Raw genomic sequence first — 72,089 nt, 5'->3', positions numbered from 1 at the left:
TTTGGGCGTGAACATTTGGCATTCTTTGTGTCCTCGCGATTTGCTTAACGTTCTTTGTATAAGCAATCATCCTTCTACCTTCGGTGTTGGATGGTTCATTTTCCCAAGGCTGAGGACGGGTGTATTTTTGACACTTTCGTCATTTCCTGACCCCGTCGTGGACATAATAAAAAGCTTTTGTTATTTTTTCCTACGTGGGATAAATTCATGCCTAGTCTAGTCTTGCAGTGGGGATGTAATTTGTCATAACTTGTTTCTTCTCTGTTGTATTAGGTGCCGCGAGAAGCAGCGGAAGGAAGCATCTCGATTGCAGACTGTGAATCGGAAGCTGACCGCAATGAACAAGTTGTTGATGGAGGAGAATGATCGTCTGCAGAAGCAAGTCTCTCAGTTGGTGTACGAAAATGGCTACATGAGGCAGCAGTTGCAGAATGTATGTAAAACGTTCCCGAAATGTTTTTGGTCTATTACTTTTTCCAACTTGTGAATGTTCGTGACATCTCTTCTCTTAATCTCTCCTTTTTCCATTAGGCAGTGAGTGCATTATCTCCATTATGACCTTCTGTCTCCCGTCATAGACCATTTTACCTTTATTCTCTTTAGCTCTCTCCTTCTCCTTCTCTCTCTCTCTCTCTGCTAAAATTGCTTCTTGTTTGTAGGCTTCTGTAACAACCACTGATACTAGCTGTGAATCTGTGGTTACAAGCGGTCAGCATCAGCAGAACCCTACTCCCCAGCATCCTCCGAGGGATGCAAACAACCCAGCAGGGTAAGATGTACCAACTTTGTTAGTCCTGATACTGTGCTTGAAACCTTTCACTCTGACCATGTTTATTTTTTGGTCAGACTCCTGTCTATTGCAGAGGACACCTTGGCAGAGTTCCTTCCGAAGGCTACTGGAACTACTGTCGACTGGGTCCAGATGCTTGGGATGAAGGTATGCTCCATTATGTTTTTTTTTTCTGTGTACTTGTCTGATTTTTGATCTTGTCATCTAACTATTTGATTGGTTGATAGCCTGGTCCGGATTCTATTGGCATTGTTGCTGTTTCACACAATTGCAGCGGTGTGGCAGCACGTGCCTGCGGTCTTGTGAGTTTAGAACCTCCTAAGGTACCGTGTTGTTGTGATCCATTTTTTTAGGCCATGTACCTGTTTTATGAGAGTAATTCATATGGTTATTTAAACATGATTACAGGTTGCTGAAATACTCAAGGATCGCTTGTCTTGGTTCCGTGATTGTCGCTCTCTTGATGTATTGAGTGTTCTCCCAACAGGAAATGGAGGGACCATAGAACTGATATATATGCAGGTGAATATTTAGTTATGTCATTTTCTTTCTTTATTGATTTATGTATTTGCAATGTCCTATTCTCTCTTTTATCCAGTAGTCTAATCTCCGATATCTTGATCATGATCAGACTTACGCTCCTACAACACTTGCATCTGCACGTGACTTTTGGACATTGAGATATACAACTGGTTTGGAGGACGGCAGCCTTGTGGTATGAAGATCCATAAATACCCTATATCAAACTAAAATGCCTTTGACAATATGTCAATTTTTTATGTAATTTACTGTTCTAATCTATTTATGCAGGTGTGTGAAAGATCTCTGACGTCTTCGATTGGTGGTCCATCTGGACCTACCACCCCAAATTTTGTTAGAGCTGAAGTACTTCCTAGTGGTTGCCTTATCCGTCCATGTGAAGGTGGAGGTTCCATAATTCACATAGTAGATCACGTTGATTTGGATGTGAGTTCCTCTGACTATTCCTGATTACCCCTTGATTCTTCTTTTTTCATGCTCTGAATGGTTGTCTGTTGACCTTTCATATCTATGATGCAGGCTTGGAGTGTACCTGAAGTGCTTCGACCACTGTATGAATCATCCAAAATCCTTGCACAGAAAATGACCCTGGCTGTAGGCAACCTGTTCCTGCTTTATTTCTGCATAATTCTGTGCATATGCATTACATGCTAACCTGCTGTCAGATGTTCACCTGTGTGTCTGTATTTGTGATATTATTTGTAATATTGATTGGTTTTGATAGGCATTGCGTCACATAAGGCAAGTAGCACATGAAGCCAGTGGTGAAGTTGCTTATGGTAGCGGTCATCAGCCAGCTGTTCTTAGGACTTTTAGTCAGAGATTGAGCAGGTGAAGCCATTTTTCAGGAGCTGATCTTTCTCCTTCTGAGATTTGTTTCTCTGAAATGTGCTGTTTTTTTTCTGTTTCCTTATATGAGTACCAAATTGGTTTCAGGGGATTTAATGATGCGGTAAATGGGTTTGCTGATGATGGTTGGTCCCTAATGAATAGTGATGGTGTGGAGGATGTGACCATTGTTGTGAATTCTTCTCCTGGCAAACTTCTTGGTGGTCATCTGACCTCTTGTGCTGCATTTTGTGCTCCTGGCGGTGGTGTCCTCTGTGCAAAGGCTTCTATGCTGCTACAGGTATATACTGTGTGACTTACGACTTTTGTCAGCTTTAGATATCCTGCTTGTTCGTTTGGCTACATTATGTTCTATATACTTGTGGGCTTTTATTTTTTGATTTCCAAAATATTGTTCTCCCTACTTGTGGTTTTTTATTTCTTGATATTCTGGGTTTTGAAAGTAACTGTTTATAATTGGTGTTTTGTAGAATGTTCCCCCAGCACTGCTTGTTCGTTTTCTGAGAGAGCACCGTTCAGAATGGGCTGATTGTGGCATTGATGCCTTCTCTGCTGCTTCTCTGAAAGGCAGTCCTTATAGTATTGCTGGGTCAAGGTTTGGAAGATTTGCTGGTGGTCAGGTTGCTCTGCCTCTTGCCCAAACACTGGAACGGGAAGAAGTACACCTCTTTTTCTTACTTGAGTTAAATGCAGCACGAATCCTATTATTGCCCTGTACTCCTGTCTATTGTTTTTTATCATTTTTTTGCTGATCCCGTCTGGATTTGACTGTTTCAAATTACAGCTACTGGAGGTAATCCGCTTAGAGAGTCATGGCTTCACTCACGATGATGGAGTTTTACCAAGAGACATGTACTTGTTGCAGGTAATTGTTACTGGAAAGAGCACCTGCCCTTTCTTTTGTTAATGAAGAAGCCATGCCCTCTTCAGTCATGGTGATCTTTTTTTCCCTTTTCCTTCTCTTTAGCTTTGCAGTGGAGTTGATGAGAATGCAGTTGGAGCCTGTGCCCAGCTTGTATTTGCTCCTATCGACGAGTCATTTGCTGATGATGCTCCGTTACTTCCTTCTGGGTTTCGAGTTATTCCACTGGAGTCTAAATCAGTTGAGTGGAAACTTTTTGCACTCTTGTTTAACCAGTTTCGATCTCATGAGATCCAATTTTAGGCCATGTAACTAAGCTGTGCAGCTAAATTGTCCTTTGTTTCAGGACATTCCTACTGGTAATCGTACTCTTGATTTAGCATCTTCTCTTGAAGTTGGTTCTGGTGTCACGCGACCCTGTGCTGATGCTACCACAAATGAATATAATCTGAGATCAGTCCTCACAATTGCTTTCCAATTCACATATGAGAACCACTTGAGGGACAATGTGGCTGCAATGGCTCGGCAGTATGTACGCAGTGTAATTGCATCAGTTCAGAGGGTTGCAATGGCGATAGCTCCATCTAGATTGAGTCCACATATTGCCTCCAAAACACCTCCTGGTTCTCCTGAGGCTCTCACACTTGCAAGATGGATTTCCCGCAGCTACCGGTACTTGATCTCTCACTCAAGTATCCTGTTTGACATTATTTTTCACCTTCCAGTGTTATTTTTTTCTGACTTGTACATCTATAACTATATATATGTATATATTTGTGTGTGAACTTTCTTTTAAGATTGCACACTGGAATGGAACTTTTCCGAGCTGATTGCCAAGCAAGTGAATCTGTGCTGAAACTGATGTGGTATCACAGCGATGCCATCATGTGCTGCTCTATGAAGGCAAGTGTAAGTAGTCTGTTTCTAGTGGCCAACTGTTTTTCAGTGTTCATGGTTTTTTCTTGTTCACTCTCGTTTGTAAATTTGGAACTTCCAGGCATCCCCTGTTTTCACGTTTGCCAATCAGGGAGGCCTTGACATGTTAGAGACAACCTTGGTCGCTCTTCAGGACATAATGCTTGATAAAGTTCTCGATGAGAATGGCAGGAAGGCTCTATGCTCTGAGTTCCCAAAAGTCATGCAACAGGTACATGTCATTTAATATCGTTTAGGATTTTCATAAACTTTCTAAACTTTTCCTAGCTGGCTATTTATCTCACATTGGGAGGTAAGACGTAATGAGCCCTTGTAAATTATTTCACTGTCTAGTGTCACGCTGATGGTGGCCAGTCCTGATTCATAACATTTTCTTTACTTCAATGTATTGTGTTCCATCCGTATTGTTTTGACTGGGACATTCCATCCCAGTAATGGTTGCTTTCATTACCAAGGACCTTGTTTGTCTGTGTTGTGCTATCCTAAACGATGTTTTCTAACAAATTAGTATTGCACGTGTTAAATAATAATGGTTATTATAACATCCATTTCTTGCGGGCCAGGTGGTGTTTTTATTGTCTTATGCGCGAGGTCACCCATAACTGCCTGATGGTTGAGTTTTTGAATTCTTGCAGGGTTTTGCATACCTGCCTGCCGGGATCTGCACGTCGAGCATGGGCAGGCCTGTCTCCTACGAACAGGCCGTAGCATGGAAGGTTTTGAACGAGGAAGAATGCCCTCACTGCTTTGCCTTTATGTTCGTCAACTGGTCATTCGTCTGACAAGTTGTCTTTGTTGGTTGGCAAAATTTTGAAAGTAGCTTGTGAACTGACTCTTTTGGGCCTTTCGGTTTTCTTCTTTTTTGTTTCCTAAACATCAGTATGGTGATGACTGTTAGACCATGGTTGTTGTCATATTGATATCCTCTCCCGCATACTATTTAGATTTTGCTTTGTGGGTTGTTAGAGGATATGAAGTATACTGCGTCATATACAATGTTATGTCATCTATTTTGGGTATTTTTGGTTCTGTTTCATTTCGATGTTTTTATCTCCGTTTGTTATTTTTCGGGATGTTAAATTTTAGCTGGCGAATAGCTATCAGAATGTCTCTTGTCGACTGTGACGAAAAGTTGCGACATGGCATGGTCATTATGCTTTTTTGGTTTTTCCGGTTATCGGTTTTCTTTTACATGACCATATGCTTTTTGGTCTCGGCTTATTCTTCTGGGACGTGTATGGGATGCGTAATTTGCTTTTTCGATTAGCTCAGAATTCACGTGGATGAAGTGTAATCAACGTACCTGCATTCGTTGGGGATTACACGGTTCTCTAATACTAAGAATCTCCGTAAATTTTGTGGTAAGTTTTTTAAAAATTTTAAAAATGAAACCGACAAATAGAATTAAAAAAATGGGAAAATTAATAAAGAAAAAATAAATGTGAAAAAACGCCAAAAACATGGTTCATTTCTTTTCTGTTTTGGTGTCTTTTTTAGAAAATGGGTTTTTTCGGCATATCGATTTTTCTCTCTATAAGAAGGGACTTTTTCGAAAAAAATGGATAATGTTGATAACTACTAACGTAATTTAACGTTTGTGTCGGAGAATATAAGTTTTCTAAACCATAAGAGGGCTTAATATTTGTCATTGAAAAATGTCACTGAAAGAGTTGAATTATATGTGGTATTGGTAGTGTGTTGGGTTTACATTGACTGTCTAAATGACTTAATGGAGGGTTTACATTGATGACGAATCTGCATCCCATCAACAGAAAAAGAATGACAGCCAAGTTATGTTGCGAACCGGCCTCTGGTGCCGGCAACTTTGGGAACAAGTTGAGCAACAAACTAGACTGGGGTTTTGCTGCTTTTGGAGTTATTTTTGAATGTTCAAACGTTTTGAAATTTCGAACACATAGTCTGTCCCAAGTCCATTTTTGGCTTGCACTCATTTAGAATCCCCTGCAAAAAACTAAAGTGCGTGATTCACAATCTATCTACGGCTTGAGTGCTAGTGCGCTCATCCGACAACCCACCACCCATGTGGAGTGGAGACCTTTATCACTTACGCGTCTCTACTTGAGCCATTCTTTCACCCGAAGTCGTTGAGAAAAGGATTATATTTAACATGTCAAACAAACCTGGTTATTATAAACAAAAGTTTATGTATTCAAGAAGTTAAATAGAAATACAATTGAATCAACTGATAGGATTCTGGCTCCTGGTAGGTTGATCCTGCTGCAATTCTGTAGCAATCAGCTGATTTGGTCAATATTCAAGACTCACAGGCAACATTGTGAAACATAATGTAACCCATATTAGTTGTGTTCAAACATACGTAAGGATAGCACATTTAACTTTTAAATATTAGATATTCGCTAAAAATTTTAAACACTGAAAAGAAACAATAAAAAATTTAGACATAGGAAAATTTTCTCCCCATGAGCATGAATTGCATAAACATAACAATATAACAAGTAAATGCTGCCTATGCTAGCAACAAAATCCATGATTTCATTAGAAAAAGAAGAAATAACAAGCTAATTTACTCTTAGTGCTTAGACAGTTACACAAATAAGTTTTTACTTATGTACGACATACCCCTGGGAATATTTAAATAACTTAAAGACGATGAAACTTGAACCTTTTTCCAAACCTTCGGAAACAAATATAGACTCTTATACACCACGGAAGTTTGGTGCAATTAGTAATTAGTTTAATGAAATCAACCCTATATTTTATTTTTATAACATCAAGTGGAATGCACCATTTGTTGACTGGTGCATAAGCATGATGGATCACAGCAGGTGAAACTGGTTAAGCAAGAGAAACTGGTTATAAGCACATGACATAGCACCTGTACACATGCCCTTATGCATGACAAATGGGAACACATGACATGCACCAGAGACTCTGCATGGTGCAAACCTGTGTTTATAAGTACCTCCTTTTTCTTTTTCTTTTTTTCCTTTATGGGGATAAATTCTGAGGACACCCAAAAGGAAAAAACAATTAAAGACGATGCTGGCTTTGAAATAGAAAATAGAAAGACCTAAATAGATAGGTTTTCTTTTCCTTTTCTTTTTTCATTTATGTCTTGGCTTCCAAATTTTGTTTTCATGGTAGTTGAGTACTTGAGTTTTGGATTTGGATTTGAGATAACATGGGGTGTCTATGAAATGTGAAGCACTACAGGCACAATCCATTTTCATTTGGATAAACCAATTGAAGTAGGTTTAGATGACAAGATCACATAATAAATGCACAATGCCTACACCAAATAAAAATATAAAGGAAACGCAAGAGAATCAAATATGTCAAATTATATTTCAGAAAGTTATCAAAGTTAATAGGCAACATCTCATTACACATTGGATTTTCATGAAAGGCCTATCACCTTCACTTTGCAATGTTGTCTTCACAAGGCTACATTTTACTAAAGACTTTATGGTAAATTAGTTATCTCTAAGCTCACTCTTTAAACAGCCGACATATTAGCAGCTTAATGTCTGTTGGGAGGAGACTTATGAGTGGATTTGCCTTCAACTTTACTTAAATCATAATAATAAATTTGAAAAGCACAAAAAGCTACCCTGTTTTAAACCATACCTGAACATTTCAATATTGTCAAATCACACCTACCTTTTTTCAATAATACTAAAAAACCTATAAGATAATTTTCTATCAGAATAATTGTTCAATCAGTAAGGTTACCTTTTCACTCTAGTGCACTCAATTCCCTAACACTATGTTGAGTTGTCGATTGAAAAAACTTAAATTAAAAATGAAAAAGAAAGAGGGAAGAAAAGTAGAAGCGGACCAACAAGTCAATAAATGCAAGCACAATCAAAAGTTCATTCATCTAATGGATATATAATAAATGGAGCTACTAACAAGTCCTTGTCACAACAATTCCTGCTGCTGAATGATGGCACTCATGTCATCCACTTCTTGTAATTTTCTAATCAAAGCATTATCAATTTAATGTCACAATGAAGAGTTGATCTAAGGATGTGATCGTTGTAGTTGTGGTACATAGTTCATGGAGTTTCAAGTCCCATCTCTATAATATAATATGTCAAATAACAAAATGTGACATGTATTTAACAATTTTGAGCTCATGCATGGGAGATGACAAGTAACACATTCTAAGCATGCGATCCAATTCACTAACAAATTAACTGACTATGCATTTACCCCCTTTCTCATCTTTCTAAGCAAAATGTTTTCTTTGAAAGTATAAAACTTATTAGAAACAAATAGAGAGAGAAGGGGGTTCCATTCAGTAGTATAATCCTGCACAGAGACATTGTGAGACCAAAGAAAACGTTACTTATGCCAAAGCTTTTATATACCTAATTTTATATAAATGTGTAATACATTTCTCAATTCCTGCCCTTGTAAATTTACCGTATATGAGAAAGAAACACAGCTAATGCACCCACGCCCGGATCCTACCTATCACAACCTACTTCTGCGACATCTTTAAACAGGTTATATTTGGTTTAACCCTGTCCTAAATGCTGAAGCTAATGAATTTCGGATTGTATTCCATAATTATACAGTGCATCCATATATTATCTGATGCAAGTCTGCCGAAGGTAAGAACTCCTCAATCTTTATTGAGCAAAAAATAAAATGTACAAAATAAACACGGACCTTGGGCCCGGGCAATAGTACTGTTGGGGCAAGCATTCATATATAATCAATAATTGTAGAAGTCCTAAAAATATCCACAAACGAGGGTCCAATAGGCTGGAGCTTGCTTCAGGGCCACCTAAAAGAATATGAATAGACATATAAGAACATTGTATATAACATAAACATGTAAAATATTACATAATACATATACACTGTATTATTTGTATATCCAATATAAAACGTACAATTGTATATGTATATACACATATACATATATATAATATTATAATGTAATACATACGTATATATGTATATTGTATAGTATATATGATATCTTATATTATACTATATCTATACTGTATATATATAACATGCACGTGTATAATGACCTAAAAGGCCATTATATATCAATTATATATTATATAGTATATATTATATATACTTATATATTATGTACTTATATAATATTACCATAATAATTATATCATACATAGGAATATAGCATTAGTATGAAAAATTGCATGGTGACTCTATCCTTTTAGAGTCACCCAGCCAACTAATAAGCACTATCCCATCTAACTTGGGCATTTTCATCATTTAACCAGAGTCATCGTTGGATGACCTTGGTTAGATGGCCGGGTGACTCTAGATAATCAGAGTCATCCTTCACTCACTCACTCTAGATAACCTGCCCCAAACACCAATCGTTACACCATTAATGAACTGAAGGAGCCCTAACGGTTTTCCCCTTCTTTTCTTGAAAAACAAGTTTCCTTTTTCCACCTTCATCTTTTATATATGATTCTCCTTAGAGCTTTTCGATAACGGATCCTTTATTTGCTTCATCTATTTGTTCATCTGCCTTAGCAGAAAGCGAGTTATCCAATCCTATCCAATAAGAAGAGAATAACCAAGACCAATAGGAATGACTTGTCCTTCCTTCCCGAAATCGATGAAGCTTTTCTTGCTACTGCTCCACTGGACTGATAGAACCATACTGTAGTATGAGGAAAAGGATACACTTTTCATCTTTCCCATGACTTCTCCTTTCTGCCTTTGATGGTTAGTAAGCTTTCACAGTGTTGTCTAGAAGGATTATGAAATGAATGAGGCTCACGAGTAGGGATAGTGATGAGAGAGTATATGGGGAGTGGATCTTGAAACCAGCTTTCTTTCTTGAATGTTGGTTCCGGTCTACCCGCACCACCCAATCCTTAGATGTCAGTGCCCAATACCTGACTAATGTAATGCTTGATCTCTCTCGTTCGTTTCAGTAGCAGGATCAGAGGTCGGCTATCCGACGATTCCCTAGCTACAACCTCTCCCAATGGAAGGAACGAGGGGCTCTATGTGCGAAGACTTTCTTCGCCCAATCTCTCCACAGCCGAAGCCCCGAAGCCCCAGTGGGGCGTAGAAAGTCAGGGCGGAAGACGGGAGGAGCGGGATCAGCATCTGAACAAGAGCAAATCCATACCCAGTTCCATATCCTGAAAGCTGATATGTCTCCCAATCTCATGGGGGAAAAGAGCACAGAGCCAGAGGTTTAGAAGGTGGCAGAGAAAGTAGGAGCGTAGGCAGCTGAGTGAGTTTACTCACTTCTAGCAAGCAGAACGATTCATGGCTGGGGGCATATACGAATGGCTTCAGAGACCACTAGAGCCAGTGGATTTTGTGCTTCCTCTTTCTTTCCAATCCCTAGCCCCACAGATTATCCACCGCCAAATTTGATCTTTGCTACTGGTTCCCTAGTTGGCATGCTCCATGGCCCTTGTGTTCAGAGAAGTATCATGAAGGCACTATGGAACCATGGAAAACTAGATCAATCAGATAAAGTTTGCGTATGCTACCAGCTACTGCTTTCTCTGCTCTGGGTTCTGCTACTCGGTGCGTCTCGAACGCTTGAATGAACTCCCAATTGGATTTGCTTTCGGAGCCATGGAAGCTCGTGTTGGTTCTTCAACGTGTGCCTCAATTGGATAAACTACTTCTTTCAATGCAAGTTCTCTTGCTAGCATCTAGCTGTTACCAGAAGAAGATACGTTTCTAGAGAATCTACTATTGGATCAACTGAAACCCTTGTGGGATTAACCTTTGCCTCACCACTATGAAGCCTATGATGATGCCTATGTCTTTGACAGACCCCTGTCTCCTCCTATATAGAGATATATGCATGGATCGATCTTTTTGTTGCTAGGCTGTCAAGTTCCATCTATTATGCTTGATTATAGGGGAAAGGCGGGTAGAAAAGACAACTGTTGCCCAGTGGAGTCAAGTTATGAAAGCATAGCTTGTCTAGTTGGGTTGCAGATGAACTTCCCTGCTATGATTAAACTGAAGAAAACAAATGAGGCAAAGCTAGTCGATCGCCTTCTCCCGATAGAATGTCCTTGCTCCTCCACTCGGAAAAAAGGACAAGAATCTCACTGCAACTCGGGATCGTTTTGCACTGTTTTGCAAGACCAGTACAGAACCTACTCATGACACCCTTCTTTATGGACTTGAGCAACAACGCTCAGGTGAACATATTATTTCTTGGTAAGAAAGATCAAGTATGCCTCCCCCGATAAAGAAAGAACATAAAGGAGATTTGGAAAAATGAGAAAGAACAAACAAGGGATTGAAAACGTGAAACATCTCTTGGAAAGAGACGAAGGCTATGAATGTCTTTAAATGCCATCCACCCAGTAGGAAAATTCAACCTCCGCATCAAGTACTACCTCTTCAAAAAAGAGTTTGGCATCTTGCCTCCCTTAATAACTACGAAGAGAGAACCAAGAAAGGCTGACGAGGCAACCTGCCCTCTGATTATGAGAGAGTCTATTAAAAGAAGGAATGGTCAGCCACAGTGGGTAAGAGAGACTAATACTGGTGAGGCACAAAGAGATCCTCATTCTCCATAATCAGAATGACGGCATCAAGTAGGAGGCGGAATAAAAAAATTGAACGAAATATCGAGTAGGTAGAAAGAAAGGACTTTCTTTATTCATTGACAAGAATAGTTAACATTTCATTTCCATTGTTCATCCGTATAGGCAGCAATCGTGCCTTATCGATGAAAGGAAAAATTCCACTAGGTGGCAATGACATGAGTAAGAGTAAAAATAGGAGGCCAATAGCCATTTTCGATTCCCGCCCAACCTGCAAAATCAGACCAGACCATGAAAGGACCCATCCAACCGACTGTCAATAAGAATTCCTTCTATCCATCTCAGATCAGCTTGGAAGGAAGAACTACGTGGCTTTAACAATGAATATGAATATTCACTAATGTGATGGGTGTCAATTACCAAAAACGACTCGACCACTAATGCCGTCCATCGGGACAATCTTGTGCTCGAAGGGATGCGAAGAAGATTGGAAACCACTCTCGTCACACGGATTCCAACCCTGCTGCCCATGCATGATAGTTATGGTAAGAACTGTTGGGATTTCTCCCCATATCGCATATACAAGACCAAACGTATATACTCTAAAACAGGATCATGCTCATGCTAAATCATTGAAATAAACGAAACCTTAAACTGAAGCGGAAGCATACCTGAATCCATCTGTTCTGGTGCACGGGAAGATCGCAGCAGGGTCTTCCAGGGTACGTGCGGTGCGCGTGAGGTCTCTCTCAGATGGGAAAGAGAAAACCCTAGAAAAACCAAAAGCAACTGTTCGCACGACCCCAGGGACCACTACCATTATATAATGAGGACAATTACAGATTCAACCCATCAAAGAGTTCGTAATTGCGTACTGGTATCTATACATTTCAAAATTACCCCATACCATCTAAAATGACGTAATATCCCAAAATGCAATCACTTAAACGGATATTTACGTTAAGATAGCCATAATGTCTGAAATTCCTCATAGACATATGCCGGCCCACCAAATGATCTTACAATCTCCCACTTGGGCCAAATATGTCTTAATACATTCAGACATTACATAAAACCTTAGGAGCTCATAATTGCTATCTTATAAACGTCATTTCACCAATCTCGTCCATGACCATATCAATACAAAACCAAAGCGGCTTTCGCTATAATAAAATTAGCTAAACCTTCAATAATCACAAATGTTAACATAATCAATGACATAGATCTGATATGAATGTATAGCATGAGAATTACATGTAATGTGATTACAACATGTCTATTCTCAACTGGTCCAACTTTAAAACCTTATGGAGATCAAAACATAAACACAGAATGGAACCAAAGAACTTTAAACTTTATTCTGCAGAAAACTGAATATGTGTCCATACATAAGAGCAAACAAAATACAAACTCCCACTAAACCAGCACATCATCCAAGGATAACACCCCCATATGAACAACATGTTCGTGAAAGACCTTATGTGTTAAACCCTTGCTAAGCGGATCTGCAATCATAGAGTTTGTCCTAATATACTCTAAAGACACCTGACCATTTTGTATCCCCTCTTTAACAGTCCAAAAACTTAATGTCGATGTGCTTCGACTTTGACAAACTGTGGCTGTTATAAGAGTACATGACTGCTGAATTATTGTCACACAACAACCTTAGTGGTATTTCTATACCATACATAATGCGCAGCCTCGTGACAAAATTCTGCAATCACAAAACCTGATTGAATGCCATTATCTTGGCACCCAGCAAAGTCAGAATCTGAATACCTAATGATCTTCCACTGGTCTGACTTCCTGTATGTGAGCATAAAATCTTATGTTCTTTTTAAGTACCTCAAAACTCTTTTGGCTGCTTTCCAATGACCCATACCAGGATCACTTAAGTATCTGCCTAACATTCCAATGATAAATGCAATATCCAAACGAGTACAAACCTGAACATACATAAGACTTCCCACAACAGACAAATAGGGAATCCTTTCCATTTCTTTAGATTCGATTTTACTTTTAGGGCACTGTTTGAGACTAAACTTGTCTCCTTTAGCAACTGGAGTCTTTCATGGTTTACAATCCTTCATGTCATATCGCTGAAGCACCTTATCAATGTAGGTCTTTTGTGATGATCCAAGAATACCCCGAGAACGATCTCGAAATATTTGGATCCCCAATACAAAAGATGCACAACCAAGATCCTTCATGTCAAACTTTGTTGACTAAAAATCTTAGTTTCATGCAATATGCCAACATCATTACTTGCCAACAATATATCATCGACATATAAAACCAGAAAAATAAATTTACCCCTACTGAACTTATGGTACACACATTCATCAACCATATTGGTCTCAAAGCCAAATGAAACTATAGCTTGATGAAATTTGTAATACCATTGACGGGAAGCTTGCTTTAGCCCATAGATGGATTTCTTAAGTTTGCAAACCATTTTCTTTGCATTTCCTGAAGCAAAGTTTTCTGGTTGCACCATATATATCGTTTCATCAATGTCTCCATTTAGAAACGCTGTCTTAACATCCATCTGATGCAGCTCTAAGTCAAAATGAGCCACAAGTGTCATTATGGTCCTAAAAGAGTCTTTCGACGAAACTGGAGAGAAAGTCTCTGTATAATCAATGCCTTCCTTTTGAGTAAAGCCCTTTGCAACAAGACGTGTTTTATACCTTTCGATGTTTCCTAATGAATCCCTCTTGGTTTTAAATATCCATTTACAACCAATGGGTTTCACACCTTCAAGCAAAGGAACAACATCCCATACGTCATTGTCCATCATGGACTTTATTTCCTCATTCATGGCATCCATCCACTCAAGAGATTTAGAACTCTTTATTGCTTGCTGGAGGTTGACAGGATCATCCTCCATTAAGCCCATATCAACATCATGTTCTTGGAGATAGACAAAATCATTTGAAATTGTATTTCTCCTCTCTCTAGTGGATCTCCTCAGTGGCACCTCTACTTGATTTTCTTGAGGTTGTTGAGTTTGTTCTTCAGTATGGAGATCGACATCATTGCCTTCTTCTGAATAGAGTGGACTCAGGTCCCTCTTCAAAGGCAATGCTTCTAACCTGATCACCTCCCCAACTCAATATCCTCAAAGAAATGGGCATTTCTCTTTTCAAAGAAAGACTTACTGAATGGATTATAAAACTTATAACCCCTTAATGATTGTTCATTTTCCCTTTATACATACAATGCAAACATTAAAGTCTGCAAAATCAAGGGACTCAAGAATTCCTTTTGACATAAGCCTTTATATTCTCTTTTCAGAGATATGTCCTAAGCGCCAATGCCACAACATAATAGAATTCTAATTTGCTAATTTTACTTTTAGTACCACTAGATGTAACATGCAAGATTTCTTTATATGAAGCAACCATATCAAGCAAATAAAGGTTATCGCTACTAGACAAAGAACCAGTGACAATCAAATTTGAGTGCAGAAACAACTTAAATTTACTTCCTCCAAATGAACAATAATAACCAAACTTGTTCAATGAGGAAATAGGAACCAAATTCCATCTAAAAGACGGTACCACATAAGTTTCTGTCAAATTCAAATAGCAACCAGTCTTTAACACTAACCAAAAATCTGCTATGGCTTCAACCTTCGCCTTCTTGCCATCGCCCTCATAGATGAATCTTTCAGCATCAATTGGCGTCCGACAATTTAGGCAGCCTTGCATAGACACTATGTGAGTAGTAACACCGAATCTACCCACGAAGTGTTTCTGGGTACTGAAGTTAAATTAACCTCAAAACAAACCAAAGTGAGAAGTGTACCCTCCATTTCACGCCATGCGTGATACTCAGTACAATCCTCCTTCATATGACCTTCACCCTTGCAAAAGAAGCAGCCTGATAGGCCTTCCTTATGCTTCTTCTGTTTCTTAACGGATGATTGGTCAACTGCAACTTCATTAACAGTCTTTCTTTTCTTACTCGAAAAAAAAATCGAATCATTTAACTCAGGAATAGTACTCAAAATTTGCAAATATCATATAAGCAGAACTCACTGTACAAAGAACAAACCAAAGCATGCTCACAATCAACAACATGTACAAAGATAAAACAACAAATATAAATTAATTTAAACACAATGGCCCAAAACTCATCACAAGGTACCGGTGCAACATTAATATCCAATCTTTGGATTGAAATATTAACTACAAGTGGCATTCTTGGTCAACAATGAATATAGATAATTAACCCTGTCAAACAACGAGCCTATCTTTGGATTGACTCGCTATTCACATGGAAACCTGAAAAATTATCACATATTCATTGCCCTATATACTTAAACCTGACCAAACAACAATCCTCCTTTGGGCTGATCATTGTCCGCATGGATCAAGTATACTATCATCTAATGTTTAAAACAAGAAAATTCGTACAACAGAGGTCACTTTGGCGACATAAAGTACAAACATACTCATTTCAAACAACAGACATGGCCAAAGATCAAAATTCATAATCCAAACATTCATCTAAAGTACACCCATAAATTTAAAAAACATGCAAAACATGATACATGAATTAAAATTTACATATAAAATTGTCATTCATTGAATCTAAAACCAAATGATTCAATGACGTGACACATACAAAATTGCCTTACATTGATTCCAAACCAAAATGTTCCAATAAAAGAGGCCCAAAAGTGTCCAAAATTTTATAAACCGATACCATAATTGTGCTTAAGTGAGTCAAGAACCACTGAATCGGCCTTAAAGTGACCCGTATTGTTCTTAAACTACAACAAAAAACACCCACATGCCCCTAAATAGGGCTGAACCGGTCAAAAAATTGGACGTACCGGTCAAAAATAGACCGTATCGGTTCCAAAACGCAATGAACCGGTCTGAAAATGCCCGCATCGGTTTGAAAATCAACTTAATCGGTTCTGAAATGCTAGAATCGGTTCCAAAACTGAATGAACCGGTCCCAAAATGGTCCTAATCGGATCTGAAAAGTCCGAACCGGTCCCTAGAAGGTGAGAACCGGTTCCAAAAGGGTACGAACCGGTTTGAAAACCAACTGAACCGGTCCATAAAAGATCTGAATCGGTCCCAAAATGTCTGAACCGGTTCAGAATCGATTTGAATCGGTCTGAAACTGAATGAACCGGTTCGATTCTTTTCAAAACCGGTTTGATAATAACGAACCGTTTCTATAAAATTAAACTGCATGGATACGGGTCGGGTCCGACATGACCCGACCCGGCCCAAAAACTCAGCGTGCGGGCGCGCGGGCGAGCGCGGCAAAATGTTTTTTTTTTTTTTTTAAATCTGATGGATCTGAATCGGGTCTGCAAGACCCGACCCGGTCCGACCCGCTGCCTACCGCGCGTGGTTCGCACGCCGCTGCTCCACCGTTGGCCTGCCGAACGGTGGAACTCCACCGGCAGGCCTCCGGAGAGCTTGGGTCGGCGCCGGCAGGTGCCGCACGGCGCCGTCCGGCGACGGCTAAGTCGCCGGCAGGTCTATGACCGGCCGTCGCCCTCTAGCAGTGCCCTAATTTCTCAGTTTTTTGCCCCTTTTCTGATTTCCGCCCCTATCGACTGGAATGGGCGGCTGAAACGGCAGCGGGCAGGCCGCGGGTGGGCACCGGTGGGTCGCACGGCTCCGCCCGGCAACGGCGAACCCGCCGGTGGCCTCCCTCCCCAGTCGTCGCCCATCAACGGAAGGCCAACGCCTTCCATCGTCTCCCTGCCTTCGCCTTTTCCCTTCCTCTTGTTTTCTTCTTTCATGGCTGCGAAGGAGACGCCGACGGCACCGACAGGCCACCCACGGCGTGGGTGGCCGCAGGCAGCGACGCGCCCCAACGGCCGGAGACCCGCCATCGCCCAACGGCGACAGACGCCCCCGATCCTGTCGTCCCCTTCTACGCTGCAACGGAAGCCCGACGGCTTCCGTCGCACGCCCTCAACACAATTTTTTTTTTTTTGAAAAATTTGGAGCTGAAGAACCAAACGAGGAACATCCGAACGGGAAACGACGCACAAAATCATCAACAATCAACGATTTAACGAAGAACATAGGCTCTGATACCAAATGTTGGGATTTCTCCCCATATCGCATATACAAGACCAAACGTATATACCCTAAAACAGGATCATGCTCATGCTAAATCATTGAAATAAACGAAACCTTAAACTGAAGCGGAAGCGTACCTGAATCCATCTGTTCTGGTGCACGGGAAGATCGCAGCAGGGTCTTCCAGGGTACGTGCGGTGCGCGTGAGGTCTCTCTCAGATGGGGAAGAGAAAACCCTAGAAAAACCAAAAGCAACTGTTCGCACGACCCCAGGGACCACTACCATTATATAATGAGGACAATTACAGATTCAACCCATCAAAGAGTCCGTAATTGCGTACTGGTATCTATACATTTCAAAATTACCCCATACCATCTAAAATGACGTAATATCCCAAAATGCAATCACTTAAGCGGATATTTACGTTAAGACAGCCATAATGTCTGAAATTCCTCATAGACATATGCCGGCCCACCAAATGATCTTACAAGAACTGAATGGATCTATGAGGTTGCCTATTTTTTTGAGAGAGGCGTTTGAATCAAGGCAACCGCCCATTCTACCGGACCAAAGGCTGCCCGCCCGGATGAAGTGTGTATGATTCATGCCATGTGATGAACCAATGACGATCTTTGAGAATAATTAGGAGACGGTTGCTAATTCGGACGAGATACAAAATGAGACAAAGCAAAACGGCACTTAGACAATTCACTTTGAGTACAGGGAAGTCCTCCGGGAGGAATTCCTTTGGGTGAATTACGGTTTTTCACCGAGGGAGTGAGTCAAAGCAATTGCTGTGAAGAATTGATCTGAAACGAAGCACTTTGTTTGTGGGCCTTGTAGAAAGGATCGAATATGAGCACAGTAATGTTAAAAAGAAATTACTCTTTTTCATGATAATTTTGCTTATGTTCTCTCTTTATTATTCTGTTTCTATAGATCATATTGCCTTTGCGATGGAGGATGAGTCGGTGGCTTCTGTCGCATCCAACTCCGTAAGAGAGCGGGGAGCAGCCAGATAGAGGGGAGTAGTAGTGGGTGGACATCTTTCGACGAAGGTGTCATAGATGAATAAGCAAGGAGCGGAGAGGGTGAAATTATCCCCCGAAACCCCTGTAGGGCTCACGGAGGACGAGGAAAGACGCCTGACAGCATCGAAGGAGTATAAGCGTGTCGATAAACATAGCTGGTGGAACTGATCGTCAACAAGGCCAGCAAAGTCCTTGAGCATCAGGGGGATTTAAATCCATGATCCAAAGGACATATGACGAGGGGTTGATATCTACCTCACCGATGTATGGGATAAAGAGCCGACCGCAAGGCTGCAAACTTTGAAAGACATTGTGAGTGCAGAAGAAAACCCCAATAGTCGCATATGGCGAGATCTCGTCAAGGAGATCAATAAACTGGATAAAGGCCACTGGTGATGCCAAAGTCTGTCTAGTAGCCAACGTCTGCTATCATTCTCTCTCTTATTTGGTTGGCTGGCCCTCGTCCGTCCGGTTGGTACTCCTTAATGGAAAAGACGCGCAACTTGTATTCATTGGTTGGTTTGTTTGTCCCAAAAAGGTTGATCACCTTTGATCCACTCACATCACACCTGGTGTTGAGGTCAACTATATGCCTGCATCAATCACTAGAGGAACTTCTGCAACGTGCTTCTTCTCCTTTGCAGCGCTACTCTCACCACCACAGCTCTTTTTTAGCCTCTTTGGTGCCTACCCTACCACTTCCCTTTCTCTTGGGCTATCCAAATCAATATCCTTATCAGACAAGGTTACTCTGGCACCTCACATCTCAAAGAGGTCATTTCTGATATTGACAGCAACCTTTGTCTCATATTCATAAGCAGCCACCTCCTTTGCCCCAAAGAAGTCACTACCGCCAAATTCCACTACCATACCAACATTGTCTGTATCGAGAGCAAAACAGTATGTGTGGTGTCGTACCGGCCTCATAGTGTTGGTTTTTTTGTTTTTCCTCCTTGTGGTTGGTTAGGTCAGGTTAGTCTATCATCCTTTCGGTGAGAACGTCAAAATGCCTTCTGAAGGTCGATCAAAGATCGAGAGGTTAGAGTGTAATTCTCTGAGCACCTCAAGGAGAAGTCTAACTGTTGGCAAAACCAACTCTATACTCTTCTCTTTTACTCACTTTAGCAAGGTATGTTCGACGCTTGGCCTGTAAAGGTGGACAATGTAGCTACCAGTGAATGACCATTCATATTAATTATAGTAGGAGTCTCGTCCCTCACTCGCTCTATGAATATGATGGATGGTTTCTTTCCACTCATTGGATGATGACGTTCCACACATCTTGCTGTCACTGTTTTATATATGGCACTCACTGTCTCTTCAACGTCAAAGCACTCACAAAGCTGGGTCAAAGCACTCGCTCTTTAAAGGAAGCAATGTCATGTCCTAGCAAAGTGAACATTAGGGCTTTGCACAAAGCACTTGCAAAGTGAACAAAGAGTGGCACAAAGCACTCGCAACTTTGAATTGTTGACAAACAAGACAATGGATCCTTCTTTTAATGAGAGGAAAAAGGAGGACGACTAGTGGTCAGTAATTTATCCGCTACTCATAAAGAAGGGACATATAGGGGTGTTACGTGGAGCTTGACCTTGCCCTCGTGAATATGGGAGGCGGGACGGGAATGGATCAAGATGGGGAGGCTGCGGAGGTCTTATTGATGGAGGGTGCACTCACCCCTACCAACTCTTGTATATTTCCATCCTCACACAAGCTAGATCCACGGAGCCAGATCTGCTGCTGAATCGGCTTTTAAGCAATGATCGGGCATAAGTCAAATAGAAAGACCACACAAATCTGATTTCCATGATTATGCTCACTTAGAGGCAGCAACGGAAGCCATGGGAGAAGAATGTCCTTGATAATCGACGCTCCATATGGAAACAGGCATATTCTTTCAAGCACCCTGCTCCACTCCACCTTGAACGACTTTGTGAGTCAAATGAGCAACCTGCCACACGCATTTTGCGATCAAACCACTGTGTTTGAGGTCAATGACTAGATAGCCAAGGTTAGATGGAAGGCCATTCTATTGATAGAATGAAATAAATGCACAATGCTGGGAGCAGGGACCATCACTCTGGAGATAGCGACAATGACTTTGCTTGACCCAAAAAGCAAGATAACATACATTTGTTCCTTCGAAAGTAAGGATGAAAGGGGTTGGAGCAGAAGGAAGATCTATAGTTAGTTTAGTGAATCTCCCACTCATGCTCGGTTGGAGCAAGCAACATCCACCCAAACACCTTGGTTGGTGCTTATTAAAGCAAAGGGCGTTTCCATTTTGTCTTTTCCCAAAGCTTCATGACTCCCCCATAACAAAGGTGGACAATGTAGCTACGAGTGAATGACCATTCATATTAGATACAGTAACAGCCTCGTCCAAATCGTGAGGTCTGCTTGACATAACTCTGTTTCGCAATCCATCACGCAACCCATGCACAAACTTGTCTGCTCTAGCTTCATCTGTGGTGTAGATGTACGGGCAATACGCTTCCAAGTGTCGATATTTAGTAACATATTCTTCCAAACTCAAATGATTTTGCTGCAATTCTAGAAACTCTTGCATCTTCTTGTTTCTAGCATGCACTGGAAAGTAAGTGCTGAAGAAAGAATTCTTGAACTGCTTCAATGGGATCGACCATTGGCCTGCAAACCGGATCTCATGGGTCAATTGCCACCATTTCTTGGCATCACCTTTCAACAGATAAGAGTCATAGTTCACCTTGTCTCCTTCTAGCATCTTCAGAAGCTCAAAGATGCGTTTAATCTCTCCAATCCATTCCTCTGCCTTGTCTGGACTGCTATCTTTAGTAAAGACAGGTGACTGCATTGACATAAACTGTTTGAATGACACTGTTGTTGCTTTCTCCTTAGATGATGCGGTGGTGTCTCCTGTAGGAGAGGCATGGTTCCTCTGATTACTGACCATTGGCTGTACAAGGGAAGTTAGTGTCTACAAAGTCGTCAGCAGTATAGTCTGCTGATCCACAGGTGGAGTCTACCTTGGTGGGGATTGGGCACCCATACTAGTCTGGGCGTTCTGTTGCCCTGATGTACTATCATCCACTGGGGTACGTGCATCCGAATGGGCCAAACTTGGCTCTCTTTGTGCCTCTGTAGGTGGCCTAGCTCACTTTTTACCCCTACGTTGGTACTCCATCTGTACAAACAAGAACCTTCATTCTCAAAGTTCTATGACCAATATTTCAAATCAAATCACAAACGTGCATCAACAGAATGTCTCAAAACATTGATCACATTATGTACTTATATTTTATTGAAAAATCAAAACTACAATAACAATTCAATCAAGTAGCGCGTACTTGGGCAACACAGCTTCACAGATAGTCTTTAACTCACATCCATAGTGAGGTTTTGCCATAGCTCGGATGTAACGCTCGGCATGCAGGTCGGGTCGGGTCAGGGTCCAGACCCGGACCCGAGCTCCACCCGCATGTGAGCCTGACACCCTCTCCTCCCTCTTCTCCCTCGTCTTCCACACAGACCCCCCTCTGTTGCCTCTCGTGCCAGCGCAAGGAAGAAGAAGACGACGGAGGTGCGGGCGGCGATGAGAAGACAGAGGTGGTGTAGGCGGCGGCGAGGACAGCGATGCTCTGGTAAGCCCCCAACCTCATTCTTCCTTTCTTCTTCTCCCCTTTTCTCCTCCTCCCCCTCTCACTGTCTCTGCCGTCTCCCGTCTCAACCGCACGACCTCCCTCTTACGTAACCCTCTTTCTCTCGTGCTTTTCCCCTCTGCCATTCTCTCGCTCTCACGTCCTCTCTACCTACACTCTCCCCTCTCCGTTAGTGCTCTTTCTCTCTGTCGGCTCCCTCTCCCTAATCGTGCGGGTCCTTCTCAACCGAACCCTCCCTCTCAACTGAGTCTCCCTTTTTGCCTTGCCGACTTCCCTTTTTCTAATGACAGATTTTCCCTTTGACCTCTTTTTAGCAATAGCTCACCCTATTTACGATTGTTTGGTCAAATTTCAGCTTGGGGACTTGTCTTCCCTCTCATCGCAGCGACTTTGAGGCATTGGTGGAGGCGGCAGTGATAAATTTTAGCCACTTGGAGACACTTGGACTCGTGAGGTGGCTGCCGGAAGGATTGCAGCAGTTTAGACTCTTGTTTTGGGGTGAGCAAGGCGTAATTGCACCTATTTTATTGTATATTTTTCTTTGGAGCATGTATAATTATTGTTTGAGCATGCTAGAAGTTAGAATTTGATGTTTAGGGAGGCATGTTAACGACTTGGCTTTTTGGAGAAAGTTTATATTCTATTGGAGAAGCGATGGTTAAGCTTGAGGCATTGATTTTCGAAGCAATAGGAAAGCATGGTAGAGTTTGTGAGGTTGTGGGGAAAATTTAGAACCGTCTTAGTGAGCACATGGCACATGCTTTTGTCAACGGGCATATTGCGGTGTTAGTTGGAGAAGAATATGTAAATTGGGTGTATTTCTAGGGAAGACGCTTTAACTATAGAAAGCATTTAAGAATGTATTAAGGATGGATCGATCGAAGCATTGTGTTTTGACGTTTAGTAGCAAGCAACGACAAGATGTTGGGAAGTGGCCTATTAGAGGGATTGTCGGTTGACACTACCCGTCAACACCTTCTTGAGGCGATGACATGCGCCTCAATGATTTTGTTTTATATTTGTTTGGATCGATAAGCTAATTAGTAGAAATCTTATCTTTTGTTTATGTTTGCAGGTACACCGGGCACGTCCCGTCGACCTTGAGCTACCATATTCGAAGCTCGAGGTATTTTGAAGAGTTTTGTGACCGCGCCACGGGTATGGCGGCATTCCAGGCAAATCCCTGCCTGGGGCGAATGTGTGAATGTGTGTTCTTAGGATCGTGGGATCCTAAGATTGTGATGTGAATTGATTGATTGTTTTGTGAATGAATGTATGTATGCATGCGCATGATTTGATATATGACATGAATTGTTTTGAAAGACTATTAGTAATTTGTTTTGAAAATGTGACGCATTTGCATGTGCATGCTAGAATTGGTAACTGTTTAGGACAGATGAGGTGGGGCATTGAGTCGAGTGTCTCCTCGACCCCAATTGTGCATTAGAAAGCATCCTAGAATGATAACTGCATAGGACAACTACGAGCCAATCGTAGATCGAGACTACTCTCTGTGGTTTGGCTAAGTTTTTCAAAGATGTGATTGATGTGATAATTGATGTGAATGTTGTATTTTGTTGCATACACATTGTCGTGGGCAATGATGCAAATGGATGAATTGGAGGGTAGTTGTACTCGTATTGTATGACGGCTAGCAATGACTGTTAATGTTATGTGTAGACCTCGTGTGGAGGTAATTGGAGGTGTGGGTGCACTCGTGAAGTGTACCAACTTCATGAGCTAGTCAATCATCTTGTGAATGTGTAATTATAATGATAAAAATGAATGAATAAGAGATGTGAGGCCAGTGGGATGTGGCTATGTGTTTGGGAGACGTCCCGCTTTTGCCACTGGTCTCGCCTGTTCGGAGCACAGGCGGCGCAAGGCCCCAGGGTTCTGTTGTGTGTTGTGCTTGGAGCGTTGGGCTCCTGCCTTCCCAACCTGGGTGTCCTAGGGAAGGCTGAGTATCTCTCATTGGAATTCACACATCCATGGATGAGTGTTCTACCGCTGCAGCAGGTGAAATGGATCTGTACTGTTTTGGGCCGCCACGGGGGTTGTCTATCGGCTGTAGGCCGCCCGCGGTGTGCACGTGCCTGTGTTGCACCCACAGGAACTGTTAATTCACTAAAGTTAATGAAAATGTAATGTATATGATTGAATGTATGGGATTGATGTGCATGTGAATGTTGGGCAGATGAGTGCAAATGAAATGTTTAAGCATGCCTTGCATGTGATTGAAATTGTATGTCATGCCCTGACACGACATGAAGATAGATAGTTTGATGTTTGTTCTCATATTTGAGCCATACCTGAGAGGGTTTGGTATTTTCCTAGCTTGTTACCATACTGCGAAGGCTAAGCCTTCAGTTGTTTCCTTTTTCAGGTTTTGGCAGACCCGGGGCAGCAGACTGAGCAGATGGCTTCACTCACGTCCTACTGGAGAGGTTTTGGGTTTCTGTTTTCTTTTGTAGTGCCGGCGCGTCTCGGTTTGATTGTATTGATGTTTTGTTTTTGTTAGACATCAATTATATGGTTTGGGGCACTTTTATCATACACATAAATGTGATTTTGTATGAATCAAAATTGTTATATAAATGAAAGTTCGCCCCATTGTTTTGAACTGCTTGGCTCATCTCTTTTTGAATTGTTGTGTCGTCACACTTCAACGCTTTATGTTAACAAAAAATAATTTGTTAGAGGGTCAAAAGGCTGGGGTGTGATAGCTTTGGTATTAGAGCCATGGCAAACCCCACTATGGATGTGAGTTAAAGCCTATCTGTAAAGCCGTGTTGCCCGGGTACCCATTGATTTGATTAAATTGCTATTGTAGTTTTGAATTTTCCATGTATAAGTACATAATGTGATCGATGTTTTGAACTTTGTGCTCATGCACGTTTGTGATTAGATTTGCAAGATTAGTTATAGACTTGATTTGAGAACAAGGGTTCTTATTTGTACAGATGGAATATCAACGTAGGGGTAAAAAGCAAGCTGGGCCGTCCATAGAGGCACCAAGGGAGCCAAGTCCGGCCCGTTCTTATGCACGTGTACCAGTGGATGACACTACATCAAGAGAACAGAATGCACAGACTAGTGTGGGTGCTCAAACCCCACCAAGGCGGACTCCACCAGTGGATCAACAGACCATAATGCTGACGACGTTGCAAACACTGACCTCTCTTGTACAGTTGATGGTCAGTAACCAGAGGAGCAATGCATCTCCTTCAGGAGACAACACTGCGCCACTTCAGGAGAAGGCACTATCGGTGTCGTACCAACAGTTTATGGCAATGCAGCCGCCTGTCTTTACAGAAGAAGGCAATCCTGACAAGGCAAAAGAATGGATTGAGGAAGTTGAACGCATCTTTGGACTTCTGAAGATGCCAGAAGAAGACAAAGTGAACTACAGCTCTTATCTGTTGAAGGGTGATGTCAAGAATTGGTGGCAATCGACTAGTGAGATCCGGTTTGCGGGTCAACTGTCAATCTCTTGGAAGCAGTTTAGAGATTCCTTCTTCAACACTTACTTTCCAGTGCATGCTAGGGACAAGAAAATGCAAGAGTTTCTTGATCTGCAGCAAAATCATATGAGCTTGGAGGAATATATTACAAGATATCGACACTTGGAGGTGTATTGCCCGCACCTCTATACTACTGATGAGGCCAGAGCAGGCAAGTTTGTGCGCGGGCTGCGGGATGGACTGCGAAGCATAGTCTTGACGAGCAGACCTCGTGACTTGGACGAGGCGGTCACCATGGCAAGATGCATAGAAGAGGACTGGGCAAGGACACAGAAGGATCACCACAAGAAGGCATGCCAACAATCACACGGTGGGTGAACGCAGGTCAAGCACTAACACTTTGCAGGTAGGGCAAGGCCTTATGAGAGGCGTGATGACAGAACATTCAGGCGGAACACGTCAAACCGCAGTGAGACCATACAGGGGTCAGTGGCCTCTCCGACCTCACCGAAGTGCCCCACTTGCTCACGTGTGCACCCCGGGAAGCCGTGCTATCGACAGATGAGGCACTTCATCGGAGCCTCTCCGACCTCACTTATCGGAGTTTGCTTACACTGTGGAGGGATGAGGCACTTCATCAAGGATTGCCCCTTAAAGAAAGAAAGAGAGTTGAAGAAGCCTGAGGCTGGTCCTTCTAACACGCGATAGACGACTGGACGTGTCTATGCGACTACTGTGGAGGAGCTTCAGGCACACGACCTTGTTGAAGGTACTTTACTTATTGGTTCTCATATTGCTAGAGTGTTGTTTGATGCAGGGGCGACTCATTCATTTATATCTAGTCGATTTGCTGCTTCACTACGAGTGTCGGCTAGGAAGATGCCGTATGTTTTAAAAGTCGTTAGCCCTATGCATGCTCAAGAGTCTTGTCGCGAGTATCTTCCGGTTGTGGACGTGGAGATCCATCAACATCACTTACCTGCACAGTTGGTGATCATGAGTCTCAGTGAATTCAATGTGATTTTGGGCATGGATTGGCTTTATGCGCATTATGCCATAATAGATTGCAGAAAGAAGTAGATACAGTTGTTGGCTAATGAGATGCAACCTATGGAATTCCATGCTCGTAAAGCCAGTCGAACTGATAAGATAATGGTGTCTGCATTGAAAGCTAAACATTTGATAGAAAATGGAAGTGTTGCTTTCTTGGTCAATGTGTTGACCAATGAGACCGAACCGATGAGGTTGCAGGATGTTGCCATTGTGAGTGAGTACCCTGATGTGTTTCTTGAGGAATTGTCAAGTTTGCCTCCAACACGAGAAGTGGAATTCATGATAGAGTTGTCGCCAGGGACAGCTCCTATCTCTAAGGCACCATACCGAATGGCACCAACAGAGTTAGAAGAATTGAAGAAGCAATTGCAAGAGCTCTTAGACAAGGGTTTCATCTGACCTAATGTGTAACCTTGGGGAGCACCTGTGTTGTTTGTTAAGAAGAATGATAGAACAATGTGTTTGTGTATGGATTACCGCATGTTGAATCAAGTCACCATCAAGAATAAGTATCTGCTTCCAAGAATTGAAGACTTGTTTGATCAACTCAAGAATGCAAAGGTATTCTCCAAGATCGATCTGAGGATAGGGTATCATCAACTCTTGATATGGGAGGAAGATGTTTCTAAGACTGCTTTTCGAACTAGATATGGACATTATGAATTCAGAGTCATGCCTTTTGGGTTGACCAATGCTCCCGCAGCGTTTATGGACCTCATGAATCAGGTTTTTCAAGACTACCTGGATCGATTTGTTATTGTTTTTGTTGATGATATTTTGGTATACTCAGAGAGTGAGGCAGAACATAGAGATCACTTGAGAAGTGTGTTGGGTCTTTTGCGCAAGCATAAGTTATATGCCAAATACTCAAAATGTGAATTTTGGCTAGAGAATGTAAACTTCCTTGGTCATGTGATCTCAAAGGATGAAGTTTCCGTTGACTCGGCTAAGGTGTCGGCTATACAGGACTGGAGGACGCCGTGCAGTGTAACTGAGGTTAGAAGCTTTTTGGGATTGGCAGGATACTATCGCAGGTTCATACAAGACTTTTCGAAAATAGCTACGCCCATAACTAAGCTATTGAGAAAAGGAGTGAAGTTTGTTTGGAATGAAGAGTGTGAGAAGAGTTTTCAAACTCTAAAGGAGAAGCTTACTACTGCCCATATTCTGACACTTCCCTCAGGTCATTCTGGTTTGTGGTGTACACCGATGCATCAGGAATTGACTATGGTTGTGTGTTGATGCAACATGGCTGTGTTGTGACTTATGCATCAAAACAGTTGAAGGTACATGAGCAACACTATCCCACTCATGATTTGGAGTTGGGAGCGGTTGTGTTTGCATTGAAAATATAGATGCACTATCTCTATGGTGCAATATTTGAGGTGTTTACAGATCACAAGTCCTTGAAGTATATATTCTTTCAAAAAGATCTAAATCTGAAGCAAAGGAGATGGATTGAATACTTAAAGGATTATGATTTCGCGATATCATATCATCCAGGCAAGGCGAATGTGGTGGCTGATGCCTTGAGCAGACATGCTAAGGCAACAATGTGCGGTATGTTGACTCATTCTTGGACTTTGTTGCAAGATGTAATAGCGTGGAAGTCTTACCTTTGTGTCGAGAACAAAGCAACGATGAGTGTCGTGATACGACATCCTTTGATGGAAGAGCTTGTATTGAAGCAAAAGGAAGATCCTGATTTTACTAAGAATGTGGAAGAATGTAAGAAGGTGGATGCTTTTCGGCATCAAGAAGAAGATGGTTCTTTGCGGTTTCGACATAGATTGTGGGTCCTTAGAGATGAAGGGGTGAAGCGACAGTTACTTGTCGAAGCTCATAAATCTAAGTTTTCTATACACCTGGGTAGTACAACGATGTTTCAGGATATGAGAAGGAATTTTTGGTGGCCTGGAATGAAGCGTGAAATTGCAGAATATGTAGCAAAGTGCTTGGTTTGCCAGCGGGTCAAAGCAGAGCATCAACAGCCATGAGGCTTGTTGCAAAGAATTGATATCCCAGTGTGAAAATGGGAAGACATTACGATGGATTTTGTGGTTGGTTTACCTCCCACCAGAAGACAACATGATGCCATATGGGTGATTGTTGATCGACTTACGAAGTCCGCCCATTTTTTGCCAATCAGAATCAGACAGTCTTTGGAAAGTCTCGCAGAATTATATATTGGCGAGATAGTGAGATTGCATGGAGTGCCAAAGTCTATAATCATGGATTGAGATCCACATTTTACCTCTAGGTTTTGGGGGCAATTGCAGAGGGCATTGGGTACCAAGCTTAAGCTGAGCACAGCGTTCCATCCCCAAACTGATGGGCAATCGGAGAGGACCATTCAGACCTTAGAAGACATGTTGCGTGCATGTGTCTTAGAGTGGAAAGGAGAATGGGACAAACATGTGAAACTGGCAGAATTTGCATATAATAACATTTACCACTCTAGTATTGGGATGACACCTTTTGAGGCTTTGTATGGAAGGTCGTGCAGATTGCCCGCTTGTTGGACCGAATTGGGTGATGGCAAGATCGAAAACCCTTTAGTATTGCAACACTACACCGACCAAGTACATTTGATAAGGAAAAAGTTGATGACTGTGTAGAGTAGACAGAAAAGCTATACCGACATTCGACGTAGAGAGTTGGCTTTTGAGGTTGGTGATCATGTGTTCTTGAAGATTTCACCTACTAAAGGTGTTTTTCAATTTGGTGTTAAGGGAAAGTTGAGCCTGAGGTTCATTCGACCTTTTGAAATCTTAAAGAAGATTGGAGAGGTAGCATACCGATTGACACTACTACCTAATTTGAGTCATGTTTATGATGTTTTCCATGTTTCCTTGTTTCGGAAGTACGTACCAGATCGTACGCATGTGATCGATTTTCAAGGTATTCGGGTGCATGATGATTTGACAATGGAAGAAAAGCCTATTAGAATTGTGGATCAAAAAGAGCAAATGCTTCGTACGAAGAGAATTCCTTTAGTAAGGGTAGAATGGCAACACCATGGGTTGAAGGAGAGCACATGGGAACTTGAGGAGGATATGCGAAAGAAGTACCCACATCTGTTTTTGCATTGAGGTATGATCTAATTTCGAGGATGAAATTTTTTTAAGGAGGGTAGGACGTAACGCTCTGCATGCAGGTTAGGTCGGGTCAGGGTCCAGACCCGGACCCGAGCTCCACCCGCGAGTGAGCCCGATGCCCTCTCCTCGCTCGTCTTTCCCTCTTCTCCCTCCTCTTCCTCACAGACCCCCCTCTGTTGCCTCTCGTGCCAGCGCAAGGAAGAAGAAGACGACGGAGGTGCTGGGCGGCGACGATAAGACGGAGGTGGTGTAGGCGGTGGCAAAAGACAGCGGTGCTCCGGTAAGCCCCCAACCTCTTTCTTCCTTTCTTCTTCTCCCCTTTTCTCCTCCTCCCCCTCTCACTGTCTCTGCCGTCTCCCCTCTCAACCGCACAACCTCCCTCTTACGCAACCCTCTTTCTCTCGTGCTTTTCCCCTCTGCCATTCTCTCGCTCTCACGTCCTCTCTACCTACACTCTCCCCTCTCCGTCAGTGCTCTTTCTCTCTATCGGCTCCCTCTCCCTAATCGTGCGGGTCCTTCTCAACCGAACCCTCCCTCTCAACTGAGTCTCCCTTTTTGCCTTGTCGACTACCTCATTCTCACAACCGACTTCCCTTTTTCTAATGACAGATTTTCCCTTTGACCTCTCTTTTTCAATAGCTCACCCTATTTACGATTGTTTGGTCGAATTTCAGCTTGCGGACTTGTCTTCCCTCTCGTAGCAGCGACTTTGAGGCATTGGTGGAGGTGGCAGTGAGAAATTTTAACCGCTTGGAGACACTTGGACTCGTGAGGTGGCTGCCGGAAGGATTGCAGCAGTTTAGACTCTTGTTTTGGGGTGAGCAAGGCGTAATTGCACCTATTTTATTGTATATTTTCCTTTGGAGCATGTATAATTATTGTTTGAGCATGCTAGAAGTTAGAATTTGATGTTTAGGGAGGCATGTTAATGACTTGGCTTTTTGGGGAAAGTTTAGGATTATGTTGGAGAAGCGATGGTTAAGCTTGAGGCGTTGATTTTCGAAGCAATAGGGAAGCATGGTAGAGTTTGTGAGGTTGTGGGGAAAATTTAGAACCGTCTTAGTGAGCACACGGCACATGCTTTTGTCAACGGGCATATTAGAGGGCTTGTAGGTTGACACTACCCGTCGACACCTTCTTGAGGCGATGACATGCGCCTCAATGATTTTGTTTTATATTTGTTTGGATCGATAAGCTAATTAGTAGAAATCTTATCTTTTGTTTATGTTTGCAGGTACACCGGGCACGTCCCGTCGACCTTGAGCTACCAGATTCGAAGCTCGAGGTATTTTGAAGAGTTTTGTGACCGTGCCACGGGTATGGTGGCATTCCAGGCAAATCCCTGCCTGAGGCGAATGTGTGAATGTGTGTTCTTAGGATCGTGGGATCCTAAGATTGTGATGTGAATTGATTGATTGTTTTGTGAATGAATGTATGTATGCATGCGCATGATTTGATATATGACATGAATTGTTTTGAAAGACTATTAGTAATTTGTTTTGAAAATGTGACGCATTTGCATGTGCATGCTAGAATTGGTAACTGTTTAGGACAGATGAGGTGGGGCATTGAGTCGAGTGTCTCCTCGACCCCAATTGTGCATTAGAAAGCATCCTAGAATGATAACTGCATAGGACAACTACGAGCCAATCGTAGATCGAGACTACTCTCTGTGGTTTGGCTAAGTTTTTCAAAGATGTGATTGATGTGATAATTGATGTGAATGTTGTATTTTGTTGCATACACATTGCCGTGGGCAATGATGCAAATGGATGAATTGGAGGGTAGTTGTACTCGTATTGTATGACGGCTAGCAATGACTGTTAATGTTATGTGTAGACCTCGTGTGGAGGTAATTGGAGGTGTGGGTGCACTCGTGAAGTGTACCAACTTCATGAGCTAGCCAATCATCTTGTGAATGTGTAATTATAATGATAAGAATGAATGAATAAGAGATAAGAGGCCAGTGGGATGTGGCTATGTGTTTAGGAGACGTCCCGCTTTTGCCACTGGTCTCACCTGTTCGGAACGCAGGTGGTGCAAGGCCCCAGGGTTCTGTTGTGTGTTGTGCTTGGAGCGTTGGGCTCCTGCCTTCCCAACCTGGGTGTCCTAGGGAAGGCTGAGTATCTCTCCTTAAAATTCACACATCCATAGATGAGTGCTCTATCACTGCAGCGGGTGAAATGGATCCGTACTGTTTTGGGCCGCCACGGGGGTTGTCTCTCGGCTGTAGGCCGCCCGCGGTGTGCACGTGTCTGTGTTGCACCCACAGGAACTGTTAATTCACTAAAGTTAATGAAAATATAATGTGAAATTTAAAACTCTTCCACCAGTTACCAAGGAAACTTTCTCCTAGTGAAATTTCACCTCCAAAACAAGATAAATAAACAAATGCCCCCTTATGGTTGGGACGCACATGCCTAAATTGACATTGGGTAAGGACGAGAATAATACTTGGTGTCATAACATTGATGGTATCCCCTAATTAATATCTTAACTTTTCCTTGTACCCATTTAAGAAAGAGGCAGATCCTGAGACTATGGGGGTAGAGGCAGGATGCATTTTTTCTTTGGCATTGGGGCAGTACATGCTAAGGACGTACCCTCTCCTATCCAAGACAATGGGCAAAATATTGGGCTTCTCTTCTAGAAAGAGAGCGCATGCTATGCTATTCTCTCTAACATAAGGAAAATCTGTGCTGCGACTATAACTTCTCTATTTGGTGAAGGGGTCAAACTTGAGCATGGTCCTCAAATGTTCTCGCAATGAGGACATCGTAGGGAGAAATTCTCGAGAGTGGGCATATCCCAATATGGCAGGGTTGAATCGGTCCTCTTATTCCCACTACTGGGACTCTCTTATCTGACAATGAGGGTCATGGCCTACATGTGGTGCAATTTCAGATATTATGTGCTATTTGAATAGAAATATCAATTGATTGATCAATCAATTAATTAGATATTCAGCCATTTCATAGGGCATGAGGTAAATTTTATATGTGTAGATACCTATGCATAATTTTGGATTCTATGATGGATTGAACTTGAAATTAGTCTTAATATAAAATGAAGATTAGTAGTCCCCTAAGACTTACATGTTGTGGTCTGTGTGAGAGGCCTTCTTGTTAAGTCATGTGATTATGCCCTATCACGACATGATGATGGTTTGCTTTGATAATTGTGATTATCTCATATTTGAGCCCATACCTAAAAGGTTTGGGGTTTTACCTGGCTTGCTGTCATACTGTGAAGGCTAAACCTTCTGTTGTTTTTATTTTTCAAGTTTTGGCAGACCCGGGATAGCAGGTTGATCAGATGGTTGAACTAACATCCTACTGGGGAGGTTTTGGGTCTTTTGTAGTGCCGGGCGCGTCTTGTTTTGGTTATATTGACGTCTTGTTTTTGTTAGGCATAAATTATATGGTTTGGAGCATTTTTGTCATACACATAGATATGATTTTGTATGAACTGAAATTATTATATAAATAAAAGTTTGCCCCATTGTTTCGATTGGCATAGCTTCCTCCTTTTTAAATTGTTGTGTCGTCACACTTCAATGCTTTATGTTAATAAAAAAAAAATTGTTAGAGGGTCAAAAGGTTGGGGTGTGACATCAGATACCAAAGCTATTACACCCCAACCTTTTGACCCTCAAATAATTTTTTTTCCTAAACATAAAGCTATCACACCCCAACCTTTTTAAATTGTTGTGTCGTCGCACCTCAATGCTTTATGTTTAGGAAAAAAATTTATTTGAGGGTCAAAAGGTTGGGGTGTGATAGCTTTGGTATCCGATGTCACACCCCACCTTTTGACCCTCTAACAATTTTTTTTTTGTTAACATAAAGCGTTGAAGTGTGACGACACAACAATTTAAAAAGAAGGAAGCTATGTCAATCGAAACAATGGGGCAAACTTTCATTTATATAATAATTTCAGTTCATACAAAATCATATCTATGTGTATGACAAAAATGCCCCAAACTATATAATTTATGCCTAACAAAAACAAGACGTCAATATAACCAAAACAAGACGCGCCCGGCACTACAAAAGACCCAAAACCTCCCCAGTAGGATGTCAGTTCAACCATCTGATCAACCTGCTACCCCGGGTCTGCCAAAACTTGAAAAATAAAAACAACAGAAGGTTTAACCTTCACAGTATGACAGCAAGCCAGGTAAAACCCCAAACCTTTTAGGTATGGGCTCAAATATGAGATAATCACAATTATCAAAGCAAACCATCATCATGTCGTGACAGGGCATAATCACATGACTTGACAAAAATGCCTCTCACACAGACCACAACATGTAAGTCTTAGGGGACTACTAAACTTCGTTTTATATTAAGACTAATTTCAAGTTCAATCCATCATAGAATCCAAAATTATGCATAGGTATCTACACATATAAAATTTACCTCATGCCCTATGAAATGGCTGAATATCCAATTAATTGATTGATCAGTCAATTGATATTTCTCTTCAAATAGCACATAATATCTGAAATTGCACCACATGTAGGCCATGACCCTCATTGTCAGATAAGAGAGTCCCAGTAGTGGGAATAAGAGGACCGATTCAACCTTGCCATATTGGGATATGCCCACTCTCGAGAATTTCTCCCTACGATGTCCTCATTGTGAGAACATTTGAGGACCATGCTCAAGTTTGACCCCTTCACCAAATAGAGAAGTTATAGTCGCAGCACAGATTTTTCTTATGTTAGAGAGAATAGCATAGCATGCGCTCTCTTTCTAGAAGAGAAGCCCAATATTTTGCCCATTGTCTTGGATATGAGAGGGTACGTCCTTAGCATGTACTGCCCCAATGCCAAAGAAAAAATGCATCCTGCCTCTACCCCCATAGTCTCACGACCTGCCTCTTTCTTAAATGGGTACAAGGAAAAGTTAAGATATTAATTAGGGGATACCATCAATGTTATGACACCAAGTATTATTCTCGTCCTTACCCAATGTCAATTCAGGCATGTGCGTCCCAACGATAAGGGGACATTTGTTTATTTATCTTGTTTTGGAGGTGAAATTTCACTAGGAAAAAAGTTTCCTTGGTAACTGGTGGAAGAGTTTTAAATTTCACCTCATCCTAAAATGAGGTGTGTTTGATGAATTTGAAAAAGTTCCCCTCGGGAAATTTAATGGTGTTTGATGGCTTCATAATCTATTTAAGTGATCAAGCAACCATTAATTTCATCTTCAATAACCATATGATGCAATATGTTTATCATATCATGCAATTTGGAACTATTATGTTGCCGGCCAAAATTTTCCATCCTCCAACTTACAGTAGGAACCAATTTACCTTTCAAGTGCATTCATCAACCGCACAGCAGACTTAAGAACCCCATCACTTGACATTTCATTATCACCCATTTCATGTAATTCAAATGGAGGTTCTATTTTCCTTAAATTTTGACTCGAGTCCAAAAATCATTCTTCTGAAACCAGAAATGGGCAGTAAGACCGTCTGCTTCCTCACAATGCCTACCAATGCCGTCTGCATTACCGCTCTCTACGTCCGCTCACCTCACAAGGGGGAAGAAGAAAGGCGTTTATGGCGCCTCTGCTGCTCAGGTGGTCATCACAAGCATCTAGCCACCTGAGAGGAAGAAGAAGAAGGGCGCCTTTGCTTCTCAGGCGCGTCCAACCAGGTGGAAGTTACCTGGCTAAATAGTCGGAACCCAGGTAACCTTCGACCAGAATGACTCGATTTCACCTGATAATTTTTTTTGCATTTGTTGGAGGAGGGAAAATCCGTGCAATTTCCCCTCCTCTATGGTGTTTCACCCGGGTAAGAGAAAGGTGCTTACAAGCTTCTGGCAAGGAGACATGCCAGATTCCCAACTGCGACGTTACGCTTTGTTTGGTTGGAGGGAAAGGAAGGGATGGAAAGAGAGGGAATGGGAAGGGAAGGGAAGGGAAGGGAATGGAAGAGAAAGGAAAAGGAAAGGAATGAAATGAAATGAAAAGGAATAGAAAGAGTTGATTAAAAATTTTGTTTGGATAAAAAGGGAATGGAAAGAAATGGAATGAAAAAAAAGACTTAAATAGCACATGAATTTAGAAAGGAGGGAAAGAAAAGGAGGGATAGTGAGAATAAAAAACTATTCCACTTACCTTTCTTTCCTTTCCCTCCCAATCCGTCCAATTTGGAAGGGAAGAGATTTACACTAAACAATCTCTTCCTTTCCTTTCCATCCCCTTGCAGCCAAACACCTTTTGCTCATTTCCCTCCCTTTCCCTCCTTTCTAATTGGTCAACCAAACAAAGGAGGGATTGTTCAATCCCTCCCTTTCCCCCCCCTTTCCCTCCTACCAAACAGGCCCTTAGCAGCCGAACCCAACACTTAAATCCCATTGCAGCTCAAGTAATTGAATGCTCGTTCGATTTGGGTTCGGCAGTTGGATCTTGTCTCCAAATCTATACCCGATTCAAATTTGAATCCAATTATGTGGAAAGCTGCATAACAATGTTTGTAGATCTGAATGTGCTAGTGAGTTCTTAGCAAGAAGATGAGATTCGTTTTCAGATTAAAGGTAACCCAACTACAAACCCAAACCCAAGTGTAGGGATGATAACAAATCATATTTTACCATACCGATTTATCCCATGTTGACATCCAGATTTAGATTTACAATACAAATAAGGAAAACTGCGATCCCTTTTCTAAATTCGCAATCTATTCCACGTTGCAAATTCACATCTGAATCCAAATCCAACTTTGTAATACGTAAATCAAATCCCAACCACATACGACTTTCAAAATGTATGGATATTATATACAAGATATTTATTTAAAATTGCATCAGAATCTAATCAGATATTTATTTAAAACAAAACCCAAATATGAATAATGTATATGATGACGTTTCTTAAATATGAAGGTAAGCCGAATTTGCTCTGAATTTGATCCAAGATTCATTTAAATAGGATTCGGCAACTGTTAAATATACCCGAACCGGGTCCCATTAATTAACACGCCCCTAGAGGATGCATTCCCCACTCTCCCCCAAATCTGTGGGAGGTTTTGGCAGTTTCGAAGATAATAACAGAAAAGAATCAGAAAAATAAAAAAAAAATGCACACGGAAATGATTTTTATTCGGTCACCCATGCACGAAGCTGCCCGCCTTCGTGGCGACAGCATGCAGAGCCACTCTTTACGCTTGGACCCACGCTTTCCCACACCTTCTGTGGAAACTAGAGGCTCCTCTATCTGCCCGTTCAGAAATCCGGGCAGCAACTCCTCCCCGACAGAGCGACGAGATCGAGCGGTCGACTCCTTCCCTCTCCGGAGATCCAACGGTGGTGGTGCATATAGACGGACGACATCAATTGCGCGACGCGTGCAGCACCTTCCCTGAATAGAGGTCTCCATCACACTCTCGCTCTCTCCCGCTCTCTCTTTATCTCTCTGAGTCCTGCTCATAAGACACGGGAGGTAAAAACCCTAAGTTTCTAAAATTCATTATTTTAAGATTGAAAGTTAGCTTTTTTCTAGAATTCGAGGTACTTGTTTGGGGCATCGGATGATTTTATTTGATTGTGTGTTTTTAATTGAATTAAATTATTTTTCCAGATTTTTTTTAGGGCTTGTTGATGATTGGGCCAGGTGCATGCGTGCTGATTTTCTTCTTTTGCTCTTTTTTTTTTCTGCAGCAGTCGTCAACACCCGATGGAAAAAAGTGGGACGTTCTTTTTTTTGCCAAATTAGGAAAGGTTTGAGGCGGAGACTCATCGCTTGATAGTCCTTTTGTTTGAGTTCTGCGTGTTGTGCACAAGTGAAATTTGGGTTTTTAAGATTTCGGTTTATTGGTTTACTTCTTATTCAAATTTAACGAACCTCAGCATTTTTTATGCGAAAGATGTGTGCCGTTCTCGGATGGTATTCTGTTCTTCTAGTAGTTAGAGGAGTAATTTTTTTATTGTTCATGTTAGTGTGGACATGAAGGACTATTGCTATTGGCGCAAGAGTATGTGACAGCTTGACTGACATTAAATACGAATTAACGGAAAAATAAGACTTGTGAAGCCTGTGCGAGGGGACGGGTTCGCAGTACCTCTACTACTGAACCATTGAAATTGTCTATTTACAAAGGAAATGCGAATGTTCATATAAGTTGCATGCTTTTAACCTCAGAAAAATGTGAACCGAAAATGTAACTGTGACTTCCAATTTTTGAATACAAAGATGACTGAACATTTGCATGAAATATACAAACGAAAGTCATTTGAAAAAGCACTACGCTGCTAAGCAAAAAATGCTGACCGCAAATGAACGAACTTGATTTCTAAATAGGGTACGAAAGGCACTTCACTGACAGGTAAATGGTCGACATGCATACATACATACATACATAGGAGTTGGAAATTAGCATGTGGTAGCTCAATTGACTTTCCTAATAACTCCCACATACTTCAGCTTCCAGGACGATGGTGGGGAAAATAATGAGCTGAAAGGTTATCAGTTTTTGTCTGGAATTACTGTCTGGAAAACATGTCAAGATTGGCATAAATGAACTAGAGGAATTGCATATATTGCTATTAAAAAATATTTTGTGGTAGCAAAGGAATTTTTATCCTGGGGAATCTTAGGAGGTCTTGCCAGATTAAAAGAATAAAATATCCCAAGGACCCAAACAAGGTCAGGAAAATGAAAAAGAAAAATCTAGTACAGTCATGCTAAGCTTTTGATATATTGGAAAGGATTGCAAATTCAATTTCACAAGTTTCATTTTTTTTTTTGAAGTTGGATCAGCTATTTTGTTGATTTTTTTTTTGGATGTTGAGCCATAATTTGAATGTAAAAGCTAATCTGCGCCCTGCGGTCACTCTTGTTCTAATTCACTTGGGGTTTGATGCAAACCTTGGATTTACTAACTTCTTGTCACTGAAATTATTTAAGGTATAGTGCAAATGAGACAGTCTGTAATTTTTCTTATCACTACTCTGCTTATGGTTGTGACCATAAACCAGGCTTATCCCGTGTATGTTGGTTTTATATATGCTTTCTCATTGATGTTCAACTACCATTGGTAAAACATAATTTGTTTCTTCATCGGTTTATGTTGTTATGATTATGTCTTTGACATCTTCATCCTCTTATTGGTGATTGTAAGATGTTTAGAGAGTCTTTTCTTTATGTTTAGCCGGTTATATATTATAAGCTGCATTTCTTGAGCTTATAGTGTACTGCGTTTTCTAATTTCAGAACCTTTAGGTGCAAATGCAAGCAACATTAATTTAATTTCTAGTTTCAGGTTTTATGAAGCAGACTAACTAACTGTCTGTTTCAGGTTTTGCATGCTGGCTCCCTGAATTTCCATTCTATTGTGTAGTTTGGATCAAAAAGCAAGATTGAGCTATCATGACATCTTCAGTGCCTGATTCACGTTCAGAGTGTGGTAATTTTTCTAACATGTCTTGTTTATTGCATTGTGCTATTTTATCTTAAGGTGACTTCTTAGCTTCTGTGATTAAGATAATCCCTTTCATTGTAAGCTAGATGAGGCTCACCCCATTGTGGTTAGAGTCTTAAAAAGTTGTATGCATACAAGTATTTGTTCGCTGCACAGGCTGCTGGGCGTGCATGAGGTGTATGCATCTCATGTAGTAGAAACAGAGCATGTAAGGAATGAGTTTTATAGAGATCCGAGCTGTTTACTCCTCAGCCCTGTGAGGTTGCATGAGGTGTGTTCAGGATAGTTGGGGGCATTCAGCTAATTGTGCTACAAACAGTTCATGTAGCATCAACATGTTGTCTATTTATCTCTCTTTCTCTCTGTACTCTTATTCATAAAGTTGGCTTGTTTGTCCTGGCCTGATCAAGGTTTCAAATAGGCTGAGTCTTGGGAGCCATAGTTCTATTTGTCTGGCTTGTAAACGTTCTTTCACTATCCAATTTCAAGTCATATTTTTGTTTGTTGGATGTGCACATGCTCATGCTAAATTTTGTTCTACGAGCTTCTCTAGGAGCACAAGTTTTCCACTGTTGGAGCATATTATGTATTGGATGCTATGGCAATATGGGAATATCAAGGATAGCACCAATCATCCTGAAAGCAACACATCTCAGGACCTTGCAATTACCATAGGCAAAAAGGATACTAATAAAAGCAGCAAGATAAAAATCTAAAGTTGTTGACACTATAAAGGAAAGCCAATGCAGTGAACATCTGTCCAAAATTGTAAATCCCTTAAAACAGGGATATGGTCAACATGATGTAACTAGAAATTCTATTATAAAGGGAACCTCTCAACTTGAAGAAATTCTATTATAAAGCTATGTCACACGAACTCTTCAAAAAAAGGGCCGCACCCATGTCGACACAACGTTGGTGCTGGTGCAGCTCCGACACGCACCCCAACCGCGTCCTTTCTTATGCAAGTTCAAAATATTTTTTACTCTTTTTTTTTCTTCTCCCTGTTCCTTTCTTTCTTTATGTATAGTAATAAAAGTAAAAAAAGGAACTAAGCTAAGAAACAAGCTAAAATTATATATATTATGAATACATATATTTATATATAAAAAATAAATATATTATGTATATACACCCTCACCGCACCCTCGCACCCAAATTTTTTGGGATACGTGGCACCAGCACCCGCACCGGCACCCGTACCCACACTCATGTGACATAGTTATAAAGCCATCTTTACATACCAGACTCAATCCCAACAGCCTTGAAGTATTAGTCCATGCTTCTTATAGTTGAAGCAGAACTTAGCAAAACAAAAGCAGTTGAAGGTGCTATGGCGAACCTTGTTCACCTTCAAAACTTCAAGAATCTGAATTATAAGGAAAAAGTGTTTTACATTTTTCCAACAACCAAAGTCCCTTACTTTTAATTAATGTGAAAATCATGGACATTTTGCTTCATAATGTTGAACTATTGCCAATCTTGGTAGTCACTCTTCATGGAGCTGGATCTAAATTTCTAATAAAGAATATGTTAAATGCTCTGGAAGTATCTAAGATTCTTCTCTCTATTCATTTTTTTTCTCATAATAATGACGTCTTCTTAAAATTCTATGCAAATCATTGTCTGGTTAAGAGTCTCATTGTAGGGACCACACTCGAAGGACAGCAAACAAAGGTCCTATATCAAGAACAACTCCACAAAGCCAATGATGTTTCAAAAACTTCATCAAATGATCACTTGTCTTTCTTGGAGACCTAATTTTAGTCGAAGATTGACATATAAGGATTGGACATCCAGACTTTTAGTGTCTAGTATTTTGAATGAGCATGATTTACCTGTTAGTGGTATGAATGCATAGTAAAGTGTGAGGCGTGTCAATGAGGCAAGTCACACTCTACCTTTTAAACACAAATTCTTTGAACCTCTTCAAATTAAATTTGATTGATGTATGGGGCCCAGCTGCTACTCCACCTATGCATAGTCATGTTTATTATGTGAGTTTTATTGATGCTTTCTCTTGTTTTTTATGGATTTATATAGTCAAGAAGAAACTGATTGTGCTTTCAATCTTAAAATTTTTTCAAAAGCTTTTTGAAAGGCAATTTGACAGGAAAATAAAGGCTATTTAGAGTGACTGGGACCGTGAATATAGGACAGCTTTCAATTTTTTAAAGTAAAATAAGATCAACAATTGGATCACATGTCCTCATGGGCCATCAGCAAGATGGATGTGTTGGAAGCAAGCCCTGTCATAAAATTAAAAACGGGAGTTACGCTCCTTCCTTAAGCAGGTTTGCTGTATAAATTTTGGGATTTTGCTTTTTAGACTGCTGTATATTTGATTAACAGGACGCCTGCCTAAGTTCTCAACATGAAGATACCATATCAAATGCTATTTCAACATGTCCGGACTACGAAATTTTAAAAATCTTTGGCTGTGCATGTTATCCTTGTTTGAAAGATTTCAACATTCACAAATTTTAGTGACGAAGCAAATAATTTGTGTTTCTCTACTAAAACAATCAACCTAAGAGTTATCTTTGTCTCAAACCAACCACAAACAAATTATTGTTAGTCATATAACTTTTGGCTGTATTCTTTCAAATGTCGACCTGCTTGGCACACAAATCAATAATACCCCTAGCCTTCTCCATCCTATTGATTGCAGCTCCCCCACTTATAACTCCAATAACACCAAATTCACCAACCAATTCTGACCCAAATGCAAATCATAACATTTCTGCCTCCACTACTCCTTCACATCAACCCAATTTGTCACCATCTTTGTCAGTTTCAAACCTGCCTGCCTGGACTTCCTTATCACCCTCATCGCAAGACTCTTTCTCCTTCTACGCCTCCTATCCACACACATATAATGGTGACACAATTTCAAACAGGATCATTACCACCCAACTCCTATTTGCATTTCAAATACTCACCATCTGAGGTTTGCCTGACTAACCTTCATCTATAAACCGAACCCACTACCTTTGCACAAGCTCACAAACATGCCCACTGGAGATCAACCATGCATGAGGAATACAATGCTTTGCTTAAAATGGCACCTGGATGTTGGTGCCTCCCCATTCATCTATCAATATTGTTAGCTCCAAATGGGTTTTTTCAAATAAAAACGAAAACCCGACAACACTATTGAACAATATAAAGATGCAAAGGGATAAACTCGAGAGGTTAGCATTGACTACTTTGAGATTTTCAGTCCTGTGTTGAGAGTCTTGAGACCTATGTCACATAGGTACTGGTGCGGGTACCGGTGCCGGTACGGATACTGACTATTTTTAAAAAACTTGGATGCGGGGGTACGGCCGTATATATATATAAACAATAAGAAATACTTAGAAAATATGTAAAAGAATATACATCAACATAAACAAATAAATAACATAGAAAATATATATCAACGGCTCTTGCAGCAGTGTGTTTAAGAAACCTATGAAAAACTTTAAACATATGAACAACCAAACAGCCCCAGAGTCAAATATGAACATCAATCGAATTTTCACATCCAAAGAATAAAATAAAAAGTAAGGTGGAAAAAATTAAATCAAAGTAAAATTAAGCAGTTTGGATTTATAGGTACCCAAGTGTCAAAGTACCCATTTTAGGTACGGGTACGGCGACACGGGTACGTGAACCTTACTGAAGTACCCATGTGACTTAGCTTGAGACCAACATCCATTAGAGCATGCTTACTGAGTTATGTTGATTTGTGTCAACATTGACAAGTTTGGCAACTAGATGATCACATTGCCTTTCTTCATGGGGTGCTATGGTTCAACATAAGGTTTCACAGATCTTGCTCTATTGAATCATGTTTGCGAATTGCATAAAGCTCTTTTATGGGCTCAAACAGTCTTCATGAGCATGGTTCCATCACTTAAGCACTTTCGTACTTTCATTGGGATTTCATGGATCAAAAGTTGATACTTCCTTATTCATGTGCTTCTAGAAGCACTTCATTATTTATTTACTCATCAATGTGGATGAAATCATTAACACTGGCAACAATCCATCTTTGGTTACATTTGTAGTTCACAAGCTTCATCAAGAACTTGCGATCACGGATGTGGGAACCTTGCATTAATTCTTGGGAATTGAGACATCGTTATCATCTGCAGGGTTATTAGCAAAAGTGCATGTTTGATCTCCTTCACACAGCAAACATTATTAATGCAAAGCCTTAGACCAGTCCCATGTCAGTTTCCACTTATTATCTGCTCATGGTGGTGGAGTCTTACTTGATTCCACACCATATAGCTAATTAGTTGGCACCTTTCAGTATTGTACTATTGCACAACCAGATTTGACATTGACAGTAAACGAAGTCCGCCAATATATGCATTGTCCTAGTACGGGTCGTCTGCTATTGGAAGAATATTGCGCTATGTTAAGCAAACTCTTACTCTTGGTCTTCTTCTTTGTCCTTTGGTACATCTTCATGTTGAAACATACACTGATGGTAGGGCCTTGGTCAGGCAAGAAACAACATACCGTCTCTTGCTGTCATACTGAGGTTGAATGTCAGGCTATAAATGTTTTCTTGAACATTCTCTTTATGTTATACAAATGTTTTCTTGAACATTCTCTTTATGTTATACAAATGTTTTCTTGAACATTCGCTTTATGTTCATTTCTTTCTTGCCACCACTGGTGATAATCAAGTCATCTACATACACAAAATAGTGATGATATCTGCAATTGTTTCCTTAACAAATAAAGCAATTTCAGTAAAGACTAGAACCAATATTAGTAATAATTTTGCTGAACTTGTCCTTGTCAAGCCTTTGGGTGGGTGCGGTAATAATGTAAAGATAAATATATATGAAGAAATATTTAATACTTTTATATGTTTATATTCTTTTTTTATTGTAAATGACATTTTATTTTAAGGTTACTTTAGCTAATTTCTAAATTTTAGATTTAAATAAACTACATTTTATGTTTAAAACATCTACCTTGTGGTTCTTTTTAAGGACGATAGGCCGTCTAGTCATATTTTAAAAAAGGACGGCTAGCTTGGTCATCCATTTTAAAGGACACCTTCTTTCTTTTCTTAAGAAGGTCGCCTCCTTGGAAAAGAATGATTGGCTGGTTTTCCCTTCCTTTTAAAAGATGAAAAGGGGTTAGAGGGGTAATCCTTTTTGCTTTTCAAGGATGGAAAGGACAGCAAGGGTATTGAAAATTTGAAAATGACAAATGGAGGAGAGAGGGGATGGAAAAATGGGACAAAAAGAAAAAAGGAAAAAGGGAGAGAATGGAGTATTTTTTGGATGGAGAAAGGAGCAGGTGCGATCAGCAGCACTGGACTCGTGTTAACCTAGTCAGGTGCTGCATCAGAGCTGAATCTGTACCCACGTTGCATCAATGTGGGTGCGGCGCCAGTTTTGGCACATCTATACAATATAATTTTTGGTTTAACATATAACCTGATGGTGATTTCATGCAGAACACCTAAGATCATTATTAACAAAAGCATTATTGGCATTTAGCTGATCCATCAATCAATTTTAATACTATAACTACTAAAGCCATAATAGTGGGCCTTTGCTATGAGCCTATGACTACAAAGGTTTTCCCATTCTATTCTATATTTTTGTGACTATCCTTTTGCTCAAAGTCTTGCTTTAGATCTCCCTAAGGGCCCTTGAATTTTATTTTTATCTTTGAAAAATCCATGCATATCCTATATCTTTTTTCCTATGGAAAAGAAGTTGAAATTTCCAAGTACTAGCTTTTGCTAGTGCATCTGTTCTTTTTTCACACAGTTTGTTCTCATTTCAGAATTTCTGTAGCTTCTAGTTAGGATGACGGTTCAAATCAATGTTGTGCAGTGCATACAGTGACATGTATCAACTATTACAATAGATATGTTTCTTGATGTTTAACGTCAAAAAATTAAAAAAGAAACAGACAAAATAACAAAGAAATCAGGAAAAATCAAGAAAAGTATGTTTTCTGTAAAATACATGTCATACATAAAGACATTCTTCTTCTAATGCCGTTTTGAATTTTGCAAAATGAGGTGCAACTTTTGCACCTGTGGTGTTCATAAACCATATTTGACAGTTCGGTGAATCGCAATATTAATTTGTTTCTCATAGTCTTGGACCAATTGGGGTTCCAAGGAGGTACACTCATGTGGCATGGATGCATACTTCTCTATGGCTGCAAGTCCACGTCAAGTACTTTGAAAATTTGAATCATCGAGCTATGTACCCTTTTTCAGCCATCGTAAAGCAAGTCTAGATACAGAACAACTTGGTAGAGGGACTCATCATAGCAATATCAGAGAAATATGGGGCTAGTATGGTTCACGAGGAAACAACTTGGATATCTGCAGTATGTAGCCATCCTTCTTGAACTGATCTCTCTTACTATGCAAGAATTTCTTAAAGAGCAAAATCTTGAGTAACATAAGGTTCTCAAACAAACAAGTCACAAAGGACTAAAACAAAGAATCCCTCAATCTGTCTCTTGAGCTCACAACTTGAACAAGAACTGTTATTGCTCAGATCGGTGCATGATAACATGCATATGCAGAACGTACAGAGGTAACATACAAATGCAGTGTGCAAGAAATGATGATGAAAGCTAAGGAGCAAGCTGTTGGAAGTCCCAATAGATAGTTCAGCAGCCAAATATGCCATACATACATGCATACACATAAACAACCATATATCTATATATATGTAATGTATATATACAGAGGGAGAGAGAGAGAGAGAGAGAGAGAGAGATTGAAATCAACTGGCTACCTCTTTGGCTGGATGGTGTTTTTTTTATGTTGTGTCGCTAAAAACTGTCATAAGACATTAAGCCATCTATTTAGCTCACAACTTGACTAAGAACTTTTTATCGCTCACAGAAGTGCCTGATAACATGCATAAGCAGAATGTACAAAGGTGACATATGCAAATACAGTGTGCAAGAAATGACGAAAACTAAGGAGCAAGCTGTTGGAAGTCCCAATAGATGGTTTAACATCCATACATACATACACACATACAAATATGCATTTATATATACATACATACATATAGACATCCACATTCCAAATATATGCATACTATATATATATATATATATATATATATATAGAGAGAGAGAGAGAGAGAGAGAGAGAGAGAGAGATTGGTCAAAACCAGACGTTTAGGTCCGGGATAAAAACCAGACCATTTAATTTTTTGCTAAAAAAATGTTGATTTTTCTATTATCAAAATGTTGATGCTATGAGAACCATTTATTTTTGCTTATTATAAAAACACTATTAAAACAAAAAAATTGATCTACTTAATATGTATTTTGCATCAACCTGTCCTTAAGGTCATATTGGTAAGGTTGGATTAAAAGAAAAAACACTTTAAATACCATGTTTAAAGGTTTGGTTTTTGTCCCTGATCTATTGGTCTAGTTTCTACCAATCAATATATATATATATATATATATATATATATATATATATGAGATAGAGAGAGAGAGAGAGAAAAAGATCAGCCGGCTACCTTTGCGGCCAGATGGTTATTTTTTGTCACTAAAAAGCATTGTAAAAGATTCATTTACAGTGACCAGTTTGCGACATTTTTTAGCAACACAATAAAAAATAACTGTCCAACCCCAGTGGTAGCTGGCTGATTTCAATTTTCCTATAGGTATCCAGACAAGTCCCTTCCCCCCTCCCCCTTGGTTTTTGGAGAGGCAGAAGGTGAGGAGGATGGGGAGGAAGGAGTTTTTTTGGTCGAGGGGGTGGAGGAATTGAAAGAATAGATGAGAGGGTGGGAGGAAAAAAAACATAAAAAATTCAATTTCTTTTGGAATATAAATTCACAAATTCTTGACCTTTTTATAAGAGATGAAATGGTGAAGAAATGCCTTTGACAAAATGGATAGAGTACTTCACAAGGGAATTGGTAATTGTACATCTTATTAAACATTTATGTCATGTGAGCACACCTCATGGCAGCTGCACTTGTGTCAAGACATCAAAACATGGGTGTGGACATTAAGCTGTGTCAGCTGCAGTCAACACTTTTTATGGCCTTTTTGTCCATTATTTTACTGAATCAACTTTCATTCAGTCTGATTATCACCTTTTATAAGATGTGGTTTTTATTTGGTTTTTTTTTTGGGTGGGGGAAGAGAGAGATTGTGTCATTCATTCTATAATGAAAATCAGATGCTCTTTCCTATCTAGGCGGTTGGATCAAATTCTGTAAGTTCTGTTCACCCTGTATGTGTATCTTCCTCATGCAGAGCCAGAAGCAGAAGCCAGATCCATATTTCTATAACTGGACCTATATAAATTTAAATACCTGTAACTGGATCCAGATCCACAATCCATCCCTTACTCTATATAAAGGGATGTGGGTTCATTTTGTAAGAAAAGTTGAAAGTTGAAAAGAAATGAAAAATGCAGGCTCTTTCTTAGTTTTTCTGTTCTTCCTTTTTGTTTACTCATTTGCTTGAGTTTTAGTTAGTTTTAAGTTTAGTTTTAGTTTAGCCGTGAGTGCAGACGGGTAAAGACTTTTTAATCTTAATCCGTCTTGCATTACTTCCTGTGCCCAAGCTTTTTCAAATTGCTTTGCTCCATCTTTTCACCCTTTCCTTTACCTATGTGACACAGATAAACCTAAAATAACAACAGAAGTTGGCCGAGACTGGTACTGCTTTTGTAAGAGTAGGAGTAGTGTGTCTTGAATGAATAACATTTCATCTTATTGATAATCCTGACTCCTGAGGTAGTTGAGTCGTGAATGTATACTGGCATGGCTTGAAAGAATAAATCATGTTGAGTCTAAAATTGAAGTTGTTGAAAGAGCTTATAAGCTATGTAAACATTATCGAATCAATTTTCAGTTCTTACTTTCTGTACTATCAGGATGTGTATGCAGTTTATGAAATCACTTAGAACTTACAACACCTTGTGTAAGTTATATATCAATGGGTGCTTTGACAGTGATGCGGAACAATGACCTATACTCTACGTGACAAAAAAAACTAATGAAGAACCTCGTTTTTCAAGTTTAATTCAGTTCTCCGTAATTTTCTGAGCTGGTTTCTGCAAAGTTGTTGACCAGTTTGCTTTTGTTGATTGATTATTGTTTGTGGTAGTTAATAATAGCCTCATTGTAGAACTGGAGAACAAGGGAAGGAAGTGAAAATTCCTACTTGGTCTGTCCAAATTAAGTTTCTGATTTGGAGCTCTGTTTCATTCTTTCCCTCCATGCCAAGCTCAGATAGTGCTGGGACAGATGAACATCAAAATCAGTCTCACATGCCGATGCAACCTCAATCTCCTTCTACTGGCATTTACAGTCATGGCGTAGCAGGACCATCTGTTGAATACATTGTCCCTCACACCCATCCGGATATTGGTCACACCATGGTATTTATTCTCGTATCAAGCATCAATTGAGAATGTTGTTTCTTAAAGACTGGCAATAATTTTCCAGTTTCAATTATCACAAGTTTTGTTCAAGTCTTTCCATATTTCTGAGCATAGCTTGTCGTTTGTCAAGTGTTGTGTTATATTTGATGACTGTTGTTTGTTATACTATTTGTGGGTTTCTTACTCTGTCCTTGTGTTCTTGAATGAAGTGGTGATTCTCTCAGTCATGATCATACACAAAAGTTCGATATCCTTTTTGGGAGTACTTCAACTAGTGCTCTAGTCTTTTGGCTTTTGGTGAATATGGTTTTACGTGGCAGATGCATGCCCCAGAGTTGCATTTAGCCATCCTTCTTAACGGAACTTGTAGCAGTCAATGTTTTAAAACCCAGTGATGTGGGACTCAACTAGTTACTCCGTGTCTGATTGTCATAAGGCTCTCCAATCTCTGGTGTAATACACTTGAAGTGTTTACTGGTTTGCAATTCATCATAGCTACTTTCTCCAATAAATCAAGAGTGCACTGTTGCATGATTGACAACTTATCTCCTTGATCATCAACCTCCATGTCAAGAAAATATCTGAAGTCTCCTAGATTCTTCATCTTAAAAGCTTTCGTGAAAAATTTTACTTCTTGTACATGGTTATCTGAGTTCCCAGTTAGTGCAAGATCATCCACATATATAAGAAGAAGAGTGATAATACCATTCTCTTGATAGACAAATAGAGAATGATCCAGTGAACTGTCTTCTAAAATCATAACCCTGAATATGTAAAGGAAAACTTTCGAGCCAAGAGTGGGACACTTGTTTTAATCCATTCAACGATTTCTTTAGTTTGCACACCCAAGCGGAAGGATCCTTTTCTACATACTTGCCCAGAGAAACATTCAACATGAGGTGGTTCAATGGGTGGCTCAATAGGTGACTCAATAGGAGGTGACTCGACAAAAAACTCACTGGCACCCACATAGGAGCAATTCGGCTGACAAATCTGTCCAATCAGGCAAATAGATCTGCACTTCTCCTTGGATCATACGTCTTTGGTGTCTGGGCATACAACTTATCTATCTTATGCAACTCGAAGTCTTGCTCATCAAAAACTACGTTCTTAGATGTTCTAATATGCCTTGCACCAAAATCATAGCACCAATTTCCTTTATACTAGTCTGCATATCCCCACAAATTTGCATTTAACAACCTTGTCATAAAAGGCTAAAACTTATTTCACGAGGAGCCAATGTGCACATAACATATGCTGCCAAGAACATGCAATTCATCATAAGATGGTTGTTGCTCGAACAAAATATAGTTAGGAGACTTCTGGTCTAACATGGGCATGTGAAGACGATTTATAATATAAACCAATGCATGGTAAGCTTCTATCCAAAAGGCTCACGGGAATATTACCATCAGGCATCATACTCATAGCACTTTCTAGTATGTGCTGATGTTTTCTTTCTTATTACTCCATTTTGTTGTGGACTATGTGCACATCCCTATTCCAAAGAAGTGAGTCTGGAGGGCGGGACCCTTAGACTAACATATTTGCAGCGTTTAGCAACCAATTTGATAAGGTTGAAGGGAGAGGCATCCAGCCTGTTCGGGAACTGGAAGCTACTCCATCTCGCACTGACGGAGATGGGAGTGCAACCTCTAGCCAGTAGAAGGATGTAAGGAAGTCTGGTGATAATGAATGCAAGAAGTATAATAAAAGAGGGATGAAAGGGGGGAAGAATGCTACATCTGGCCAGGGAGAGGAAACCAAGATTGAAGGTACTGAAAATGGATGTCTAATCCTTTTTTCAGTATTAAAAGGACAGCAGTAGACAACACTCGTGAACAGGCAGGCCCATCGAGGTTCATGTTCACATCTGGGTCCAAGGACTGCTTCTCGGCCAAGGAGATGGAAGGCGACATGTCTATAAAGGAAGGCCCTGAACAGGTATCAGCCCTTGAAGGCAGTCAAGTGGAGGCATGAGATGAAAGGAAGAGGTGGACCAAGAAGTCTACAAGGTTTGGAACAAGGGGAAGAAAGGTCGGCCTCCTGTAACACTGGTTAGTTTGGAAGATGCCCTTGCTCATAGATGTAATGGCTCCAAGAAGAGGAAAATGGTGAATGAGAATGTGAATCATGCCCTGATTTCCTCAAGATGAGGGTAATGGAGGGAATGATAATGTCATGGTCCTTGGGTCTGATAGTAATGTTGGCGAGGTATTGGGTCTTCCTACTCATGAAAATCTTTAGTTGGAATATAGAGGTCTTGCTAAGAGGCAGAGGTCTTGCTACGAGGCCTGCCCAACAAGAATTGAGTCTTCATTTCAAAAAGTTTAATCCCTCAGTTGGGTTTGTTCTTGACTCGATGATTACCACTCACAAGATGAAGGTAATCATGGAGAGATACCATGGATATAGACATGTGTCTAATGCTGAGGGTTCAGATGGTGTAGTTAGAGTCTTATGCTTGTGGAAAGAGGAGGAGATGAAAGCTTCTTATGTGGTTGCTGATCATAACTGGGTTGGTGTCTCCTTTCGTAGATTAGCAGACAATAAAATTTTTGTTGTGTTTGGTGTCTACCTGCCACCAAGGTTTGGGGAAAGGTTGCAAAGTTTTTACCAACTAGAGGCTCTTGTGTCTAGAGTTTAAGGGCCATTGCTCATCATTGGCGATTTTAACGCCATGTTGAGCAGTCATAACAGATCGGGATCAGCACCATCAGCTGGTTCTTGTATTTCCTTTACGCGTTTCATTTTTGCTTGCAGGTTAAAGGACGTTGAAGACAAAAATAAGAGATATATGTGGTCGAATAATGGACAAGGACAAGATTTAGTGCAATGCAAGCTGGATTGGTGTCTTGTGAACGATGAGTGGCAGACCAGCTTTGGAGGTGAGGGCAGCATAAAGGTTTTGATGTCCGCTACTTCAGACCACTGTGAGCTAGTCTACAAGACCAGGTACATTAGAGATGATCACAGGGGTAAGAAGCTGTTTAGATTCTTTAAGCCTTGGTTGATGGCCAAATAAGGCAAAGCAGTGATTTTGGAAGCTTGGAGAGGTGAGGCCAGAGGGTGTTCCATGATGCGCCTCCTAGTTAAGCTTAATCGACTGAGAATGATCCTTTTACTTTGGAACAGGAATTCCTTTGGCAAACTTAATGATAACATTGCTAACCTTCAAAGTAGATTGGAGGTTTGCAGGGATCGTGTGGATCAAAGAATTGAAGGTGTGCTAGACAAAGAACATGGGGTGAGGCAGCCGTTACCTTAGGCCCTCCTCATGGAAAAAGTAATGTAGAAGCAAAGGTCTCACATTCAATGGCTTGTGGAGGGTGATAAAAACACTTCCTTTTTTCATGCGATGGCTAAATCTAGACAAGCTAAACATAAGATTAGAAGTCTAGAATGCGATGGCATGGAATATGTGCATAGTGAGCAGATACTTGAAGTGTGCACTGCTTATTTGAAGGAGGTCCTAGCTAAGGACGAAGCGCAAGGATATTTGTTTGAAGGTATTGATAACATAGCTAGGCTCACAAAATCTGAAAATGAGCAGCTTCTTCAGACTGTCTTGGAGGAGGAGGTAACTACAACAGTGTGGAGTTTAGATAAGGACAGTGCAGTCGGTTCGGATGGCTTTCTTAATTATTTCTATCAGGAGTGTTGGGCGATGGTAAAGACTGACGTGGTGAATGTTGTGCAAGACTTTTTCTCGTCTGGGAAAATGGTGAAGAGTATCAATGAAACTATTATTTGCCTCATATCTAAGAAAGAAAATTCCAAGAAAGTTGAAGATTTCAGACCCATCTCCTTATGCAACACTATATATAAGATCATTGTGAAGGTTATTGTCAATAGATTGAGGGGCATCCTGAGCTGTATTATCAATGTTAACCAAACAACCTTTTCGAAAGGGAGACATATCCATGACAACATGATGTGGGTAAATGAGACCATCAATTCTAAGGAGTTCTGGGACAAAAGAGGTTGTTGTCTTAAACTTGATTTGATGAAAACTTATGATAGGGTTCCCTGGGCCTTCTTAGCTGCACTTTTTGGGCTTTCATCCCAGTTGGAATTCTAGAATCATGAAGTGTGTAATCTATGCGTCTTATGGAATTCTTATGAATGGTAGGATGGGATAGAAACTTGATAGGAGGCGTGGGCTGCGACAAGGTGATTCCTTGTCCCCCTATCTTTTCCTCATTGTTATGGAAATGTTCAGTAGATGACTTATCAAGGAAACGATTAACAAAAACATCATTGTTCCTAAAATTCGTCGAGTGAGGCCAAATGGATGTGCTATATTGTTTGCTAACGATGTGATTATGGTGGTTAAGGCCACCAAGAGAACTATTAGTACTATACAAGTTATTTTGAAGTACTTTGAATGTGATGCTGGTATGAAGGTGAACAAACAAAGGTCTGAGATTTTTGCTAGAACCATGGACGACTGCCACACGTGGGAAATTCAAAGTATTTTACAATGGTCTATTGGGGACCTCCCCTCGAAGTATCTTGGGTTACCTTTGTTTTTGGAAAATCTTACAGAAGATCTTTGCTTGCCACTCCTCACTGAGGTGGAAAAGAGGTTGGCTGGATGGAAGACTCGGACCTTGTCCTACGCGGGCCGTCTCTGCATCATTCGGTATGTGTCGATGACCTTGCCTTATTATTGGATGATGGCATTTAGATTCCAAAGGTCGTCTTAAAGATAATCAAACAAGCTTGTATTAAGTTCTTGTGGAATGACGAAGATGGATCAAGACACATGCATCTAGTTAAATGGGAGCGACTGTCGTCCTTTAGAGGAATGAGGAGTTGGGATAAGAAGGATGGAGGAAGTGAACAAAGCGATGCTAGCCAGCAGGTGTTGTCGACTTTTGACCAGTTGGGATCCTTGGGCTAACTTGTTTAAGGATAAGTATTTGATTTCTCATACTCTTTGGATAGTCAAACGATTCCCTAATCAGAGCTGGGGCTGGAAAGGTCTGCGATGGGGATGGAGCTGGATCCAAAACAAAGTTGAGTGGAAAGTTGGAAATGGAGAACGGACCAGGTTTTTGATAGATCGATGGCTAGGACAAGTCCTCGTCAATAGAGTTGATGGGAATGGATATGTGTATGATTTGTAGTGATTTTAAAATCAGTATTCAAGAGCAAACTGGTGCTAACCAGGATAGTCCGTCCCTTGCCATTGCTACGCATCTTGGAGTGTCCATTGCTAACATTAGGCTAAGGGATACTGAGGATGCTTTAGTTTGAGTGATGGTGGAAAGGAGAGCTTCAAGGTAGGAGAGATTATCAAGAAATGTAGAGCTCAGGGTACTAGAGAATGGTGGCGGAAGAAGATTTGGACTAGCCACGCCCTGTTCAAGAGCTGTTGGCATTCCTACATTGCTTGTGAAGGCAGGCTACCCACCCTTGATAGGATTCATAAGGCTGGGATTCAACTAGCAAACTGTTGTTCCTTTTGCCGTTGTGCTGAGGAGACAAATGCCTATGTCTTGATAAAATGTAAATTAGCAGAGGAGGTTTGGAGGTATATTGCTACAAAGTTTGGTAGAGTTAAATTCCCCCAAGACAAGATTGTAGATGAGTTCAAGAGATGGCTGCAAGCAAGGATCCCAGGGAAGTGGAGGCGTCAGTGCTGGAGGATGACCTTCTTAATTGTTTGCTGGAATACGTGGCCTCTTAGGAACAAATGTTTTCATGACAGTCTTGAACCCCAGGTTAGTAGGTTTTGTAAGATTTTGGGTACCAAACTATAACCCACGATCAGTTTCAGGAAAGGGAAGGTTAAGAGAGAGAACAAGAAAAGAGAAATGAGAAAGGGAGGTGAGTCTTTGCATTCTCACGCTGTTCATTTTTATAATGATCCCTTTACACAATTTACAAGAATCTAGAATGAAACAATCACAATAATCTAGAGTCTAGAGTGAAGCAACACAATAATCTAGAGTCTAGAATAAAACAATTACAAAAATTACAATCATAACCCTGCTTAGATAAATGTGATCAGACATAGTTAGACGTGTTGGATTTGGATCATATTAGATCCAACATCTTATCATCCTCCCTCAAGTTGTATATGGTTTTGCACCATGTACAACTTGCCTTTTAGAAACCAAAATCGTTGCTTCGTTCATAAATTGTGTATTCATCTGTACGAACATAAATAGGCCGAATCTCCTTGTCTTCCACTTTTTGTCTAATAAAATGTTGATCAATCTCAATGTGCTTTGTTCGACCATGCTGTATAGGATTAAAAGCAATGTTAATAGCGCTTTGATTATCGCATATTAACATTGATATTTTTAATCTTTTCTCTAATGTCCCTCAAATCACCATGAAGAAAAGCATTCTTCATGTCCATTTGATGTAGTCTCCATCCATATTCAACTGACAATGATATAATCACATGGATCGTTCCCGTTTTGATCACAGGGCTGAATGTCTCATCATATCTTCTCCATATTGCTGCGTGAATCCTCGTGCCACGAATCTTGCCTTGTATCTTTCCACACTGCCATCAGGTTTATGTTTGACTTTGTAAATCCATTTCGATCCTCCTCTTAGCGTATCAGATCTAACGAGATCCAAATCTGGAGCTGATCTTGGAAACGCACCACAAAGGCAAGGCAGACAACATCGAGCTGAAGAAAAAGGAAAGAGAATTGAGGAAAAAGGAAATCAGCATCAACGATAATATCCCATCATTACAGCGACAAGAAAGAAGAAACTATCTAACCAACTAAGGAAATCAAATCCCAATGTATGAATAAACCGAATTGTAAACAAAAGGAAAGATACCCTTCCATGATTGGGTTGATGTAACGCTTTACGTGATATTCTTCATGCCGCTAAAATAGTTCATAATCTGTTATCTGTGAATAAATACTGCAAAGATGATCAAGTTGTTTTTGAATTTTCTGCTGATCATTGTGTGGTGAAGGACCAGAGTACAGGGGTGGTGCTACTTCACGAAAAGCGTGAAAATGGGCTCTATTGTCTCCAACTCCCACAACCAGAAATCAATAATCCTCAAATTGAGAAGGTGGCATTCTATGGAGAACGGACGTAAGTTATTTCGTAGATGGCACGCTAGACTTGGACACCCTGCCTTGAATACTGTTAATTTTATTTTGAGACATTTTAAACTTCCTTTTGATTATGATGTCAAAGAGAACAATTTTTGAGATGCTTGTCAATCTGGGAAATCACATGTACTTCCTTTTGTTCAATCTGATCACAAGGCCACTAAACCTCTCGAAGTTGTTCACTGGGATGTTACCCATCCTACCACCATACCAATAGCTGTTATTTTACCTGCGTTCCCTTCATTAACCAACTCTACCTTTGGTAAGCCTCCATCAAATCAAACCAGTCCTACATGTGAACCAAATGTCACTCAATCTGCACCGCTTATGGCCACCGAGTCATCCTTACCACCATCTACAGAAATTCAAATGCCATCTCTTCGAACCCATAGTATGATAACTCATTCACAAGATGGTACGAGAAGACCCAAACTCCCTTTTTCAAGGTCCTACCTACTTCCCACTGCTCGTCACTCAATTTTGCTCCGACCAAGAACCAAAAACTTATGTCCAAGTGCTCAAGTCAGCCCATTGGCAAGAGGCAATGGCCAAGGAGATGCAAGCTCTTCATCAAAATGGAACGTAGACTCTTGTCCCACCTGACCGGACATTTACCATTATAAGGTGTAAATGGATCTTCAAGGTTAAACATAAACCTGATGGAACTTTGGAGCGTTACAAAGCTCGATTGGTCACCAAAGGCTATGATCAAATTGAAGGCATCAACTACTTTGAAACATTCAGCCCAGTTGTAAAGCCAACTACCGTTTGTGCCGTTTTATCTCTTGCTACTTCTCTCCGATGGCCTAAAACAGCTCGATGCTAATAATGTGTTCCTTCATGGAGATCTAACTGAAGATGTATATATGACTCAGCCTCCAGGATTTGAGGATCGAAGCCACCCAGGTTATGTGTGCAAACTTCATAAAGCAATCTATGGAAGCAAGCTCCAAGAGCTTGGTACCAATGTCTAAGTCAGGCACTGTTTCACATGGGCTTTAAAATGTCTCAGACCGACACTTCATTGTTCACCTTGATTATTGATCAGGTTAGGCTCTTTATCATGGTTTATGTTGATGATATACTAATCACAGGTAACTCTACAGTGCAAGTTACTACGTTAATTCATTGTCTCAGTACAACCTTCTCTCTCAAAGATCTCGGACCGTTATATTATTTCTTGGGTATTCAGGCTATTCCAACGTCAGAAGGATTGCTCCTGTCACAACAACAATATATCATTGACATTTTGACTCAGACACATATGATTGGTGCCAAGCCTATTTCTACGCCTCTACTGGCAAATTCCTCACTGACAAAGGTTGAAACTCCCTTTTCAAATGCAACACTATATCACCAAACAGTTGGGGTGCTTCAATACCTCACCATTATTAGGCCCAATCTATCCTACACAGTCAATAAGGTTTGTCAGTTCATGCACACTCCTGCGACTGGCAAATGGAACGCAATGAAATGGATATTCCGCTATGCTAAAGCCACCATTCATCATGGACTTCTCCTCAAACACAACTCATCTACTCAACTACATGCCTACTCGGATGTAGATTGGGCTGGATGCCCAGACGACCGCAAGTCTACTGGGGCCTATGCTATTTTCCTTGGGCAGAATTTGATCTCTTGGAGCTCGAAGAAACAACCCACTGTGGCCCGATCCTCCACTGAAGCTAAGTATCGGGCATACGCCAACACTGCTGCAGAGGTCCTTTGGCTTAAATATTTATTACAAGATATGAGTATCAATCATTCTGAACCACCAATCCTTTGGTGCGACAACATTAGTACCACCTATATGACGGCGAATCCAGTCCTTCAACAGAAAAGTAAACATATTGAACTGGATGTACACTTTGTACGAGATCTTGTCGCTCGAAGGCAACTGTCTGTTAGACACATTCCCTCATCTCATCAATTGGCGGACCCTCTCACCAAAGCTCTATCCACGGAGGCATTTGTTCGAGGGCGCTTCAAAGTTCAAACTCAATGTTCACTCAGGACCATTGAGTTTGAGGGGGGATGTTAGCATATCAGATCTGACAAGATCCAAATCTGGAGCTGATCTTGGAAATACACCATAAAGGCAAGGCAGACAACATCGAGTTGAAGAAAAAAAGGAAGAGAATTGAGGAAAAAGGAAATCAGCTTCGACCAATGATATCCCATGATTACAACGACAAGAAAGAAGAAACTATCAAACCAACAAGGTAATCAAATCCCAACGGATGAGCAAACCAAATTGTAAACAAAAGGAAAGATACCCTTCCATGATTGGGTTGATGTAACACTTCCCTTATAAATAATGGAACCTCACCTAGAGTCAAGGGTGAGAGAGGATCGTTGTGGATGTAGGAAAACAATTCTCCGAACTATGTTTTGTTTTAATACCTACTACATTCTTTTCTTTGGGTCTAGTAACAACTTTCCATGTCCCACATTCATGTAGTGCGTCTATTTCTTCATTCATTGCCCTGATTTAATGCGACGACTTGGAGGCTTCCTCAAAAGAAGGAGGTTCATCTTGTTTTATAACTGGAGACATAAAGAGATGAAAATTTAAGGAAAGATTATCATAACTTACCCATCTATGAATGGGGTGTCATACTTTCAAGATCTTCTAACAGGCTGATCATCATAGACTTCAACATGGGAAGAGATCGGATTGCCATCTATCCCTCTTCCGACGATTCTAAACCTGTCCTGAAAATCGACATGAAGCATTTTTTCTCATTCTTTCATAGCTAGAACGAGTTCTTTGTTTCCTTCTGTTTGTGTGATATGTGGAGATCCTATCTCATCATGTGGATGAGATTCTAGACTGCCTCCTGCAAATAATTTAACATTTACCCAAGGATCATATGATTCCACGGGTTGAGAATTCTCAGTAGAAATGTTAAAATTGTGTTCGTCAAACACAACATTTCTTGATACTTTGATGTGTCTGGTTGTAGGGTCGTAACATCAGAAACCTTTGTATTCATCTACCTAACCAACAAACCTGCACTGGACTGCTTTACTTTGAAATTTACGTCTTAATGACGAGTCAATGTGAACATAGTACACACATCCAAAAACCCTTAAATCAGTGAAGTTTGGATTTTGACCAAAAAAAGTGAAGTAAGGAGATTTTGAATCCAAAACTATCATGGGCAGACGATTTAGTATATGTACAACAGTGTGAAAAGCCTTCGTCCATAGAGTAATAGGAGTATTACTATCATGCATCATACTCATACCACTTTCCACAATGTGACGATGTTTCCGTTCAGCTATGCCATTTTGTTGTGGGGTGTATAGACATGAAATTTGTCAAGTTATCCCATTTTCTCGTAAAAAGTTAATAAAGTCATGTGAAGAATATTCTCCCCACCATCACACTGGAAATGCACAACCTTAGACGAAAACTGTGTTTGGATCATGACATGAAATTCTCGAAAGATACTAAACACTTCTGATTCTTGTTTCATGAAGTGAATCCAAGTATATCAAGAATAAGAATCTATGAACAAAACATAATTGTGGGAGCCAGACAAAGAATCAATGGGAGCTGGCCCCCATACATTAGAATAGACAATCTCAAAAGGTTTAGTAGCTATTTTGTTGATATTACGAAAAGGAAGTATATGGCTCTTACATGGGTCGCAACTAGAACATTTTTTGTCATAGGGATCACAAGATAGACTGGATTTTGGAATGAGATTATCTGATGCAAGTTTTTCCAAAAACCCACGACTACAATGTCCCATACAGCCATGCCATAAATTTGGCTTACTGACATCTGATTGGAGACAGTTAGAACTTGGAATTTGTGAAGGTGCGTTGGAAGGAAAGCATGTCAATTGAGCTGGACTTGAAGAGGACTGTAAGAAATAAGGACTTTCCTTTAAGACATACATATTTCCTTGTCGTTCCCCTTTAGCGAATGTTTTCTTCGTTAGAAGATCCTTGACATACATAGAGGAAGAAGTAAATTCAACATATGAGTTTGTCTCATCTACAATTTTAGAAATGGAAATAATATTCTTTTTGGGATATTTGGAGCAAAGGCAACATTTGACAAAGATAGTGAAAATGGTGATGTTGGAAGAGAAATTTGTGCATTCCCAACATGTGTGATAGGATGAAAACTTCCATCACCTGTAACTATATTACTTTTACCATAATAAGGAAAAAGTTCATGTAACTTACCAGCATTTTCAGTTACATGAGTAGCAGTACCTGAATCCAAATACCATTCGCCTTAATCAATTTGTTTCATTGTCATATTCGAGACAGCAGTCATTATTATTTGTTGCACATCGGCTGGTGGGAGTTTGACATTTTGTTCAACTTCAAGTTATTGCCTCTGTTTTGTGGGTTGAACCAACAATTCGCTTTGATGTGACCCTTTTTGTTACATTGAAAACACGTTGGCACTTTCTTTGTTGTATTGGTCTGAAATTTTCTTGTAACACTCGGTGTTGGGGCCATTTTGTTCAACATGCCCACAATTCATGCCTCCTTGATGAGCCTCATTACCTTTTCTATGAGCTGCAGCAGCTTCTATAACTAAAACATTGTGGGCATTGCCTTTTGGTTTGTTCCTCCTATCAATTGTTTCATGTTCATTTCATGTTGAAGCAGCTTGCCCTGAAGTTCATTGAAGGTGGGCAAGATATGCAAAACCTCAAGAGCAGTAGTGAAGGCATAAAAATCTGGTCCAAGACCGCTAAGAGTCTGTTGGACTTTTTCTTTGTCGGAAACAAGGTATCCAACAACTCCCAACTGATCAGCTATCCCTTTAACACATCCCAAATATTCCATAATCGACATTGACCCTTTGCTGAGATTCTAAAATTTCTTCTTCAAATATAGAATACGTGCCTCTGAAATCCGAGAATAGGTTTCGGCAAGTCTGACCCATAACTGTCTTGTTGTACAGTCATCTGAAAAAGAATCAACACTTCTTGAGAGAGCATTGATGTGATATATGCAACAAGACTTTGATCTCGTTTCATCCATGTTATAAATTGAGGATTACGAATTTCTTGAGTGAAAATTGTCTCTTCACTCTCATTCTTAATCTTTTGTTGAATGAACTGTGGTGGTATTGGAATGGAACTATCAAGATGCCCATACAGATCCTAAGTGCTTATGAAAGGAGTGTTCTGCCTTTTCCAAGTAAGGTAGTTGGAGTGGTTCAGTTTTTCAGGAATAAGGTGTGGTAAGAAGTTGGATGACATATTGGATTGGGAGAGAATATCCATGATAATTTATGTATCTGTCAATGTAGATATATACTAAGTACTACCAGAGAAATATAAGAATGTTTTCGAGATAGATGAAGGATTAGGAACAAAATGTTAGAAGGGGTATAAGAGAAAACCAACCAGGAGATTTCAAGTCTGTTCAAACATTCACTTCTGTAGAACCAGCCAAACCTTGACTTGATACCATGTAAGATTTTGGGTATTGAACTATAACCCACGATCAGTTTCAGCAAAGGAAAGGTTAAGAGAGAAAACAGAAAAAGAGAAATGAGAAAGGGAGGTGAGTCTTTACATTCTCACACAACCCATTTATATAATGATCCGTCTACACAATTTAAAAGAATCTAGAATGAAACAATCATAATAATCTAGTGTCTAGAGTGAAGCAACACAATAATCTAGAGTCGAGAATAAAACAATTACAAAAATTACAATCACAACCCCGCTTAGATAAATGTGATCAGAAGACATAGTTAGACTTGTTGGATTTGGATCAGATTAGATCCAACATCTTATCAGGTTCAAAAGGGAAGTTTGGAGGAGCTTGATGGATAGCTTTTCCTCTATCAAATGGCCTCCTGAGACAGAAATTAAACTGAGAATTTGGATGGAAACTGGGATATATAATGAAGACACCATCAGCTCGGATAGAAATGGAAGGTTAATTAACATTCCAGACATGACCGAAAATAGCGGGTTTGTGCTTATTGTTAAGGTCTGTTTTGGCCTTCCCTTATATATAATCATTTTGTTGGAATAAAGGTAGGGGGCTTAACCCCCAAGCAAGCTCTTTACTTCAAGATATAGAAAGTTATTACTGCAAACTAGAACTCGTGACCTTTTTTTTACAGGTCAGACTGAGTCTAACTTCTAATTTCCAGATTATTGCCGACTATGCACGGTCTGCAACACAAGGCTCACAATAAATGCAAAATTTTCTTCTTAGCGACTGTTGTAAAGTAGACAGAAAAAGGAGAAATAGGAACAAATCAGAAAAACAATTAGACACAAAGAGCAGTTCTGTGTCAGACCAGATAACCAGGTTCATGCCAGATGTCTGTGTATCAGAATGTCGGACAATCAATATGTATCGTTCTGTATAAAGACACCAATTTTCTTTCTGACATGAAACAGAGCATGGGAATCAGTAACAGGAAATCATGACAGAATAAGAAAAACATGAGACAGGGCAGAGAATATCAGAAGATATTAGACGAAGCAGTAGGTAGCTGATGACTGCACAAATTGATATGAATATGACAAAAGATATTTGTGAACTCTCAACAGAAGGATTGGAGGAAAGGAAACACAGAGATTTAGATACTCAGATTTAAATGACTGAAATAAACAAAGGGAATAAGGAAGATTAAGATTTTGATCTCTTAAACCAAAGAAACCAACCTTATTTGGATCTCCATGAACATTTCTTTGGTAGATCTCTACAACCTGGCTATGATACTATAACAGATTTTAGGTTCAGAAAAGATGAAGCACGACAGCCTGATTTCACACAAAAACAAAGAGGGAGGAGGAGATGGATGCACAAGGTTTAGGTGGCAACATTGACACATGCCTCCTAACCCTATTTTTTTATTAATAACAAGATTACACATTGTGGACATTAATGCTCTAAAACAAAAGAATAAATTACGCGATGAAATTAATGAACTAATTAAGCACATGTAGAAATAAAGGAAAGGATGCTTGGGATGAACGTGTCTGGATCTGGACCCAGACCCAAACACATCCAGTCTCATGTTTTAACAACCCAAACTGGAGAGCCTGAGCCAACTCTTAGGAGATTGTCAAAGAATTACTAGACCCTTACTGAAATTTGTGTTTTATGATCCTCTTTCCCCCAAAAATAGAAATTATTTGTTGGCTGTTCACTCTTGTTAAACCTGCCCCCTTAATTGAAGCCAAAGACCTTTCTCATTGGATCGATGCAATTGACACTGAGCTTAGAGAGAGCCCTTAGGAAATTGCCAAACTTAGGAATTTGCTATTCTTCCTAAAGGAAAAAGGACAATAGGTTGCTGGTGGGTCTATAAAGTCAAAACTAAGAGTCCGACGACTCGCTTGAAAGATAAGGCTAGGTTAGTTTTATCAAGAAACTCTTGCTTCCATTACTAGGATGAGATTTTAGAACTTTAATTGCTGTAGCCTCTCCCAAGTGTTTGTCAATTTTCCAAATGGATGTTAAAAATGCTTTCTCAAATGGTGACATAAATGAAGAAGTTTGTATGGATGCTCTCTCAAGTTATGATATCTCGAAAGGTATAATTTTCGCCGTAGAAAAGTTTTATATAGTTTCAACTTTCAAGCAAGCTTCATAAGTTAGGTTTGACTGTTTTGGCAAGGTCATGTTTGATCAAGGCTCTAGATCATGTTATGCTAATATTGCTGCTATGTTTGTTACCAACAGTTCTATTAGTATTACTGCATTACTCCTTTTTATGGATGACATGATTATTACTGGTAGTGATGATGAAGGAATTGAACAAGTTAAATGCTTCTTGAAAAATTAGATTGAAATGAGTGATTTCAGTTATTTAACTTATTTCCTTGGCACTGCAGTTGCATATAGTAGAAAAGGATATTTTCTTTCTCAAATCAAATTTGCTAGTGATATTGTAAGCATGCCTAAGATCACTAATGCTAAATAGTTAAAACACCTGCACTAGGAGTAAAGATGAAGTCAAGTGATAGGTAAGTTATTGGGAATCTAAGGACTTATTGACAACTCATAGGAGCTTTAACTTATCTATCTATTAGTGGTCCTGACAGTGCAAATGTTGTTCATGTTGCAAATTAGTTTCAGTAAGCTCCTACATCCATCCACGGGTGCATCGATGAGAATTATTAGATATATATCAAGAGCACCATAACAAAGGAACTATTTCATTCCTTTTCATCTCCATTATATTTGATTGCTTATATTGATACATATTTGGTAGATGAACTTAATAATACAGCTGTTACTCGTAACATCCAACACTCCTCGTCTTCCCTCTGTCATTCAACCAAAGGTTTGGTGATTTAGCATGACAATCAAACGAAAACAAAAAGTAAATAATGCAGAACATGATGGAATAAATATGCAATGTAGAAAAGGAAAAAGGACTCTAGACAACGCCACATGTTCCTAGAAGAAAAGGGAAGAAGAACACCAACCTTTGATGCTTTGATGAAGGGGATGAAATGACACGGCGACTCCTATGGGTCTCCGGCTAGGAAGTTCTATGCTTTTCACGTCCTACAATAATAGATGATATTCTCGCAGTCTCCAAGTTATGAGCAAGAGGAGAGGTGAAGGGCAGGAGGTGGAGTGTCAGCAGTGCGAGCCTGACTGTTGTGGACATGAAAGGCGATGCAAACCCGACTTTCGTCCAAAGAGGTTTTCTGCAATCTGCTGCAAACCTACAAAAACAACACCCGAGATGGAGGAAAATATGAGAGATGGAAAACAAAGAGGAAGAAGAGGAACGACTCACTGGGATGAGAACCCTACCTTCCTGAGTGGAGAAATAGCTTGATGATGAAAACTCTCTTGCACAAGCTTAAGGAAGAACGTGACAAGATCTAGAATTCCACCTGTCAGAAAGGCAAAACTTTCCTCTAGGGGTTATTCTATTTCTGCAGAAATTCGGAACTGTTTTTTCCTCTTTCCAAAACGCCTCATAAACATGTGAAAATTGTTCAGAACATCCAAATTTTAGTATATGTACTTCTATCATATATTAAGCCATGTTTTGAGCTATTCTACATATGAATTCTTCAATATATATGCTTCCAGTGTTTGGTTCAAGGCTTGGACCCGAATTTAAATCTATCTGATTCTTTGGATTTGGTTCCAGATTTCTTAAAATGCTGTTATGAACCAAATATGCGATATTTCTCCCCATTCAGCCCTATTTCACATGAAATTTAAAGCACAAGCTCTTATCAATAAAAAACAATGTTAACATGGGTTTTTACTTTTTAGCAATTTAAACATGTATGAATGCATGCCAAATTGTATAGAATTGTGATGCATTTTCTGCATCATCACATATCTCTCTAACTTCTTGCACATTAGGCTCTCAAGCCTTCAGGCTCTTCTCATTTTGTTCAACCTTGTCCCTTGCTCTATGATCCTATGTTGCATGACCATAAACAAATGCCTACATCACTCAAACAGCTTAATGTCAAGAATACTTTCTTGCACGGTGATCTAAAGGAGAAAGTTTACATGGGTCAACCTCCTGGGTACATGGAAGGACATTCAATTGCTGCTATTTTTGTATGTTAAGGAGGACAATTTATAGGCTAAAACAGGCATCTTGTTCGTGGTTCCATAGTTTTCCTTCTGAAATCCCAAGAAATGGGTTTCAATGAACTTGCTTAGTTCACTTCTTGTTCATCTTTTAGCAATCAAGTATTAATACCTTATTGTTGATAAGTGTTGATGTCACTAGTTATGATGAGCAATTCAGATGGCCATATAATAGAGTTCAAGCAGTTGTTGAGCAAGAGATACAAGGCAAAAAAATTTTGGAGTCTTGCAGGATTTCCTTGGAGTTGAGGTGGCTATGAAAGGAGGCGAAATTACTCTTACTCAACACAAATGTGTCGTTGAAGTTTTGATCAAGGTAGGGATGAAATATTGTAAACCTTTGTCCACAACGAGCGTTCTTTCATCATATGTTAGCAACTCACAATGGAGATTTGTGTGATGACCCCATAAAGCATTGCAGTCCTGCTGGCATGTTGCAATAATTTACTTGTATACGTCGCAGTTTAGGTTTGTTAGCTCATGCATGAACCAGAGACTAGTCATATGGGGAGATTAAGCAAATTTTGGGATATTTAAAAGGAACTGAGCTTGTTTACATGGAAACATTACCAAAGGTGGTAATCATGCTTGTTATCTACATTGATGCTGATTAAGTAGGGGATCCAGATCAGCGGCTGTCAATCTCATAAAATTGTCTATTTTTTGGTCAAAACTTGGTATCATAGAGCAGCAGGAAGCAAAAATGCTGCGGCTATATTTCATTTTCTTTTGTTATGTGATGACCAAAGTGCAATAAACATGTCATTTAATCCATTTCATCTTAGTTATGCAAAACACAATGAGATTGTGCACGTTATGAGGCAAAAGGTTGAGAAGGAAATTGAGCCTGAGTTTGTTAAAACTGAGGAATAATTTACAGATTTTTTTTCACCAAAAGCCTAATCATTAACAAATTTTGGATGCTGAGAGGCAAGCTGTTCATGGTTCAAAGCCATATGCAACTTGAGGGAGGTGAAAAGACATGTTTATTTATTCACTTTGGATCTGGATTAGGTAAAAGTGTTGTATTTAACCCTGCATGTGAATGGGTTGGCAGTTTTATGCTTTTGTATTTAGGTCATGTACTCTTAAGTCAGTGTAAAGCATACACTCACAGAGAATTAGGGTATGCGTAGGATTAGAGAGGTTGCTATTACACTGTTGAAGAAATCTTCTTCACTCTTATTTCTCTTCCTCTTCTCTCTTGCCTTCTCAGCCTTTTCATGCTGAACAAACCTGGATATCAAGATCTAACACCTGCTTTTCAGGTTGAATAGATCTGGGTGTCAAGGTCTCACACCTCCTAGCTACGTAGCATTTTTGTACATTTAGAAAGTTTGCTCATAACATGTGCATAGATTCAGTCTTTCTTTACCTTTTCGGAAACAATTTAGTCAAATATGGGATACTCTTTGGTCAGGTGGATTATCAATGTGAAGGTGCATTAGGATCCTTTGGTTTTTAAATGTTCTTTAGAACCTCAGGTTATATGGAAGAGAAGTTCTTAGTTTTCTGCAATTATCAGGGAGAGCATAGATACCGAGGATGGTGGAAATCTATAGATCAGATTGAGATGTTTCATTTTCAAAGGGCAGCAAATGATCCTCATGGAGCAATGATGATAATGTTCCTTGAATATTTTCAAAGAGATGATAAGTTTGGCAATCTGCACGTTAGCAATTGCTTGGCACATGATTCTTCTATATCAAGGTTTCTGGAAAAGTTAAATAGAGGCTAGAAGAATGTTTTTGAATATAAGATTGTGCTGAGTTAAATTTTATTTTTTGTAAATTATTCTTTATTAATTGGATAGAATGAACAAACAATGAAATCTCCTAGCTTGCAATGATTAGTTGTGAATATTTTTCTGGGTCCTTTGATTGTCAGCATCTGATTTTAATTGGTTTTTCAAGATAGGAAAAGGTGATTAATGAATTAACAGAAAAAGGTGGCATAAGTTGCACAGATTGATAAATTTAGCTGAAGTTAAATAAGGGAGGGTTTTCCTTCTCCTCCCCCTAGTCAAGTCAATACTGTGGCCTTGAAGTGGATAAGTGTTCTGTAGGTCAGAGGTGCTAATGATATTTGTGCTTGTCGGCTTGCTAATTTTGAGGCGCTAGGAAAGCAGAACTTTGCTGCTTCTTTCTAATTGTCAACCACAATGGTGCTTTTAGTTTTGTGCATCCAACCCATGGTATTGGTTGATCCTAGGGTATGGAAGTTCAATAATAGAGGAATACTGGTTCTGTTTCTTGTGTACTGTACATCATAGTCACAAATATATTTCTTGGGTGTACTTGGATGGACTTTTTTCCCTGTAAAAATATTAGGAAATCAAAAAATAAGAAAATGTAAAAAATGATAAAAAAAGTGGTTGAACTGAGGGTTGTTCCCAATTTCTGTAAAAAAATATGGATAAATATTCAAAGTAATGTTTAAAACTTTAAAATGAAAAAATGGAAATGTACACTAAAAGTATATTTAAAACTTCTTTGTATGAAAAAGGTAGAGAAATCGTGATAATATCACTATATTATCACAGGCAATACTTTTTTGGCAATAGTTTTGAATCTTGATATTATCCCTACATTTGCCCTTTAAAAACAACTTGTAGCCTTTTAGAATGAAAAAAATGATATTTTCAAGATATTTCTTGTGGCTAGCATGTACTGGACTGATTATAATACACATCTTTTAGGAACGAGCACAATCTCATATAGGAACTGTTCCGTTGATGCTCTCTGTCTTGTCCTTTTCTTCCCTTTTTAATGGTTGTGAATTTTGATGATCTATCTGATGACTATTTTAACTCATAGAACGTATTCATGCTTTTGTGCATGTTTATGCTGCACGGCTTGGTGTACTGAGATTTGGATAATTAGTGATTATTACAGAAAAGTGCTTACTTCAACTTAGTGTCTAGACGTTTCTAACTTAAACTGGTTTTCAGTGTTTGAGACATCTATAGGTCTATCTATCCTGATAAAATTTCACATTGAAAATGTTGAGCAGGGTCAAGCTGTATATCCATTCCCAGATCCATACTATGGAAGTTATGTTGCAGCTTATGGTGCACAAGTTATGGTATGTGGTTGTCCTTTTGCCAGGATTTTCATTTTATATTTACATTTGCGTTTTATGGTTTTGGTTTATATTATATTTAAATTTGACATTCCTGGTCCTGCCAGATCCATCCACACATGATGGGAGTTCATCAAGGAGGATTACCTTTGCCAAGTGATGCTGTTGAAGAACCAGTTTACGTTAATGCAAAGCAGTATCATGGGATCCTGAGGCGACGTCAATCACGTGCAAAAGCTGAATCTGAGAACAAAATGATCAAGTCCCGGAAGGTAATCATAACAAATAAATCTGTTTTGTAGACACTCTCTTATTGAATAACTGGCATGCCAGATTTGTCTTGCTGGAAGAATTCTTACCTTTGCAAATACTATTCTTGATGTTTGTATCTGCTGTATTTTCACGATAGAGGCTTGAACATGCAATGTGGAGGTTCATTCACTTATAAAATGATCAAAGGCAATCAAGAGCATATTCTTTTATGGAATAACTTTGGATGTGAACTCGAATAAAATACAAAATACATGGTTACCCTTGTGATACCTCCATTATACTGAACCAGTGATGATGCATAATTTTTGCAAACAAGCTGTGAAATCCTTTCATATGCTTTAATCCAAAAATATTGGTGAAAAATGAAATTGTGAGAATGATATCTCTTTGTACTTGTATTAGCCAATACTTTACCACTCTATTTACTGTTAGAAGATGAAATTTAGTCCCTACAATTTCTTGTTTCAGAAAGAAAAGAGCAAGGGGAGATTGGGGCATCAATGAACACGATTTGCAATGTGTGGGGTCATGCCCTAACTTCATTCAATTACAGGCTATTGTATGATTACAACAAATGACATAAGCAACCTTGGCTACATAACATGCTTTACATATTCCCTGTGGAAGTGAATATGACCCGTACACAATCATCTTGGATCTGATACAAATTTAATTAAAGTCGAAGCATCTTTATTAATACATCCCAACTCTCTTCCTCGAGTTGTACATGATCTTGTACCACGTTCCACTTCTCTTTGTTTTGTTGATGAATACTTGAGATTTAGTTAGAACAAGATTGGTGATCTCCTTAATTTTTGTGTCTCAAAAAATGTTGATTTTTTGTTTGACTTTGAGGTATAGTGTTGAAACATATATTTGTAATTATAGCACTTTGATTGTCACAAAGTTAGATTCCTAGATGCTGACTCTAATCCTAGTTAATAGGTGCCTAACACATGTTGCCCAGACCATAGTTGCAACCATGGATCTTTGTTCAGATTCTGTACTTATTCCATCAACAAACCTGTGTTCTACTACTTGAAGACGCTAAAGTCTCCCTAACAAATGAGTAGTATCTCGACGCAGATCACCTTTCATCAAAATCCTTGTGCAATTTGCAGCTACAAGTAACTACTTTATGGGCTCTTGGGGATGACCAGTTCTTTTGATGTTTTATTACCAACTATTCCTTTCAATTTTCTGAGAATTCTCTTCATGATACCTATTGAACATGGATGAGGGAGAGAGAAGAAAAAACAGTCTATCATTAACCCCAATCCCATGCTAGAAGAGATTAGGGGCGGCAACAAAAATTACAGAGCAGGTCCATACAACAAAGAGAAATAATAAAGAAGACCTCTTACACTAATAAAAATAAAATGACGACTTGTAACAATTTACTAAGAAACTCCTTATAAGACCCATTTTTTTCAACACTCCTTTTCAAGCTGGAGCATAGATATCAATCATGCTCAGCATATTGTAAAATCTCCAATGGAAAGAGGCTTGGTGAACAATCAGCAACTTGGACTTTTGAGGAGACGTGGATGGTTGATATAACTCATGCCTGAACTAAGTCACGACAATCCACCTCTATTTTGTTGTCTCATGGAATACATGATTGTTAGCAATGTAGGTGGCTGCCTTGTTATCACACTTCATCTCCGTAGGCGAACTTCAGTCCTATATTGCTAAGCATAGTTCTTATCCATGTCATTTCATCCACCTTTCGGGCCATTGCTTTATATTTTGATTCAACATTAGACCTAACCACATTTGCTTGTCCATGAGATTAGATTCCTACCAACAAACACACAAAAGCCTGTAGTGGACTTCTTAGCATCAACCGAGCATGCATCAGAATAAGCTACCTTTTGTTTTTCAGTTTTTTCTGTTTACTGCATTTGTTAGACTTTTTTTAGTAATTTCTGTATGAGTTTTACAAGCTTAACATGTACGAAAGCATGATCTCTGTTAAATAGGTATCAACTTTAATCAGAAAGTTACTACCTAGCCTAGGTATCCACGGTGCACTATTGCTTTTACTTTCCCTGTGGAAATCTATGCCTTTGCATATCCATGCTCTGAATTTTTGAAATAATGTTTAAGCCAATCACGAAAGGTGAAAGGCTGCTTTGGAACACTAGTAGTCTTTCTGTTCGTGCTTGTCCAACCGTCTTAGATACCTTTCTAATTGATTTGAATTCCTTTGGATGAGTCATTGGTCATTGTTATTGTGATCAATTAAGATTAAAATTCATAGCCCCATTGTTATGTACATTTTTTTTGTCTATATATAGTGTGGTCTTCTATTTGTTGTCACATGCCTTCAATCTTCACACTCTTATTTGTCACATTAATGAAGTTATTCATGCGGACCTGTGCGAATGATAGTTGCATTTTTTCTGCTTTATTTGCAGTGATCTCCATATATATATTGTTACCATTGCATTGAAAAACCAACAGCCATGAGTTTCATGGTCTTTCCTTCTGTTAGTTTACATTCTTTAGTTAAAACCACCTTTTAATTTTTGCATTCCTTGAACCTCTACATTGTAGCCTTATCTCCATGAGTCGAGACATTTGCATGCTCTAAGAAGAGCTCGTGGATGTGGAGGTCGGTTTCTTAATTCCAAGACTGAAGCTCATGAAATTCAAGCATCAGGAGGAGCCCCACCCTCTCAACCTATTAGTACATCCAACTCAGATGACTCTTAAAAGTTGGGAAAGGAGCAAGCTTCAGTTGCACGGTTATCCATGTTATGCGGCTTGTTGATACAAGATGTGCAGAATGTTAGGTGAATTCCATGGGAAATTTCTTAGACCGGTGGTTCCAAACCGTAGACCAGTCTGGGTTCAGTTCGATACCATAGTGAAGTCACTGGGATTTGATGTCAGCCCAGGTGTTCTTTTGATAGGCAGTTTTAGTGCGCAATGAAGTTCCAGTTGTCCGGGTTGTGAAATAGAATTTGTGTACTGCGTCCATGGAATGTTATGAATGTAAGATAGGAAAATCTTTTGTTGTTCTAGGATTCAAATGCATCCTTTGAAATTTGCCATGACCTTTATTGACGGTTGTATAAATCACTCCAAGCAGTTTATTGTATGTCCTTCCTCTTCCTTGCGCGTCTATTAGGAACTCTCTCTCTCTCTCTCTCTCGCTGACGACAAGGAGACCCGCACACACAGGTTTCTCTCCCTCCCTCCCTCCCTCTCCCTCTTTCTCGTCAGCCAACTGACGAGACATAGGGACACCCCCACAAACGCGCGCGGCTGCAAACACAACATATTTTGGAATTCCATTCACACCAGATTGAAGCGTGGATATTAGCAAGTTAGACGACAGCTTTATGACTCCCTCTCTCTCACAGTATGGAGGT

The 72,089-nt window shown here is 39.9% G+C and overlaps 2 protein-coding genes across 14 annotated transcripts in view; both read left to right on the top strand.

Annotated features, from left to right (window-relative positions):
- Positions 1-5,013, top strand: part of LOC116267601 (homeobox-leucine zipper protein HOX32) — a 7,219-nt gene extending 2,206 nt beyond the window's left edge. The window contains exons 2-18 of one of the 4 annotated variants that reach the window (XM_050075239.1): positions 274-433; positions 660-769; positions 847-937; positions 1,018-1,113; positions 1,199-1,312; positions 1,422-1,505; positions 1,601-1,756; positions 1,850-1,924; positions 2,055-2,161; positions 2,267-2,459; positions 2,650-2,838; positions 2,964-3,044; positions 3,147-3,281; positions 3,367-3,713; positions 3,839-3,944; positions 4,039-4,188; positions 4,613-5,013. In XM_050075239.1, the coding sequence (XP_049931196.1) occupies positions 274-433; positions 660-769; positions 847-937; positions 1,018-1,113; positions 1,199-1,312; positions 1,422-1,505; positions 1,601-1,756; positions 1,850-1,924; positions 2,055-2,161; positions 2,267-2,459; positions 2,650-2,838; positions 2,964-3,044; positions 3,147-3,281; positions 3,367-3,713; positions 3,839-3,944; positions 4,039-4,188; positions 4,613-4,759 (2,341 nt within the window). In that variant the 3' untranslated portion in view covers positions 4,760-5,013. Of the gene's footprint in view, positions 1-273; positions 434-659; positions 770-846; positions 938-1,017; positions 1,114-1,198; positions 1,313-1,421; positions 1,506-1,600; positions 1,757-1,849; positions 1,925-2,054; positions 2,162-2,266; positions 2,460-2,649; positions 2,839-2,963; positions 3,045-3,146; positions 3,282-3,366; positions 3,714-3,838; positions 3,951-4,038; positions 4,189-4,612 lie in introns of all 4 variants that reach the window. The other 3 variants (XM_050075238.1, XM_031649436.2, XM_031649435.2) reach the window with 3 other exon arrangements.
- A 32,064-nt stretch (positions 5,014-37,077) lies between these two features.
- Positions 37,078-71,829, top strand: LOC116267543 (nuclear transcription factor Y subunit A-7-like). 10 transcript variants are annotated; one of them, XM_031649327.2, is made up of 7 exons: positions 37,078-37,292; positions 37,511-37,570; positions 39,148-39,255; positions 48,528-48,676; positions 68,368-68,439; positions 68,544-68,708; positions 69,178-69,460. In XM_031649327.2, exons 3-7 carry the CDS (start codon positions 39,219-39,221, stop codon positions 69,211-69,213), a joined length of 459 nt encoding a protein of 152 aa, XP_031505187.1. In that variant the 5' UTR covers positions 37,078-37,292; positions 37,511-37,570; positions 39,148-39,218; the 3' UTR covers positions 69,214-69,460. The 10 variants fall into 10 exon arrangements, with proteins under 10 accessions (XP_031505187.1, XP_049931187.1, XP_049931186.1 ...); XM_050075230.1 differs by lacking the exon at positions 69,178-69,460 and adding an exon at positions 71,269-71,829 and having other exon boundaries at positions 37,083-37,221; positions 39,190-39,255; XM_050075229.1 differs by lacking the exon at positions 69,178-69,460 and adding an exon at positions 71,269-71,829 and having other exon boundaries at positions 37,085-37,221.
- The last annotated feature ends 260 nt before the right edge of the window (positions 71,830-72,089 follow it).

The sequence above is a fragment of the Nymphaea colorata genome, chromosome 14 (genome assembly GCF_008831285.2).
Source record: "Nymphaea colorata isolate Beijing-Zhang1983 chromosome 14, ASM883128v2, whole genome shotgun sequence".
In the NCBI taxonomy this organism is placed as follows: domain Eukaryota; kingdom Viridiplantae; phylum Streptophyta; class Magnoliopsida; order Nymphaeales; family Nymphaeaceae; genus Nymphaea; species Nymphaea colorata.
The sequence above is the reverse complement of the archived record's forward strand: the minus strand, read 5'-3'. Positions and strand labels throughout refer to the sequence as shown.

What these genes read in the sequence shown, in the direction of transcription:
- LOC116267543 (XM_050075230.1), top strand. Translation starts at nt 39,219, where the DNA reads ATGACATCTTCAGTGCCTGATTCACGTTCAGAGTGTG. An exon ending in CGGATATTGGTCACACCATG is followed by an intron (nt 48,677 to 68,367) that starts GTATTTATTCTC and finishes AATGTTGAGCAG; the next exon opens with GGTCAAGCTGTATATCCATT. An exon ending in AAATGATCAAGTCCCGGAAG is followed by an intron (nt 68,709 to 71,268) that starts GTAATCATAACA and finishes TCTACATTGTAG; the next exon opens with CCTTATCTCCATGAGTCGAG.